This window comes from Neopsephotus bourkii, unplaced genomic scaffold, assembly GCF_033783945.1.
Source record: "Neopsephotus bourkii isolate Nb327-2 ecotype Australia unplaced genomic scaffold, CSIRO-AGI_Nbou_v1 NB_144, whole genome shotgun sequence".
Taxonomy (NCBI): Eukaryota; Metazoa; Chordata; class Aves; order Psittaciformes; family Psittacidae; genus Neopsephotus; species Neopsephotus bourkii.
This window is the reverse complement of record NW_026900661.1, coordinates 704,979-777,067: the sequence shown is the minus strand read 5'-3', so window position 1 is coordinate 777,067 and position 72,089 is coordinate 704,979. Positions and strand designations below refer to the sequence as shown.

The window sequence follows — 72,089 nt, the reverse complement described above, 5'->3', positions numbered from 1 at the left end:
AACTTGTTTTCAAGGCTTCTTGGAAGCTCTTTACCTGTAATGGCCAAAAAACAAACCAGGAAAGGCTGCAGAATGATACAGATTAGTGTCTCCTGAGAGTTCTTATATGCAGAAGTGTCTTTATGGTACCATCTTTGTGAACTTTGGAAACTCTTTTCTTTTCTTGCTCTAACTGAGCAAGAAGGCACGTAAGTTAGAAGGAAAATCACCATTGCAATAGGAAAAAACTATAGGAAACTGCCCATCCCTGTATTATCAATCCTGTTTACAGCACAAATCTAAACCAGCTCCATGCAAGCTACTATGAAGAAAATTAACTACCCCAGACAGAACCAGGAGAGATATTTGTTTACTTCATGTCCTTAAGAGAATACTATAAAACTACATGAGTAGCTAAGTACTAAACTCCAAGCATCTCAGTAAAAATAATAGATGTGCTGATTTGCTTACAGATGCTCACCAGGAAAGCATGTTCAGCAAGATGCTGGCTAAGCACAGCTGAAGTTACCTTGTTAAACTATGTCTCAGGCATGTAATTGCCAGTAGCTCAACTTACTGTGCAAGAGTGCTTGTCATCTTTCTTCCTCCTTTGCCACCAGATACTTCACATCTATTTGCAGGTGACACAGAGCTTGCAAAGCTGATTTGCGTGGTGTCTCAGTCACTGAAACACTCCCTCTGTTTAAATATTGATGCTTACCTTAGAAAATATTCTTGGGATTGATATCTGGAGTTCTTTCAGTTTGTGCTACCACGGTTTGTTTATTTCTTTGATGATACTGCTTCATATTGTGTTGCTGCTAAGGCTTTGGAATGTATCATAAAGAGATTAGGAAGCATTAATGTGATGATGAGAGTAAAAGAAAATGGGTGATGTTGATGGCAGCTACCGTAAGTGAACAGCCAGCCAAGCAATAGCGGTCCTCCTTGGCAACTGGAGAAGGAACTTCCATGGATAGTAATTTAACAAAAGAGTGACTTCTGGACAGAAGTATTCTAAATTTGATAGTAATAAGAAATACTTTAAGCCAGTATAAATGGCACTTGATGGTCATGAAAGTAAGTTCCAGCGCTGACCTGTCACATCACTATCAACTTGGAGACAGGTCCATGGAGCCATACTTCAGTGAATCATGGTTGAAATCTGCCCCTTGGTCATCACTTTGACCACAAGGCAAAGGTACCTCTGCAGCTGGACAGGAAAATGCATTGCTCCCTGCCTTGTTTATTTGCAGCCACATTCTGGTGTTATGGAAAATAGGGAAAACCACCTCTTTTCTCCTCTGGGACCAGAAGAGGACCCTTTATTAAGGCTCTGCAAAGGCCATGAGCTATTTTCTATTAACTTCTTTGAGATACAGGCTCAAGCCTTGATGCAGGTTCAGGTTCCTTTGAACACCTTTGCCATTACTCATCTATCACAGCTCTCCACCTCTGCACTTCAATAGATTATGGGCTTAATTTTGTAAAATCCAGACGTACTTTGTAATTTTGTCAACAGGCAATCAGCTTTGGCTGTAAATACTATACTTACATGTGTGCACATAATAGGAAATGGCTTTTTATGTGTTTCTTCCATAAATGATGATTGTCAATGTTTAATCAGCGATGGAACAGAATTTGGAAGCCTCACAGCATTTTGATGAATAGGGGACTGATGTTTCTGATGAAAGAAACGGGTTATGCCCCAGCTAGTTCTTTGAAGTACTTTCCTCTGTGGATTATTGTTAGACTTTTGGTAGGGTCAGGATAAGTTTGCTGGTCTTTGCACAGGAACTAGTTTCTGCCAAGCACTGTGACATCTTACAGATAGCAGTGTCTACATCTGTGGATAGTAAAACAGGGAATCAGCTTGTTCTTGGCAGAGAAACCTATAGGCTGCATTTTGTCCTCTGAGTGGGTGTTGAAGATAAAGGGAGGTAAGATAGATTCCCAGTAGGTGAGCACAGCCAAAGGTCTGTAAAGAGGGTGAAAAGCAGGATTGCACTTGTATTGCTTGGATCTTTTGGAAAGAAATAATTACTGCCTACACTGCACAGTGCACGTCCACAGGAGTAGTTCTGGCTGCTGGCTGGCTGACACTGAAAATAGACTGCACTTTTTGTTACTGAGTATGTCAACCATTTCAGCATTTTCCCCTAACAAATGGAAGGTGTGCAGGCAAAGATGAGTTCTGTGTGTGCTCAGTGCTTTTCAAGACTTTTTTTAGCATAAGTCAAGCAGCGTTGAACAATTCTCCTTTGACTCATTAACTGTCAAAAGCAAATGTAGATGGAAGGCATAAAACTGTTTCTTTTGGAAGAGTATAGCTGCAATATAGTTTTCCTCCATATGGAAGCATGCTTCACATGCAGCCAGGCTTATACATAAGTGAGCACTGACACATTACATGACATATTTGTAAGACAGGGAAATATTTAAAGAATAATTCAATTTTATAAACATGAAGAAAATATTTGAGATACCATTGTCCCATCTCCTGGTATGTCATTGGGTCTCCGGCTTCTGGCCCAGGGGAATATGGGTACTTTATCATATCTTGTGTGTGTGTGTATTGCCTGTCCTACGGTCAGTCAAATGGCACGAGATACTTATGTTTAGATTAATGAATTAAGACCATGTAGATGAAAACAGTTTGTTCCTAGCTGGTGGAAATGCAGCCTCTACGGACGCATTAAGCCTGAAGGCTTAATGCACAAGGTGCTAGTTTTAGAATCCTAATCTGTAATTTTTTTGTAAGGTGTATGATGGAATAAAGGTTATACTTGTTATATTTTCAGACTATGCCACAAGATGCTGTGAGCATTTTGGAGTGAATGGTGGCAAATGAGTGCCTGAAATGGAGAAGGTAAGGGCTTTTCCTGGGAATTTTGACAACTGTATTAGTAACAAGAATGAATAAGTAAAGGTAGGAACCAACAAAAATGGATGAATGACCTCAGTTAAACATATGCTTTGCCAAGAGATGGTTAGAATCACTGTGTGTGTGTGAATACTTAAAGTCAGAAGCAGGATTAATACATGTTCAGTGATAAAACATATTATATAGTTAGGTTTATAATACACAATCCAGTAGTATGTATATTATGAAAGGGGAAATTAAACCTTAAAATCTTGGATTTTGAGCTTTGGTGTAGAGTCACAAGGTAGCTGTTAAGCAGTATGGCAATGCTGTGCTACCTGTTAGATTAGTTTGATGCAGAACTGAGTTTGTAGCTAGAGAGGACAGTCCCTGGCTGGCAGGAGGCAGTTCCTGGAGCAAGAATGAAAGGGAGAGACACAATTATAATTTGAAAGTATCTTGACTAATTGCATAAGTGATTTGAAATCAGTGAGATGAAATCCAGTAATTTCAAGTGCTAAATACATGGGGAGAGATGTGTGTTTGTAGGCAGGGAGGGGGCATTATTAATACAACATGGGGAGTGATTGTAATACCCTCACCATGACTGGGTGATGGTATTATAATGGGTCACAAATTAAACAGGGATCAATGGTGTCTTCTATAAAAGAGGGATAAATCTAATTCTGGGATTTTTCAATGGGAAGATGATGCATAGGGAGCAGGAAGTGAGACCGCAGGTGATGCAGAAGGTTTGGTTCTATATACCATGACTTAAGAAAGATGGCTGCAGAAGATCCATAACAATTATTAGATGTTTAAAGATCAAAAGGCATGATCTGCAGGTGGTATAAATCACTTCAGACTCAGTTCCCAAAGAACTAAACTGATTCACACCAGCTGAGCAGCTGATTAAAAGAGTTATTTTTTTTATTTTCTTTCTAATCCAACCTTAACAGTGGCAATTTACATTAACTTCTCAGTGCCATCAAGTTTTCCCCAAGGCTTACAGGAAAGAATTATTTGAGTGTCATGATTTAACTCTCTCTCTTTCCATTTTTATTTTAAACTGAGCTATAGATTTTTTCCAGGTTCTATTTATCATTATTTAAAAATGAACACAGTTAAAATGGAAAAAAGGAAGTACTTTTAAATACAAAATGCAATTAACCTCTGAACCCTACTGTTTCTTGATATAATTGCTGCCAGAAGCCTAATAGGATCAAAAAACAGTAATAGATAATGGGAAAATCTCCTGACATATTAGAGAATATTAGAATAAAAAAAGACTTTAGGAAAAAGAAGGGCAAAAAGCTACACACTTCAGGACATAGGAGCCTTTTTACAGCTGAATGGAGGAAACTGCTTTCTCAAAGAGCATGTTGTCTGTCTTTGAAGAATCTCCTGTAAGCCCTTGTCAGATGCATGATACTGCAGCAGATGGACACAGCTCTCAACAAGCCTGGCATACATAGTTTTTCCTAATTTGAATTCTGTGCTATATTCTGTGCTGCTGCAGCCAACCTCTTAGTAATGTGTAAAGGTGACTTGAAAGGGCTATTTAAAAGAAAAGCAATGGCAAGCTTCTTTTTTTGCTGTCTGTGTATTCGTGTCCATCTGCATATTCCTCATCACCATGTTGTTTCAACATTCTTTAGGTTCTTATGTGTTTAATTTTCATCAGAGGCTGGATCAGTGAAGTTAAGAAAGGTTTTTCTAAGGATTAATCTAGGAAAAGGTAGGCAGCAATCAAGAAAAGCTTCAAAGGAAGAATGTGAAAGCATTGCTTGGATACTTAGGGACAAAGTTACAAATGACGAAGTCCAGCTGCAACTAGAACTAGCAGAGAACACAAAAGATGGTAAGAATGGGCTCCAAAAATGTGCTAGCTACCAAAGGGAGTTTATGAAAAGATGGGAGCCTAGTGATAGACAATGAAGAGAAAACAAATACTCATTAACTTTTCTCCTCACTGTTCATAGGCAAGCTTGCTCCCAGGATTCTGCATGTGCTGCTGCAGCTTGGGAAGGAGATGGCAACCAACAGCAACAGGTTAATGACTACTCAGGAAGGCTGGTTTTCTTAAAATCTGTGGAAGTGGTTGGGATTCACCTGGTGAATAGTCACTGGTGCAGTGACTATGAGGCTGCAGTCTATCATTTATCAAACTCATGACAGTCAGGGAAGTGAGACTGAGTACTGTCGCCCTGCATTCGTAATGGATGGCTTTCTCAGCAAGGTTTTGGCACTAGTCTGCTTGTGGCGCTCCTCAACTGAGCTGATTTAATACCATGATTAATTTTTCATGGTTCTTTTCTTCCCCCAAGCCTACGTATTGCTCTTTGGATTTGTCAGTGACTCATTTCTAACAGCCTAATGTTGTTGGTGCTATATTCTAGTGACAAGATGTGTGAGCTTTGGTTGATACCTCCTAATATTGGGTACATCTAGGAAACATCATGTTTTGAAGGGGGAGACTGGAATTTCAGCCTTACTGGCTCTTTACATTAATCCTCCTTAGATCCTTCCTTAGAATTAACAGATTAACAAATGAATTGCCAAAAATTGGATGCTGAGAAGAGATTTTACTCCTGCGCTTTTTAATGTGCAAGCTAAACAGCAGATGTGGGGTGTTTCTGATGTAATGTGTGCCTTAGAGAAGTAAGAAGCAGTTAACTGAGTTGGATTATTTGGTTGAATTAATACGTCCTGTGCACATTTAAAAACTCATAGCTTCTCTTAACACTTACCTGGAAATCTTTTTGCAAGCCACTCTTCAACAACATCACAAAATCTTTTTGCATGAACTTGCAACTATTTGAGGACTATGTTCATGCTTAGAATCATAGAATCATAGAATAGTTAGGGTGACAATTGTGTCTGTCAAAACCCTAATTTTGAGAATTGCCTCTTTTCCTGTGAGATTCAGCCAAAATAGTGTGCCTGCAATGTTTTGTATTAATGGAGGATCTGGCCTAATATGTCTATTTCTGGCATCCATGGTAGAGGCTGTGTGTGGGTCTGATTGTCATCTTTGCTTAGTGCTCTTTGCACATAAATGCCCCAAACCAGATAAAAGAATAGGCTAAACTGAAGAAAGTGAACCTTTTGTTTCAATTTCAAGTGTTACTTTAAAGGTTTAAAAACATTGTAAATGTCACAGTTTTTCTTTTTGTGGCCCTTAGCTCAATGGGAAAAATCTTTAGATTGCAGTGAGCTTCAAGATGGATCCCTATTACCTTTGACTGCTTGTTCATTAAACTACAATTAGTTGATAGAACTAAGGGCTGTAAAAGGTCTGTGACTTTCTTCTAAAGATGTACTGTCTTGGTTTGAAGGTCTTGGTGCTTAATCACTCTTGCAGTTGAAACTTAGTCTTATTTCCAATTTGAGTTTGCTCAACTTGACCTATCTACCACTGCTTCTTGGTTCACCTCTGCTTGATTATAAACCCTGCTCTGACTCATATCCATATAGGGCTCTTCTTGAGCAGGTAAGCAATATAAGCTTGTAATTCTTTCAAGTTTCTGCCTCTTCAGCTTTCGGCCATGATTTTCCAAACGTGCATGCCAAAACCGGAAGCAGCATTTCTGTTTTTATGCTATCAATAAATGTGCTGAAGTCTAATCTTACTTTTCCCAAGTTCATATATTGATGGAAAAGATAAGCGTTCCTTATGCCACCCTCATGAAGTTTAACCATGACAAGTGAAAGGTCCTACAACTGGGTTGGAGCAATCCCAGGCACAGCTACAGGTTGAGCAGAGAAGAGATTCAGAGCAGCCCTGCGGAGAAGGACTTGGGGGTGCTGGTCGATGAGAAAATGAACATGAGCCAGCTTCAGTGTGTGTTCGCAGCCCAGAAAGCCAACCGTATCCTGGGCTGCATCAAAAGGAGTGTGACCAGAAAGTCGAAGGAGGTGATCCTGCCCCTCTACTCTGCTCTCGTGAGACCTCACTTGGAGTATTGTGTGCAGTTATGGTGTCTTCAACATAAAAAGGACATGGAACTGTTGGAAAAAGTCCAGAGGAGGGCCACGAGGATGATCAGGGGACTGGAGCACCTCCCGTATGAAGACAGGCTGAGAAAGTTGGGGCTGTTCAGCCTGGAGAAGAGAAGGCTGCGTGGAGACCTCATAGCAGCCTTCCAGTATCTGAAGGGGGCCTATAGGGATGCTGGGGATGGACTGTTCATTAGGGACTGTAGTGACAGGACAAGGGGTAATGGGTTAAAACTTAAAGAGGGGAAGTTTAGATTGGATATAAGGAGGAAATTCTTTCCTGTTAGAGTGGTGAGGCACTGGAATGGATTGCCCAGGGAAGTTGTGAATACTCCATCCCTGGTTGGTGTTCAAGGCCAGGTTGGACAAAGCCTTGGGTGAGATGGTTTAGTGTGAGGTGCCTCTGCCCATGTCAGGGGGGTTGGAACTAGATGATCTTAAGGTCCTTTCCAACTCTAACTATTTTATGATTCTATGAAATAATTGTTTATCATTTGCCCATTCTAACTCTAGATTAATTTTAAGTCTCTGCCCTTTTTCTGTAGGTATGATTTGCACTTTTCTTTCCAGATGTGATTTTTATTAAAATATTTTGTCAGCTTTATTGTTTCATATGCTGAATTACTCACATCCACCTGTACAACTTCTCTGTCTTTGCACTTTATCATTCTGCCTGGTTTTGTCCACTGTAACTGTTTTAAGATTATATTAGCCTTATTTCAAAATCATTTATGAAAATGTTACATATTTCGAGGTCCAGTGCCATCCCCGAAGAGTCATATTAAAAGTACTTGTGTTCCATGGTGTTTCTCCTTTTGTGACTATTTCTAGAGTTCCATGGGCCATTTTTTAATTCATGTAATGTGAGCTTTATTAATAATGTACAGCATTAATTTTTAGATCAGATTATCATGCACTTATCCATAATTCAGATGCCTTATAGGAGTCTAAATAGTCTCATGGTTATTTTTTCTAAACAAAATTCTGACCTTATCAAATAATTAAATAAGATTTGGTCAATAAAATCTGCTTCCCATAGGATTATCATCACTGGCTGCAGTTATATCCCAGCACTTATTTTTTAATTGATAAACTGATACAGGATTTAATTGAGACTTTGCTCATGTTAGATTAATTGGCTTGTAGTCGTGCTGACTATTCTGCTTGCCTTTCTTGAAGGTATGTGCACCAATTAGTCACCTTCTGAATTTGTCAAAATTATGCAGCAGAGGCAGATCTCTCCTCAGATAGTCATAGCACATAGTTGTTGTATAAGAAAAATTCTGAATATGTCATCAAAATATTTTATAATTGAAAAAAGCTCATCGGGAGAATTATTTTTTTGTCATATGAGAATTTTTTATTTTAAAAGTTTTCAGGGAATGAACCAAATTACTACTGTTAACAATTAAATCTTGCTTAAAACCAGCTTAACCAAGTCATCTCCTCTTCTAAATCAAATACTTTTTTCCTGTGTAAATAAAGAACCTTAAATATAGTTTACAGGAAATCATTGGTAAAATCAAGATGAGAGAACATTTTGTCAGAATGATATAATTTTTTGTTTTGTCCACATTTTTATGCATCTTTGAAGTCGAATCAACCTGCATGTAATTGAAATTCAAAGCATGTGTCCTTGATTCAAGGATAGATTGAACATCTGGTAAGAGCAGCAACCTCAGTCTTTGTATTGGCACAAAAACCTGAATCTACTTTAACCAGAAATGGGCAGTGACAATTGACAGCTTATGACTGACAGCTAAAGAGACAGCAGGGAGAAATTCAAAACTGAGCCCTTCTGAGGCATCGTCAGAAGTGGTTGAGAAGCAGTCTGGAACTAGAGGGGAATGGGCAGCCCCCCGAGGTGACAGGACTCGAGCTGCAGCTGTCACACAGGTGTAGGAGAAATTATCTAAGCCAAGAGATTCAGTGCTTTATCAAGGAATAAAAAGCATCAAAATGAAACCTTTAAAGTAAACAAAATACTAAAAAAAGGCAAAGCAACAGCATGGCAGAAGCATGTGCTGGCAAGATGAACTCAGAGCTCTTGCAGATCTGGGAAGGGAAAATGAAAACTATGGATAGACTATAAAACCACAGGCTGAATTTGCATTTTGGAGAAGAGAAGGCTCAGGGGGGACCTTATCACTGTCTACAGCTACCTGAAAGGGGGTTGTAGTGAGGCAGGGGTCCGTCTCTTCTCCCAGGTAACAAGCGATAAGACAAGAGGAAATGGCCTTGAGCTGCACCACAGGAGGTTTAGATTGGATATTAGGAAAACTGTTTTCGTAGGTGGTCAGGCATTGGAACAGGTTGCCCAGGGAAGTGGTAGAGTCATCATCCCTGGAAGCGTTCAAAACTCATGTAGATGGGCCCTCAGTGACATGGTTTAGTGGTGGTCTTGGCAGTGCTGGGGTAATGGTTGGACTTCATGACCTTAAATGCCTTTTCCAACCTGGTTGATACTATGGTTTTATGATTTGACATTCGCACAAAATTAATCTGGCTGAAACTCTTGATGCAGGCTTCCCAGCAAAAAGAGGACCAACCAGAAGCAAGTCACCTGTGTCCATCAACACAGAAGAAAGTTCTGGTGGTGGTGGGCTGTGTACTCTGAATGGCAGGGTATGGGCACAGGTATGAAACTGTCATGCTGGCATCAGGAAATGGTGTTGTCTATGACTAGCAACCTATAGCAGCCCAACCCTAAGAAGGACCCACAGCAGAGTAGGAAAAGCCAAAGTCAGTGCTATGCAGTACCACCTGTCTTCTGTGTTGCTATGTTATCTCAAGAAGCAAGCAGATATATTTCTGTATGCCAAATTACAATGTTTGTTTTCTCATTAATAATGCAGGACCAAAGTTTTTGAAGTATGTTGACACTTAATTCTCTTGTAAATTGAGGGGCTTAGGGACAAATTTGGCTGTCTGGATACCTTTAAGCATCTGTTCTTTCAGCTAAAATGTATTGAAGTCAACTGTATCCTAGGCTGCGCAAAAGAAGCATGACCAGCAGGACGAAGGTGATCCTGCCCATCTACTCTGCACTTGTGAGACCTCACTTGGAGTATTGTGTGCAGTTCTGGTGTAATCAGCATAAAAAGGACATGGAACTGTTGGAACAAGTCCAGAGAAGGGCCACGAGGAGCATCAGGGCCCCTCCTGTATGAAGACAGATGAAGACAGGCTGAGAAAGATGGGGCTGTGAAGCCTGGAGAAGAGAAGGCTGCATGGAGACCTCATAGCAGCCTTCCAGCATCTGGAGGGGGCATATAGGGATGCTGGGGATGGACTCTTCATTAGGGACTGTAGTGATAGGATGAGGAGTAATGGGTTAAAACTTAACCAGGGGAAGTTTAGATTGGATATAAAGAAGTTCTTTACTGTAAGGGTGGTGAGGCACTGGAATGGGTTGCCCAGGAAAGCTGTGAATGCTCTATCCCTGGCGGTGTTCAAGACCAGGTTGAACAGAGCCTTGGCTGACACAGTTTAGTGTGAGGTGTCCCTGCTCATGGCAGTGGGGGTTGGAACTAGATGATCTTAAGGTCCTTTCCAACCCTAACTCTTCTATGATTCTATGAAGTGGACAAGCCCATTTCTGTTTACTTCAACAGACTTTGAATTAGGAGTTTGTCTGCTTGACTGTTTTAGTGATTTTAGCATTTCAGTCAAATCACAAAACCAGTCTTTTATTCTGTTCAGTGCTTAAGGTAATTTGATGACAGATAACACCACCATTTCAGAACTGACACATACCTACTCCTTCAAAGAGAAGAGTCTATGTTAACTCCTCAAAGTTGCTAGGACAACACGAGGGAAGTTACGAATTCTCCTCGAGAAGCAGTACTTTTCTTGCTGCTGCATTAATTATATTACTCTATCTCGGTTCAGGAGAAAAGTGACAATTAAGCTATGACACTTTTCTGGAGAATTGCCATTTTATCTGGAAACATTGTGAAGTTAGGGGCACATAATTCAAATGGAGACACTTGCCACACAGCGCTAACCATTATACTTTAGATAGAAGTTTTTCCATCAGTGCCCAGTTTAGGAATTAATGTTTCATTTGCTTTAGAAGTGATAGAAGATTTGACAACCAAATTTGGTTTTAAGCACAGCATGAGAATCAGAAGTAAAGAGTTACCTCAACTGTACGCTTGTGGGGGGAGATGTAGGATAAGATCCTACTACTAGGGACACTTGAAAATGTTCTTTGAACTTCTTATTCTTCCATCACAAAGTGTTAGTTCACCAAAACTGTGGGAAATTCGTCAAAAAAAGTATTTTCGAACTTGAGAAACATAGATACCTTTTTATGATTTATCAAAATACCCCGTTTCACTTGATTTCTGAAATCAGCTCCTTTGATTTATCTTACTCTTTGTAGAAGAATTATTCATTTCTCCTCAGGCATCTTAATGATAATGTTTTGGGTAGAACAAAAATAGTCTGAATGTCTCAAAAGGGGTTTCAGGTGGTTGGTTGGAAGAAATGCATAGATTCTCAACTTTTTGCACAATGTGGAAAAGAGCAAAAAGTCCTAAGGATGGGTAAACTCCCTTCTTGAACAGCCTTGCCTCTCTAATGCTATAGGGAGTCCCATTTGAGCTGGAGAGTCGTGCTGTCTGACTGTTGAACATCATCCCTGAGGTACACTAAGGCGGTGCTCTATAATACACGTAATTGAAGGTTATATATACACCTGCTTACTCTCTTTCTGGAGTAGCATGGCAAGAAAACAATCTGCAAAACTGTTGCGACGGTAGGGGGGGTATCTCAATTTATTGCTGCCAGATAACTCCCTCTTCAGAGGGAGCAAGGAGAAAGCAGGGAAGGATGTACATTTAGATGTTTCCAGAGCTAATTTCCTAAAACCTGAAGCATTAAAGCAATTAAACTCACTTCTATCCTGTTTGAGCATGATTGAAATAGCTGTGAAAATAATTAAGAGTAACATTTTTTTTTAACCTGAAGCATTGATAATCCGGTACTTAGAAAGGACATCAAGCAGAGGACATGAGCAACAGTATCAGTGTCAGAACAAGATATTTTTTCTCAGAATATTTCTCTGTTTTCTCTATACTGCTTGTTAGGTAGCACTAATATGTTGTAAGGGCTATCGTGGTATTTGTATGCACTATTAGTTTTTAAATGTTTGATCTTACTTAATTGCCATCATATGTTATTGTATCTAGAATTTCTTCAAGGCTAATTGTGTAGAGGGGGATGATAGGATATTACAAACATCTGAAAGGTCAAATACACCCACAATCCACAAAGATCAGTGCAGCTTTGTGAACAGACTCCAGTTTACATTTTTGGACTCTTTAATTGCAAAATGAGCCCAGTAACTATATTATGTTTACCCAGTTGACAACAGGAGATGAAAATCAGCACTATGCAAATATACTTTTGCAAGTAGGGTAATCCTGTGAACATAAAAGTAAAATCAAATTTGTCTCTAATTTGAGCCAAAATTGAACTTGTTTCCTTGTGTCCTCCAACTTGCCTTATGACGTCAGATTACCCCACAAACTATACATGAATGATAAACTTCATAAATCAGAAATCTATAGTAATGTTTTGGGAGCATAGGTGAGGTTTTTCATGCAGACATTTGAAACTAGGGTTTGGTTTTATTTTTTTATTGTGCTCTTAGTTTTGCCTTACCAATTTGTGACCCCAGACAGAGGCTCTTAAGTCCACTTTAAAATAAATAAGATTTTTGCTGCTTATTTTGGCATCTGAGAGTTATTGGCTTTGAAAGAAGAACAATCTATAATAAATGGCATTGGATTAACTAAATAAACGTGCTTTCAATATTTACAAAGTTTCTGGCCTTAAATTCTTTGAACATATGTGCTGATAAATTTTATGTATTACTTTGGATATTCTTATGTCATGAAACCATTTCAACAGGTGGCTCATGCATGATCCCAGAATTTCAGTGGATGTCAGCAAAGATGTGCTAGACTAGATTTAGCCTTGTCTTAAATCCACTGGATCAGATCTTGCCAGGTAAGAAATGGGCCTGTGGAATCCACCCAACTGTGGTGCTCCTATCAGAAATTTATGTAGGTCCAGTATTCCTATTCAGTATCACAAAGAATTTTGGTCAGTGATATATTGCAAATAGATTCTTTTTTTTCACTGAAAACTATTATATTCTATGTTCCTCTTCACACGTACTCCTATCCTACATTTTTTCCAAATAAAAAAAATAAATCTGCAGCATTAATATTTACAGCTGACATAAAATTTGAAAGAGTTTTGAAAGAGATGGAGAAATAAGTCAAACAGGAAAATGAGAGCAATTCAGACTACCTGCAGAAGGTAGCCAAGAATTGATTCCACGTGGTCGAATACAGGAGGACAAATAAGTAGTTCAAACAACACAAAACTCGGTGGTAGGGAGAAATTTTACACTAAATACCAAATGGCAGAGTAATAAGTTTAGTTATTTCATGATTAGATTTCTGTAATGATTTTCCTATTATTACTCACACAACTCCAAACATATAGAGAACTTATAATACATTGTATTATAACACCATGGCACTATTTTATAGATCTTACAGCTGAGATGCTGGCATTCTTGTAGATGAATTCTTCAGAAAGCAGAGCATTCTCAAGAGAAGCAATTTTCTGGCTTAAACCAGGCAAGTTAATACAAGAGGCATTCATCAAGTGAAGCCATGGTGGTATTTCCAGACTGAAGTATAGAAAGGTCCTCTCTTGGCACACCAGGAAAAGAAGTTGTGTTACTTTAGTCCTGATACGAATTTTACCCATAAAACTGGTTAGCCTCTCTAAGAAAAATATAAAATAACTGGAATAGAGAGTGATTTATGGGAAGAAAGATCTTTTTGTATGTCTCCAGTAGTAAGACACGAGGATACTGCACCTTGAATTGAGAAGATATGCCTTGTTTTTCTGTGACTTTTTGGTTTCAATTCTGGACATCACAATACTAACACCAGGCAGACTTTTTTTCAGTACCTAATGGAAAAAGGTCTCAAGAATTAACAGGAGAGGTGGAAAATAATTCTGCTAAGAAGATTTTGTGATACTTAGCACCTAAACTAAAAGTAGAGTTTTAAAAATTGCTGAACACCCAACATCTCCCATTCATAAGCCTAATGTAATGGTAGTTTATGTGTCTAATAACACTGTTGCACTGTTATTTAGTTTCAGTAAAAGGATTGCCACGGACTTCAAGGTAGCCATAATTTCAGCTGCAGAGTTAGCAGGAAAAAGCATTTATCCAACAGGAGGCACTGGCTTTCTGGCTAGAGCACTTTTGGGTACATGGGTGATGTGACCTGGTATGCCCAGTTTGAAGCAGAAACTTGAACTACAATCTGCTTTTTTCAGGAAGTATGGTGTCTGAATCATCTTTCTACAGGAATTATTTTTCTCAGTCATTCTTTTAGGTGTTTTTCTACTTTGTCTTAAAAATGTGCAGTTACTCTTCAATGTGTTTTATTTCTCAGGAATTAGAAATCACCTGCTATTCTTTTTTCACCCACAAAAACTAAATTTGATTTGTTCTATTTTAGGTCTACTTGTAAGAAGGCTCACAAAAGACTGATTACATCTTAAAACACTAAAAGCCTCATTGCCGATTAATTTTCATTCCCACTTTCATCTTCTTGCTGGGACCCTTTTGTCACTGTAATGGACAGGATCTACTACTGTGCCTGACATACTCCCCTTGCTCCCTCCCTTGCTCCCTCTCCTTTCTCTGTAGTGTTTATATTAGAGATGAACAACGGCATTGAGGTGAACTTGATGTCATACTTTAGGACTAGTCTATTACAAGGAATGCCTCAAAGTGGTATGTGGAAAAACTTGTGAAACAGGGGCATCTTTTTGCCCTCTGGCGCTGCTCAGGAACTGAATTACAGTAGAAATAGCCCAGAGCTACCCCATAGTATATCTCTCTTGCCCAGAAGCTGGTCCCTCCCCTTCACAAACCTCCATCAGCAGGGAGAATCCTGGGCAATGCTTTGGCAAACACTGCATTTTGTAAGGAGGGTGCTTATTGCCTGTTTGCCTTTCAGTCAGCATTTCAAAATCTTTTGGTTTTTTAAAGAAAGGCAAAAGAACTGGGTAAAGATTTTCCCCAGATGGCAACCTCACAGATGAGAAGGTGCCTTGTCTCCCTTTATGACTTGTTGAAATCTTCCTACTCTTTTCCTGCTTTAATTTCATCTTGTTGGCATGTTCCCAGAGAACTTGTTTTTTCCATATGCGAATATTCTTTTTTTCTACAGCAAGGTAACACCACTGGCAAACATCCCACTTATGGATGTCAGGGGATCATTATTTTTCTGTCATGATCAATAGTACTTGTTTCATCTATCAAACATATTTTTATGTGCGGGGCCTCAAAAGGCCAACATAAAAGCATCATGTTATTTGACCAGTTTGATCTTGTGTGCAAATAATCACTCATCAAGGAACTTTCCTTGGATCTAGGGGAAATAATGGAACGTAGTTCTCTTGTCTTTCCAAGGCTTCAATTTAATAGATGTATACCCAGATTCCTGGGACTAATTTTTCACCCGTTTTTGTGCATAACTGGACTATTGCCACATGACGGATATGCATCACAGTGTAGTCTGCTTATTTGTATGAATAAAGTGAAAAATAATTGAAGTTTGGCCCACTGTACATAGAATGAAGAAAGACACAGAGAAAGTAAAGACTGTTTTGACACCAATATTTACCTTTTACTGGACTGAACTTCTAGATCACTTGTTGCCTGGTAAAGAGGAGATATGCAAAATAGCCAAGGAGAGACAGGCTGGCTATGCTTATTCTAGTAAGCAAGTGTGCCAGAGCCTGCATTGTGGCTTTGATAGGAAACAACATGACACCGTTTGCATCCGGCTTTTTCTCCTGCCCGGAGCAGCCTCATCTGTTTCCCAACCTGGACACTGCCTGGGAGAACTTAACATAAGACAAATTGGTACTAGTGAAGCCAGCCATTTAACAATATGGGCAGTCATGGCAACCTTGATCTGTCTTTAAATTATATTTTATTATTACAGGTGTAGCCTCAGATCTGAGTTGACTTAGGCCAGATGGAGTGCTGTTTAAAAACATTTAAAATGTCTGGGCAGAGACCAATAGGTTCATTAATTTTTTAGCTTGGCCAAAGTTCCACTTAAGTTCTCCTGATTAAGTCTTCGTTTTCCTTCCATGGGGAGAAAAGGAAAGGCCTCTTAGAATGGCTGTTAACCTTCCACTTGGAGAACTTTCCAGAAGTGTAGTAAACCTGGGTCCCGCTTCTTCCTGAACTGACTGATTTCAAAGAAAGATTTGAACCTACATCTGCTTTCACTTTGGAGGAAGGAGAAGAGTTCTTTGTCTGAAGGTCATGTCTTGGAGCTATTCTACTTTGTATTAAACAATTATCCACTGGGGCAGAGAAGGTGAGAGAATAAAAGAACAGTTGGATACATTCGTGTGTGTTCAGAAACAGAGTGGTGAGCCTGCTTAGCTGGATCTGCAGCTAAGACACAATGGCAGGTATTCTGTGTATTTGTAATTGTCATGTATATCAAATCAATACTAAAGCTGATTTATGCTCCTTCTGCTGAAATATGTACATAAAAGATGTGAATTTGACAGCTCAAAGCTAGGTGATTGTGTAGCTGATTGTCAACGTGAATGTTTGTCTCCAACAGAAATAGATGCAGGAAATGGAACTGTTACTGAAGCTGTGTCCTCGTTGATACTGATGACTTGTGATTTGGAGTTTGGCTCACTGTGCATGACTGTCTAAATTTTCATCCAGAGAAACATATATGTATGTTATTATATAATAACAATCATAGAATTATATTTTATGACTTCAGGCCTTTATACATTAACCAGCACTTCTAAGATTATTTTGGTTTTTATTTCATTAAAACAATTTTTGTCGATGTTTCACATACAGATAAAGAGGTTGGGAGTTGTATTTTCTTTTTCTCTCATTAATTCTGTCAGACACTTAATAGAGTAATTAACATATGAGGTTAATTTATATTTACTTTAAATTAATAATTTATTAAGTGAAAGCTTGGGGAAATGAAAGCTTGGAGAAATAAAAGCTTGATAATAGTGCTAGAAAAATGTTCTGATTTTCCGTGGATATAAATTTCATGGCCAAGGAATGGGAGTGAGAAGGAAGGTTATACATCAAACACTAACATTCTCTTTCATCTAACAGGTTTCATCTTCCTAGCTTTCAACATCAAGAGCTAAAGGCAGACTGTAATGACTGCAATTAAGATATGCAATCTTACATCAGGGCTGAAAGTTGTGCCTCTTTATTTGAAGGGGAATAATAAAAACTACGTAACTGTATTTTTCTTAGCTAGAGCTCTCCTTACATTAACCAGCATATTGCAGAAAAGTTATGCGGTAATGAAATTTTACATGAGGGTTTTTAAACATAAAACAAGTGTAAATTACTGAAAATTTATGGGTCATTTATTCAACTACTTTACTGTATTTTGGCCAGATCAAACATTTGGCTGGTGGATTAGGACTTAAATTTCTCATTTTATTTGAGGAAGAAAGAAATCAATAAGAAATAATGTTGTTCTCAGGACTGCAGTCAGCATGACCTCTATCTGTTGTAGATTCTTCTGTTCAGCTATAAAAGAATTATGGGGCTAGGATCTGACCCTACAGAAAATCTATTTGCTCCAGTGGAAGAAAAAAGAAACAGTAATTATTTTTACCAATGTATTCAAGTACCTCTTGTTAATTAAAATGTGACTTAAATGGACCCATATCTGTAAAATTAGGCCATAAAGTCTAGTCTCTAAATAATTAAATATTTTAAACATCTTATTCACAGCTGCAGTTAAGATGGGATTCACTTGGGGAAAAAATGCTTAACATTGCTTTTTGGTGATTCAAAGGATCTAAGGGTATCTTTGCAAGATGTAAGCCTGAGAACACAACGGTGTTAATTAGTAGATCTTTTGATCAGAATTTAAGAGGGACAAAGTGAGTATCAGACTAAAGAACTGTCTAGCTCAGACTGTGTTCTAGTGGATGCTTGGGGAAGGACAGCAATAAACAAGGCAGGTATTTCCCTGTTCTATCTTGTGTCTTGCACACATCCTAATCTGTCCCAAAGCCATGGCTTTCTAACAGTTAGTAGATTTACCCACTAACTATAGTGGGTACAGAATTCATGGAGATTACAGACTCCTTTATCAGGATTTAAAGCAAAATGCATCACACAATCTCATTTCCATTTCTCTTCCTTCAAGGAAAGATACAGGATTTTCTTTTCTTGCTTCACTCTCTCAACACCTGCCAACCTTCCTCATTAGAAATGTAAGTGAAGTGATGGGAATGAATTTGGCCTAGATTTTCCTGCTTCCTTCTGCCAGGAAGTAGTTCACTCTTCATTGAATCGCGTCCCAGATCAGGTTAAATTTGAATATCATGAGTAAGACAGATGCAAAAAGCGTTATCACAATACGTACTCCTGTCTGTAGTGGTGATGAAGTGGTGAGACTATGACACTGAGGCTTCTGGGACTATATTTTCCGGGTGCAGAGAGCATCCATATATCCAAAGTGCTGAGGTGTGATGGAAAGAAAACTCGAGAGGGAATTTGTATTGCAGGTTGCGTAAATTGGCAATTTGGAGGCCACAAAAAATAAAATTATCTATGGTACAGCACTTGGAGTCTTAAACTCTAGGGTACAGCTTGTGCCTATCCACTCTGAAACCTGTCATGTACCTCAGAGAGTCAACAAAGTGAAGATGCTCAAGTTTATGCGCCAACATAAATCTCTGCCCTCACAGACAAAACTGTGGCCCTGCAGTCCAAGATGAAGCCATATATCTACAATAAGGAAAGGTGCTCTTCCTGTTCTAGTTCTTTGCCTGATACACTTCAGTGAAGTTAAATATAGCTCCATAGCCAAATAAAATAAATTTTTGGCCAGCATGAATAAGGATGTATGGAGAGAGAAATATTTTGATTTGTCTACTCAAGTCACGTATAAACTCTTCTGAAAACTGAATTTGCTTAAATATGAAAGCCAATTCACATGGGATCAGGAGCTCTACAATTTGAAGGAAGTTCATGTCAGGACAAGCCTACTTTCCAAATGTTACAAACCAAATACAGAGGTTCGAGTTGATTCTCCTTCTGCTGGAGTCATGCTGGCTTGAGTGGATGGGACCTCAGTCTTTCCCAGCAGGGAGCACTTTGAAAATGTCACAGATAGTCATAATATTCAAAATTGCTGGCACTGTTCAAAATGTAGCATTTATTAGGGAACATTAAAAAGCAGCAATGAATGGCTTCTGTGCAGTTTGAGACCTGGTTGTACCAGATACAAAATCTTTAGCACATAAAGAGCCTTGAATGACCGTATGTATGCTAGAAGTAAACATGCCTTTATGCAAATAATTTGTGGGTTGGGTATGAACCAGGGCTAACCTTAGGTCTGTTTGCTGTTGGAGATCAGTGCCTTTCAGTGCTGCTTTGCCTTTCCTCCCCCTTCACAGTAATCCAAACAGTTTTCACGAAGTCTGCCAGAATAGCCCTCGTCTGTGTGCTCGTAAAAGGCCTTTTGTGCATTGTTTCTGCTGGATTCATCCCCAGACACGAATGCAATGAAAATATTGTCAATGCCATGTTGTGTAACAGTGGCTCTCAAAGCACATCCTGTGGAGTGCATGATGGGGCTCGGTGCTGAGCTGCCTGCCCAGATGGTGCTGGCTCCTTCTTGGCCCTGTTCACTACTGAGATGCTGAAAAGCAGCTTAGAGTATGTTGCTAAGTGTAATTTTCTACTGCTGCACAAGAACCTAATGAAAATGTATAACCAGGTTTGTGAAACTGGACAGGGTGGCAGGGATTCACCATTGTTTGGAATGATTAACATATGAGGTAGCTCCTCTAAATTCCTTTTGTAATAAAGGGGGAGCCACAAATGTTTTCAAGTGGGGTTTCTGCAATCTGGTTTAGCTGTCTGCTATGGGATGAAAGGAAACGTATGACAAAAATGCCTGATTTTCTCCATTAATTGTAAATTAGGCGAGTTGTGCCTGGCTCAGGTCCCCCCATACCACAGGGGACACTAGACCCTATTTCCATAACTTCTTTGGAGAAACAGAAACCATATATGTATCCACTGTAGGTAGATTTTAGGAACGGGAAAAAGAAGCTAAAAATGCCTTAGGACAAAAGTGAGTGAAGCTCATGCAATGAAAATGCTTGCAAAACCTTGCTGTAAGATGTCCTCTAGAAGCTCCTTAATAGCTGGAATAAATCTACTCATGTTAATTTGTGTAAACAAAAAGAGAGATTCTAACAAAAAAGTTAGTCATAATGCTGTCCTCTTTCTTGATGTGAATGCTATAAAGCTTGCAGTAACTTTAGGACGCAGATCCTGTTTTCATTAAAATATGATTTCAAACCCACTGTGTATCATTTATTCCTACACAGAGTAAGAATTTCATTGTGAGATACTGTAGGAAAAGGGTTGCTAGTTTTTTTGCAAGTTAAAGCCAACTACCCAGTAGCTTGACTAGACCAGAATTTGTTCTGGATTAGGAGATAATACTGGGATGCATTTTCAGGAGATACTTGCATTTTTCCATGCAGCAGGAAACATGGCTTTTTGAATGTTTGTTTTCCTTAAAACAACCCTCAGTACATTAAGGAACTATCAAGCTTGTGAGAAGTGCTTCATGTTTTCTTTTCACTAGCATAAATATTTGCAGAAAGTTCTGTTCCCTATTTATTATAAATACTGATCAAGAAATCAGTGTTCCTAAGTCTGAAAATCCTACAAAGAAAAGTCTCAAAGGAGGCATTATACACTTACTGATTATTATCTCTGTGTGATTTTTTTCCTATTGAAACCTGAAAATGGGTTAGTTTGTTACACAGACTGTTTCTAATGCATAGTTTTCTTGACATTTTATATGTATGTGTGTGAATATATGTATGTGTAGGTAGATATAGGTAGTTTACTCAGAAATGAATTTTAAATGAGTTATTAGTTTCCCTGTAGCTACCTGCCTGATTTTCAAGCAATCACAAAACAATCCACAGTAAAAATTCCTGATTTATATTTTGATTATAGGAACATCTTTGCCATTTAAACACATTTGCTGTATGCATTATGTATACAGATGTATGCACATTATGTATACAGAGATATACGTTAAACAGATGTGCTCCATTTAAATGCATTTGTTTATTTTCTCTGCTTGTGATATTTCTGCATACTGGTCCAGGTTTCTGTAAGCAGCTTTTCAAGGGTGAAGTGATCTGAGCTTTTTATTTGTGCTAAGCAGAGGCCAAGGTATTTGCTGTGTTGCCTGGTCAGATATCTTTTTAAGGAGACTAACGATTGACTGGTGTTAGACTATAATTGCTACCAAGATAAAAAGTCAAGTTATTAACAGAAGCCCATTAGCTGCTGCACCAGAACTAAAGCTCTTTAGGAAGCTATTGCATTTCAGCAGTGAGGCCATTCTGCCGCAGCGTGGGTGAGGTTTGTGAGTAGGCTGCTCACACAGACCAGGGACCCTTTGTTCACTCAGGGATTGCTAAGCCACAGAGAAACCAATATGGGTTTTGAAATTAAAGAGAAAGAGTAGCCCTCTCTTCTTTTTGACCCACCCTGGAAAGACAACAACATGAAACGTAAACACTTTGAACATATCATGTTCATAATCAGTTTACATGAGCACAAAGTTGATGCAAAATTCTTTCTTCTGCAGCAGACGGGTTTGGCACGTGTTTGCTCTGTTTCACTGGTGCATGATGTTGGGCCATGAACCATCAGGGTCAAAAATGTACTTGGGCAGTATTAAACACCTCCTGCCTCACGTCGTAGAGAGCACTGCACACAGAAAGAAACTAGGAACACTGTGTCCATGCTGTTAAAGCAATGTGAATGGTAGAAAATCAGTTGAAAATGCAATCTTCTATCAGCCGCAGGCTGTTGTCATGAGTGACAAAAGCAAATATGCCTGGATGCCTTGTCTGGCTTGTAATGAACAATGCTGCTGCATCACAGAAACATGAAGAATTGCTGTTTCAGTCAGCATAGGAAGGATGTGGCTGCCATTGATGTGCACTGGTAGCCCTATTGTGAACTGAAGAGCCAGAGTAGTTCCTGCAAGTTACGTGCAGTGCTGTCAGGACCTCAGAGCAGGGATGTATTACAGCTATAGAGAAAATGGAAGTTTTGCACATATAGGGTGAGAACCTGTTCAGTTGCCTTTAAAAATGCACTGAAGAGGTGAGACTGAGCCAGTTATCTATTGATGCTGATGGAGAGAGCCCTGGCTTGCCATTTAATTTTCATCTTTTCAGTCTTATAGCACTGAGAAATGTAATCTGACAGCACAATACAGAGTTCTTGGAGGCTTAATGTGTTAGTGTCAAATGAAACAAAACCTGAGATTAGCTTTTTAAAGGATTTTGTCTGCTACAGATAAGAACTGAAAGGCTTTTATAGATCAGCTCTGTTGAATTTAACTTTGGGGAAGGAAAGGGGGAGACAAGCATCGGGAGGAATAGCGATGGAGCAATCAAATGGATTAATGGATGGCAACCATAAAATGGTGTATTTGCCTACATAATTAATACCTGCCTGGGTTACAGAAACTCAAGGTAATTGACTGAGGCTGCAGATCATGCTGTAAGCTGAGAAGGATAAAAAATAGGTTTCTAAGGCCTAGAAAAACCTTAAATAATTATAATAATTACTAAAATTTACATTTTCTGGTCCTTTGTTTCCACTTTTTGAGCTTCTTCACTTAATATTCCATAACTCAGTATTCATTCAGCCAGAAAATGTATATTGTCATAGAGAAAAAAAGTGTCAGTTGGAGTGAAGAAGGACCAAGGGTGGACTGACTGTTCCTGTAAAGTAAAACAGTTCCTGTAGGAAAGCTTAGGGAGAAGCTTGCACAGGGCGGCTGTTGTTGGAGATCTTGTTTGTTGCCAGCTAACCTTCAGCCACATGTTGCTGGTGCCTAAGGTCTCTTGACCGAGGTATTTGTGAAGTTGCTGCCTCTTAACCTTAATAGAAAAGAAAAATGTTATCCGAATAGCATTTAGTTCTGAGTGACCCCACCACACAACTGGCTCAGCTGGCAGAGGTGAGCAGGCTGCTTCCTCGAGCAACAGCGCAGCACCGAGTACTCCAGGGCATGAAACTCCACCAGCGATGCAGGAGCTAGGAGAAAACTCATTGCTACCACTGTCCGTGAGGACTGTGCTGTGAATCAAGACAGAGGCTCAGAAGAGCAAGGAAGAAGTTTGTCTGTTCAGACCTGAGATGGGTGTTCCTGTCACAGGACTGATCATGAGCTGTACTAGAGCAAAGGAAGTGTCCCTTGGTAATGCCATTCCTGTTTAAATGGTGTTTCTGTTTCAGTAGACAGCTTGGCTTTTGACAAGTGGACTTCTTCCAAGCCATAACTGTTTTGTTAGAAAATCCCCAGGCAGCGATAGTAATGACAGCACATGCCAGCTTTCTTACTATGGGTATCTTCTGTACCATGCCACAGCAATCTTCTGAGGAGCAGCTGGTGGTTTCACCGAGGTGAGTGTGCCCTGGCTCGGGCTTAACAAGCCACCCTGTGGGGAAATTCTGATTTCAAAAAGGCTTCTGCTTCTTGGTGCCTGATTATACATAGTGCAAGTCTGTGCTGAGCAGACGGCTTTCCAGACATCCTTGCATTGAAGAAGAGTCTGACTTTCTGAGGGTGAGCTCTTCAGTAGTATTTATATGGTTCAAGAAGCCATCAGGAAAGCATTTTCAATTATACTTTTGCTTCTAAAATACCTGTATTCTTCAAAGAATGCTAGCTGCACTGGAGACCCGCACCTAAGCCCATTTCTCTGGCTGCGTGCAGATAAGGAAGAGATTCTTTTACTTAAGTGCAGGAGAACAATTTCATTTTGTTTTGGTATTGCTTCATTTTTCATAGTTCTTCTGGTAAAATTGGGCTATTTTGTAGAGGTTGCTATCTGGCTTAAGTAGTTAACAGATGATGCCATTTACAAAACTCAGAAAAGCTTAACCTGGGAAAATACCACAATGAATAAAAATGACCTTTATTGCATTTAATTTTAATTTGATATTTACTTTTCTTTCTTTAACCTTTATTTATCTTGAAATCCAGAGCTTCATACTAGTTTACACTTAATTAAATACTTAAGCAGAAGTCAGTACGAGGGTGTCTCACAAATCTAGTTTTTACCTAACTCTGTTAACTGTCAGACGAGGTCAAATGTTTTAATAGGACATCATAATTTAGCAGGAAACACGAGGTAACTCATGAGCACCTGAATTCTGAGGGCTGGTCTGCAGCAGGTCCCCAGCCTCAACACTGGTACCTAATGCTGATTGCATTAGAAAGCGTTTAGTCCTTCTGTGAGTACTGAAATTCAGAACTAAAGTGGGTTTTGGTCAGCTCACTGTGAATGTTAATTGTGCTAAATTGAAATAACATTGTAATCCCAATTAAAATACAGAGTTTCTGCCACAGGACTGTAATGCACGATATCTATCCTGCCACAGATGTGCACCATGTCCAGCATGTGGATGCATGCACTAATTACTGCTCGGTGAGTGAGACTGAGTTTGCAAAGCAGCTCTAACCAGAGGCAACTGTCTGTGTGTACAGCCTAAGGATGACACAGCGGATGAGAGGGATAAATTATCTTCCATTTTCTGGGTGACAGGAGGATGCACGGACAAAGCTGCAGTAATGGTTACAGTTAGGCTGTAAATTCACAGCCTCTCCCCCTTGTACCTCGCCTGTGTGTTGATAGCCTCCACTAATTTAGACTGACTTACTTTGCTGCTCCCAAATAGATGAGCTTTCAATCTCATCACTCTCATTGTCTGTTCATTGCTTTGCTTTCTTTGTAGGAAAAAGTTATTACAAATACCTCACATTGGCTATTTCCCCTAACACGCAACTGTCAGTCAGATACTAGTTGAAAGGGACAGGCTGTCCCAGGAACACACCGCTCCCCATGAATTTCTGCATTCCGACTTCTCTCTGCGCTGTCACTGAGGAAGCCTGGAATTGCCTGGGAGCTGAATTTGGAGAGAAGCGGTCCCAAAACAGAGCAGGGGACCTGGCACCCAGTTCTACTGACAACATTTAAAACTACTGGCTCCTTTTTCAGCATAACTGAAGCCCCATCTGTTTTCAGAGTTAAAGTATACACATATAAGATGCTGCTCCAGCAAATTTGATGTAAAAGTAGCATGGCCATGAAAATTCAGTTTGCAAATATTAATTTCTGCAACAAAACTTACAGAAAATGTAGTTTGAAATATACAAGCATTGGAGTTTAATGATGCTGTGCGCTGTGGTCACTTTTTATTTGATTCTCCATCTGTCTCATGGGAGCTGTGAAATAAGGAGGCATCCAGTTCTTTCAAGGCTTTTCAGTTTGAAAGGAAAACATTTCAAAGCAATTTAGCAAATAGATTTTTGAAAGGGCACTTGTGTAAGTTATGTCTTTTATTACCAAACATCAAAGTATTTTAACCCATGATGGCATGCAAGGGGTAACTGCAACTGGCTTGAGATGTCACCACAAAATGAGATCAATGGCAAAGACTTCTGCTAAAACTAGATACCATTTCATCTCTTCCATGGTTGCTCCTCTTCCATGGATAAATCAGGGTTCAGTTACAGGTAATGGAGTTCCAGTCACAGAAAACAATTTTAAGGTGGTGGTGCTAGAGGGAAATTCAGACCAAAAAGTAAATTTTGTGCTTCATTGAGAGATGTAATGGAGAAGGAAGATAATCCATTCAGTTGTCCTGTCCATCCGCAACCGAGGACTATTTGTATGAACCAACTATTTTTGATGTTTCCTTTAACAGTCTTTTGATATTTCAAGCTTCCCATCCTTTACTTCAGAACAAAAGGACTGTGTACAGTTTGGGCTTCCTGGGTACCTCTGGGGAAACATACTCAAGTACTTTTCAGAAAACTCTTGTTATAAATTTCTTGACTTGCACAGAACATAGCTATTCAATGGCAAATGGTCAAAATACACAGAATATTGGGAGGCTGACAGGAAAAAATGGCAACAGCAACAATAAGCCATTAAAGGAACAAGACGAACATAAAGGCACAGAAGTGGGGCCAAAACATACCAGAATCAGAGCTGGAGAGACAGATAGGACATTAGCAAAGTTGTAAATGGCTTGAAAATTGAGATGAATTCTAGGAGAGTTTGTAAATAAGATTTAGTGGTCTGTTCTTGTTTTTCCTGTCATTTTTTAGCAACATCCCAATAGATGCACTGAGTAATGCTTTGTCCTTACCAGTTAGTATATTTATCCAGGATGATACATGGGCATCCATGCAGAACTTGAGTCCAAAGTTTTGCGGCTGCTCAGGTCCTGCCACTGCCCGTTAGAGGGACTGCATGTGCCATGAATGACCCACTAAGTACTAGAGCTTCCCCTCTATTTATTGTCTTCAGGAGGCCTGCTTGCAGTGTACTTGTACTCAAACATCTCCACTTAACCTGCATTGTTTTGAGGAGTCCAGGATGTCTTGGAGATTACGAGACTCCAGCCAGGGAGAGGAGCAAGCTCTGAAATTGCTCTTCGTCATGAAAGAAGATAAAGGTGAGCAAGCAACACTGGGGTAATCTGGTTTTCCTGTTCAAATATGGAGGCCTCTGTGCTTTGGGTCAGCTCTAGTAATTGGTCCCAGGAAGGGAATAATTTTTCTATTTCATGTACTGAATTTCAGGCTTAATCTCCAGTAATAAATGTTTCCTTTTCTGCCTCTCCCCCTCTCCTTTCTTCTTCTCTTGGCAATCTCATGAGAGGTCTCCATCTTCTGTGTCTAAGTCTCACAATACAAGAAACACCAAGGACTTTGCGGGGTGTTGAAGCATAATGAAAGGGATTATTATGGGCTGCTGCTGTTGTTTCTCTGTTAATAAAGAATTACCTATTTGATGCAAAGGACATTGGGGTTTCACTATGCAACAAAGTTATCAAGGAGAAATAATGTAGCAGACAATGATTATTTCATAACTCATACAGAAGGCTATGATTAAATCTCATGATATGATTTATTGAATTCTGAGAAGGAAAAAGCTAAGGCAAGGTACTAGAATAAGAAATACTGAATGGGTGATGATTTACAGACAATAAGAAACTGCATCTGTGCTTCTGCCTTGGGTGTCAGACTTGGTCATCTTGCAGATAGGCACTCTTCAGTATCATCAAGGAGAAAATTAAAAGTAATTTCCATTTTTTTTTCAGTTAGTGACATTGCATTTAAAGAAGCTTATGACTCACACTGTGTTTACTTCATCAGGGAGCCTGACATTTAGAAGGATGTATTTAGTAAGAGCAGTTGTATAGAGGAAGAAAATTCATTTCTCTTAACTACACTTATATGTTAAGCACCAGCAATATGTTTAGATCAACGCTACGGATGAGGCCTAGTTTTCTCCTCAGTCACACCTGTGTTAATTAGAATTCATTCTAGTGCAGCAGCAAAGTGACTTGGTAAAACATCAGGGAGTCCGAGCTTCCCGTTCATGTGTTGCTGCTGCTATTGGCAACAGCCAAATTTTGATGAATTTATTTACATTAAACAGAACCTTACTCCATAGACATGCTAACAAAATATTTTACTTGGCATTGGATGAGTACAGAACTATAGCTTTTATCCTAATTTCTCATTTTTTATAAAACTAAATGTCTGTGGAGACACTAGATACAAAACACAATTTCAGTCATTTTTGTGGCTTGGCAAAAAGCACTGTTAGTCTTGACTTTTTCAGTCACACATCAGGCTGACATTTGACTATAACAAAGGGGACATTTCCTTGCATTTTTACAGAATTAGCTGGTTTCTCTGGAATTGCCTTTTTTTTTTTCCTTATTCTTTTATTACACCAGCAGCGAGGGCTGTAGCACCAATTTGTTTTACAAGCTTAAAAATTCCCCGTTTACATATCAGAGATGCATCTTTCCAGCAGCAGAGAAGCAAAGTGACCAGTGGCAAAGCAGGGATGGACAAAGCCTCCTTTTCTGAGAGTATTGTGTTTTCATCTTTGTCACTGCTTGCAAGAGGATGCAAGCATTTTCCCCTTGGCTTAGCAGTGTGATTTATTATGCTTTCAGCTCTTGTCGCACTTTTCTAGCTGCTCTTTTTAGTGATTCTGAGTTGGTCTTTACTGATTCAGGAGAAGGAAATCTCTGGAATGCCTGGAAGCAAAACCAACCAGTCAAAAAGAAGGGCTGCATTTGTGGGATCTCTAAATGCAAGTGCAGGTTTTGATGCTACATCAAGACTTCAGGTCTGAGCAGTCTTTGTAACAGAGCCACATGTAAAGTTTGATGTAAATGTTTGTTAGTTTGTTTTTCCTTTATCTGTTTCTCTACTGAAATTTTCAACTCCCTAAAGGAAATGTGATTTATCTTTTCTCAGGATGTTTTTTTGGTGTGTGTGTGTGTTCTGCCTGCTCAGTGCTGGCAGCACAGCTTATTTTTTGCTCTGCCATATCATGGTTTCAGCAGAAGAAAAAAGCATTACAGAAGTTAGCAATAACAAATAGCTCAGGAATGGTATGGCAAGTATGAGAGCAATTCTCTCTTGGCTGTCATGCCCAGAAATGTGGATCACACAGCTAAGTGTTTCCTATTTATTAAAGCTGTTTTACAGTGTAGCACAGAGAATCGTATTTGCCTGTTAAAATTGATGCTCTAATTAGAAAAGCATACCCCATTGGTAAGTTGGATTAAATTGCAAGGAAACCTAAAGATTTCAGTCTGATTCCTCTTTTCTGGGGCAAGCAGCTAAATAAGTATAGCCCAGACTGACAATATTGAGGGGTTGCTGTTAGAAGTGGAGATGCTAAAAGTGGGTCTGTAACATACAGAGAATGTAACCCAGACTGAACAGGATGTTGGGCAGTAGTGTGAGGACAGCTGCTGGACACTGCCTTTGGTTGTGTTGGGTTTTGTAATGCAAGTGCAATATCAGATCAGACTGCAAACATGCAAAATACAAACCTAAAAACACATCTCACTAAATAAAATGTAACCAGGGAAAAGTACAAAGTTATAACTCTTCTTAAATAGGTTTCATGTCTAAAGATTTAGAGCTATCTTATTTTGTCATTGAACTCCAGGGAGAAAATTACTTCCTTTGCCTGAATCCCTTTTCTCTGGGATTGCTTAATAACTATAGTTCTTTCCTTCTTTACCCTTTCAACATACCAGTTATCATATAGACAGAAATAGCTGTTGCACTGTTGACCTGGCTGTCTTATAAATAGTCACCGCATCTTCAGTGTTAATGCGTGAAGAGATAAAAAAGCCTTATATGGAAAGAATTTATTGCTAGTGTACTTGAAATCTGAACAGTCTAACTGAACAGTTATTAATTACTAGCCCAGATCTGATTGATACAGGTTGAGTGAGAAATAGACAGATGAATAGTATTAAAGTCTAATTAATAATACAGGTGAAATTGTTATAGTGACTGTTTACAACCTCTACCCCATCTCTGCTGTTACACTTGCTCCAGTCCACTCTCTGAGTGCAAGGTTGATGAATTCAGCCCCAGAAGATGGTGTCTGTGTGCTGAGTTATCACATCCCAGGTCCTTTCTGGGGACAGTGGGACACTGGTGGGAGAGGTTTCTTCCTCTGCTTTGCCAACAGTAACATGATGTTGACGATATGTTCTGCCTCACTCCAGAGCCTACATGGGACTATCATTAAGAACATCTTTATAGATCTTCTACCATGATTCACCCTTTTTTCTGTCTTCACTGGCTGTAATTTTGTGTTACATGTCAATATCCTTGTATTGCATGCAGTGTTGGATACCTCCCTTTTGCTTGCTTTGTTATAGATGGAACCTGTTTTTTACAGCTCCGAATCCTTCCTTTCTTCAACAGCCCACTGTGGGTAGTTCATAGCCTACAATGTCCATCCAGTGCTGGCCTGTGCCTGCTCCATTGTCATCTCCTACCTGTACTGCACTGCACCCCATGCTGGGTCCCACCCTGATCACACCATGCCACATTCCTCTACACAGCATCATCCTGTTGGGGTCACGAATATTTCAGTCTGCACCAGATACCTGCTTGTTACTCTTAGCCGTATAAAAAGTACAGTTATACTCAATGAATATACAAGTAGATTATTCAAACAAGTTAGCAATTAGCCACCTAGTCATTAGGGAAAAATGCTGTTACAGTTAAACAAACTAAAACTAAGCTCAAGGCAGATCAAGCCAAGCTTGGGCAAAGCCTGGCAAGCCTCACTCCTGTGACCTTGAAAAGCTAGTGTGTTGTCTGTGGCCTGTTACTAGCAGTGGCAATAGGGTATTTCGTGGGCAACGATGTTATATCAGGTCCTTCATCATGATTATTAGCTGTTATGGTTTTCTCTTTCTTTTCTCAGCAAAATGTCATATTGACAGGTTCATCCAAGAGCCCTTCAATAATTTAAGAAGGAAGGTGACTGTTCTGTTAAAAATATACATATGCAAATTCATCTTAAAAGCAGCTGCTTGCTCTGAAGTCTGAGTTCTGTGATCATTAAAATGCAGTTACTATTGTGTTGAATGAACAAGAGAGAAAGAAAATGTTGCTTCTATGGAAGCAACAATAAAACCTTTCAAATTGCTTCTTGAGGGGGCTGTGTTCAGGTAATTCAGGGTATCAAAAAGCCTGTTACCCTAATGCTGACCCACAGCAAGGCTGCCTTACAGCAATCTGAGATAGAAGGTGTACTGCAACTCTACTGAAGCAGTGGCAGGTCCAGGTGAAGTAGCTCCAGATGCCACCCACCCTTGCCTATGAGGATGCTGGTTCCAACCCTTGGCCAGAAGTCATCCTCCTCCCCTCATTTCCATTTGGGACAGTTTCTTTCTTTAGCTGTACTGCATGCCCCAAACTCTGAACTGACTGGTATTTAAAACCAAACCAAACAGCAGATAAAGTGCAGTCATGAGGAGGTGCTGGTCTCTAGTTGGAAGGTAGGGTGAGAGCAGTGAGAGGGGCTGGGTTTGACAGCTGCCTGGCCTGGATGAGCACTTTGCTTAAGTAAATATTAACATGTTTTAACTGAACTTGATGGATTTAACTGAATCGGGTGAGGGAGCCATTGGCTGAAGAGTTTGCAGCAGTCAATTTGAAAGGGTGGCAGTTTTTCACAGGGAGGTGGTGGTGAGCAGCAACTGCTGAAGGGGGGTGTGACCTTTTCACCCAGGTGAGCTCCAGGGCAGGCATCCAGATCCTTCAGCTGAAATAAGAAGCAGAGATTAAAAGCTGGGAAGAAGAGAGAGAGAGAAAAAACAGATTCAGTACAAAATGCTCAAACCTCTGCATGGCAAAATTTGAAAACTAGTGGGAATTTGGTAGGACAGTTTGGTACCAGTGTGTCTCTGTGAATGGTTGGAAGAACAGCTCTTTTTGTTCAGCATCTTGAAGCAAGCACTGGGAGGGTTTGAACCAGAATCCTTTTCTCTCTGCATTTTACTTTGTTTAGCTCATAGATGCTCCTGCCATACCCAGGGTTGCTCATCAGCCACCAGCACTGGAGGTTTCCATGGCAGGATGTGTTTTCCCCTTGATGGTTGTTTTGCTCCTTCATTGTGAAGGGGCTGTAGAATGTCAAGGGCTAAACTGCAGTCTCTGTAGTCCACTCAGGTGAACTGCACCATAAAAGTTTAAGTCAGAAAGCAATCTGAAGAGCAAGAAGTGTGCTCAAATAGTCTCTTCTTTTAAAACAGTCTTCCATTTTTTTCTAGGGCTGATTTATTGCTTTTGAACCTACTGAACCATGCTGAAATCTAAATTCAGCAAGAATTTATGAGGATGGGAATATACTTGCTTCAGTTTCAGGTCTCTAAATGTCAGTACCTCAGTATTTTCCAATATAAATGTACTAGATGATAAAGTATTATATCTTTTTATAATGCTACTGTGTAACAGTTTAAACTTATTCTACTTTTTAATTCAATGCTTAAAAATTATTTTCTAATTGAGTATAAGACAATTAATTCCATAAATGTGTAAACTAAGGTGATTGCTTCCCTTTATTGTGATTAGCCTTGAAGGGATGAAATTTTATTTCCCCTTTCATCATAATTCCATTAAAGTGTCAACATGAAATACTGTGAATTAATAATTTTAGATAATTTTTTGAAATAATAATTTATTCCTTTTTTTTTTTTTGGAGAAAATTATCCCAACAAGAGGTGATATGTTACCTCAACATGCAACAGAAAGTGAGAAGTAACTTTAATGTTACCTGGAAAATCCACAAGACAAAAATAATACTAAAAGGAAGATACCGTCCCATTAATGTTTGCAAAATGTTTCATGGTACTCTTAAACAACTTTGATAGTTGTATTGAAAATGTTAGAAACACATGTAAATTCGTTTCCATTAAAGCTTAGTAGAGCCATCGTTCTAATCATCTGTAATTTACTGCTCCTAATTAAAACCAGACAACTTTGCTTCTTGAACAAACTTTGCTGTAGTGGATTGTCATGCTGTCTTTGTGACAGAGGTAACAGACTACAACTGTGTCTGTAATGTACAACTAGACCATGTGTTTTGGGTCTTGGTGAAGGGCACGTTTGACAGGTATATGAGAAATCAGGAAAACCAGCTGTCTGGCACTGCAAGCAGCACACATTAGCTTTACCAACCCAGCTAATTAATTGCATTTAGGGCATACTTGCCCTACTTCTGCCATCTGAGCCACTGTCATAGAATCATAGAATAGTTAGGGTTGGAAAGGACCTCAAGATCATCCAGTTCCAACCCCTGCCATGGGCAGGGACACCTCACAGTAAACCATGTCACCCAAGGCTCTGTCCAACCTGGCCTTGAACACCACCAGGGATGGAGCATTCACAGTTTCCCTGGGCAACCCATTCCAGTGCCTTGCCACCCTAACAGGAAAGAACTTCTTCCTTATATCCAATCTAAACATCCCCTGTTTAAGTTTTAACCCATCACTACAGTCCCTAATGAAGAGTTCCTCCACAGCATCATCTGCAGGGACAGGCTTGGCTTGTGCTGTGTGGATCCATTCGCTTGCATGGAGAGCACCAAATGGGTTGGCAAAAGAGCTGAGCTGGGGCTGAGTCAGTGTTTCTGCTCTGACTAACTGTTAAAAGCATTTCATATTCACATATATATTCACATGTATACTTTAGAGAACTATACTGACAGTTTGATTTTAACAGTTGATGAATTGAACAGAGTCAATTCTCACAGCATCTGGGATGCACTGCTAGCATGCTTTTCTTCTCCAGTATTACACTCTGGTTGGATTTGTGGCAGCTGTTTTTTAATTATAAGGTATTGTAGGACCACAAAATAATAGCAGCTGCAGCCCCAGCACACTGCGCTTCTGATACATTACCTTGTCTTTTTTCCCCCTGAGCCCAATTCTGCAGTGTTATCTCAGCAGTCCAATATGTGAGTCAGGCTCCTTTTTCCTTTTTTTTAAGTGGAGCTTTTCTGATATTGTGACAAGCAATCTCTGAAACATGTGGAACTGATAAAAGAAAAAAATTGTTTACAGATAAGCCTGCTTTATCCTTTGCTGTTTTACAGAACAAACAAAATTGCTTTGTGAGCTTGAGAAAGAATGCATGGTTTTCAGTTCCTGAAAAGTAGATTTAGAACAAAGTAGGAATCCCTGTATTAAAAACATGTTACTGCAAGAGAAACGGGACCTGCTCTGGGTATTGTAAAACTCAACTCTTTGTTAGCAGTATCTATTAATCACTCAGAGCCAAGGAGTCTGATTAAGACCTCTGGATTTTCGGTGTTGCTAATCAGAACAGCATAATGTGTCTGCATTGCATGGCATGACTCCAAATTGCCTGTCCTGGACTCTTTCCTGTGTAGCTTACCAAATCTTCCTTTTCCAGCCAAATTTAGGGAAAAAAATCATTAACAAGCAGCATGCCCATAATGTAAACTTTCAGATGTCCCCAGTCCATATGTGAATTCAGGTCCCTACAGAACCGGTGTGAGCAGCTTAAGGAAAACTGTCATTAGCTACTACATTCTGAAGGTAACTATCTCAAGGCAAAGCCACATGGTAGGTCATGTATTTTTAACTCACCTACTTCTGTACAAAGACAGCCCAGCTAAAACAGCCCTGAAATAGTTACACATCTCAACTGCATGTGCACTGCAGGGGATGAAGAGCAATTAAATGATCCATTAATATATTTAGGTTTTAATTAAAACTTACTTGACTATGACTATGTGGCTGTGTCTTAAAAACTAACTAGCACAGTCTAGCTTAAGTAGCCAAGCCCTAAGATGGATGTGGCTTTTTGAATCTGGTAGGGACATCGGTGTTGCTGCTGCAATTGGCAAAGGTGTTATTTCTTGTTGCTGGGTCCCATACCTCATCCACTGCTGCCTGCTGGATTCCTGCCTTTCTAAGGACATCTTGGACAAAAATCGTAACTCATTTCACCGTCTTCTTGGCGTGGTGGAAGGTACAATCTATTTCTTAGGAGCTATGTCTATAGAGCATGTCATGCTTATACAGAGCTGGAATACACATGTATCATTAGAGGTAGGATTTTTTCTAGCTCCACATCATAACCCGTGACTTCCCACCACAAACACACATCATCCTGTCTTTATGAGGCAGTGGCAGCAGCAGCTTCCAGGATTTCAAAGCCTGTTGCCTTCTTCGTTTCTTTTTATCTGCTGCTTTCTGAAGCTCTCCAGGGACTGATGTCAGTTGTTCACAGCAAAAAGCTGCTTTGTTTTCAACTTTGTGTTGCATGAAATGTCAGTATGGGAGAACCTGAGCTTCACTGGTGCTGTTGTGCAGTTTAGGAGCGGTCTGCAGAGAGGAGCGGATGGCTCAAAGCAGGGCCTGGCAAAGGAGCATCCCCAACCACGGCTTCTTTTAGGCTGACACATATTGCTTCACCCAAGACACGGCAGAATAAATACCTCTATGGCCTTTTTTGTTTCTTTCAGTTGATTTATTCTAGAAGTTTGGTCCATTAAAAAGAAGTAGACGAAAAGAATTCCTTTGAAGCTAACCAACGGTATTCTAATTTTAACAGAAATGAGTGCTTGGTGGACTGTTGACAGCAAATAATTTATTCATTGAATTTAGCTCTTTTATGTTTCCTGGTTGCAAGTAAACAGATGATGACAATAAAATCCAGAAATGTATACGCCTCTCATATGCAAATCAGTAAAAGGGTTATTTTATGTGGATAAACAACTCGGAGATTGATGTGACCATGAACTGTACAGTGCAGAACTGTTTGCATGTTTAATATTCTCAATTACTGTGATTTTTCTAGAGACTCAGGTACCTTGCATTCTTTTCATAAAGGGATATGTGTTAGTTTTAGTAGAGCCTGATGCAGGTAGATGCAGTTGGGGGATCAAACTTAGTTGCCAGAAAGATACTCTGAAATACCAGCAATTGTTAAGTGAGCATTTATGAGTCAAGATTGCTTTGAAATAAGTCTAAAATAATGCACCTAAGTTTAAAGTGATTTTAAAAGTATTATGTGCTTGGCATCTATCAACATGACAACAGCACTTGCTAGAAATGCAACGTTTAACACTGCTGTTAATAATAAGTGTGTTGTTATTGGTGTTATAGTAGATGGGACTCCTATTACTGAGATTTTTGAGAGCTGGTAAGGTAAAGCGTGTGGGGAATAGTTTAGATATGGATGGTCTCACCATAGCACAGAGGGATGGACTTGGGAGGTCTCTATTTTCTGGGAGTGTCTCTGCAGAGAAATGTGTATATAACAACTCAAATAACGGATGCAGTGGTCCAAGCAAACCATGTTGAAATTATTAGTAGTAAAATCAGCCTGCAGGGCCTAGTTTGGTTTAGGATGTGTAGGTTGACGGCAAACTATTCAGCCAGAGAAAAGCTGGGCTCTGCTCCATTGTATTCAGTCTTATTCTCTAGTCCTTTGCAAAGCTCTTGGTGAACTTTTCATCCCTTTGTAAAAATAAGAAACCATCAACTTGGCCAGTGAAATAGAATGTGTTTTGCATGTAAAGTAATAGCTAATACTGCCATTTGAAAGAAAGATTGTTATCAAATAAATGACTACTGCCATTTTCATACTGTATTTCTCATTCTGCTGTTATGTACATTTCATACTGATCCATCATGATATGAAATATGCATATGACACTAAATATGTTGACCAGGATTTTTCAAAAGAACAATTTTCTACAGAATGATTCAAAAATGCCGTTTGAAATCATTTTGCTGCTCCTGGCCTGGAAGAAGGGACAGACTTTTATTTCATAGAAGATTAGTGTGTAGTCAGAAGGAAGAGAGTGCTTATATTTGGATCATTCTTTACAAGCAAAAGGCTGACTTTGTTTCACAGTGATTGCTTTTGTTTGATAAATAGTTTGTGGTTGAAATTGAATACGTAAATATTTTAGGGACATAAATAACTCAGTCATGGTAATGACTTGTAGACAGTGATATATCAATGCCATTATGGAAATTTCTGTTCAGCATCATAAACAAAAGCTAAACCATATAAAATGGGAGGATATTTCTGTATAAAGATTCCAGGAAGAAAAATTTTGTAAGTGTATGCTGCAGATTAGCCCAAATTTCCGAAAGTGAGGTATTGTGAAAGAAATTGGTTCTACAAATATGTGTGCTTAACCTGCCCAGACCTGCCCTGAGATTGCTCTGAGTATGGCTGCAGGACAGAATACAGAGCAGCCTTTAATACATAAGTAATATCAGACTGGCAAGGAACTGCCCCAGGAAAAGCTGCTAATAGGCTGTATCAGCTTAGTGGGAAAGAAGTCCTGGGTGCATCTGATGCTTAAAGCTAAACTGGGCTGGTATTGTGTAGGTGAAGCAAAAATCTGGGCAAAAGAAGCACAGAGGTGGACTCAGGTATCAGCCAAAGAGTGGAGTGCCTTGTCAGGCTGGGGAGATGGGAAGAGGCTTTCAATCCTTCATGGAGGACATGATGTCATGGGGCTGGCAACAAGACCCTTTCAGTAATCATCCACTGGGAACAAAGTGAAGATACAGATGCCAAGGCCAAGTTCAAGGCCAGGTTGGACAGAGTCTTGGGCAACATGGCTTAGTGCGAGGTGTCCCTGCCCATGGCAGGAATTTGGAACTAGATGATCTTAATGTCCTTTCCAACCCTAACTATTCTATGATTCTATGTATTTTTGGCTGAAGTTGATTGAGAGCTACTGTTGCACTGCTGCTGTGAAAAGGCTAGGGTCGACCCAACAAAAAAATACATCCATTATGGACAGCAGTGAGAGGTACTGCAGGTCCTTATGAAGCCTGCAAACAAATTTAAACACTCATGCATAAGAAATTCAGAGAAGTGGGGCAAAGAGTGTTTAAAGCTCTAATTTCAGTTTTCCATATTCTGTGGATTGGTGTCAAAGTGACCCTGCCTTCTCACGTTTCTTCTCATCCTTGATTTTGTAAATGCTGGAACATTTTTAGCACAGGTTTTGTTTATTTGCTTATGTTTTGGGTGGAAATGTATGCAATGTCTTTAAATGCGCGTTACCATCTGGAAACAGGGATGAAAGCCAAAAAACCACAGCCGGCTCTCTTAAACACTCCAGCCAGGGCTTTTCAATTCACATCAAGACTTACTGATTTATAGGATACACAATTGTTGAATATTGTGAAGCACATGGAGCCTAAGGAATGATGAACTTTAGATGAGATTTTAGAGGTTCTCTAGGGATACTGAAATTAAAGTGACCCTCTTCAGTAAACTGTGTGAACTGAATGCAGACAAGTATTACTGACTGAGTGTGACTCCCAAAGATTACTAGGCACACTTGGGATGTACTTTCTAATTTCCAAGAGCCATTGAAGGCTCTTTTTCTTATCAACAGACCTCTCTCTCCACTTCTCAATGAAAATTAACAGGGAACACTACCGATACATGCTTCATGAAAAAAGCAGATTTTTCTTCCCCTTCTTGCTCTGAGAATGCTACAATCAAAATATACAAAGTGCCTTAAAAAAATCACAATTATTTTATTGACTAGAATAACTAAAATTCTATAGGAAGAAAATGACATTTATTTCAGCTTAACTTAAAATTACATCTGTATTTTTTTGCCAGAAAGTGTATACATTGTGTGGAAAATCCATTAACAGAAGAAAATGTGGAGAGTATATCTTACAATACTGCATTGCTAGAATAACACTACCACTGTCATAACTTTCGATTTACCAGGACTCAAGCAGTTTAGATAGAAGACTAGTTCTCTTCAGGTTTGTAAGTTTATCTTCATGTGGAGCAAAGGAATATATCTTCCTTTTTCTGTAAAAGTTAACTTTCAGCTTCAGCTGGTTGCTAATTTATATGTGTTTTATGTTGCCTTTCTTCTCCAGTGAAAGCAATGTGTGCTCACCTTCCCAATACAACCACCTGATGTAGGAGACTGTGGAGGATATGCTTATACAGCGTTCTTCAGCAATTTCTGGTTTGTTTGGTTTTTTTTCATGTGCCTCTATTATTCTTCTTCTCCAAAGGAAATAAGCACCTTTGAGTTCAAATAGCCACTTTCATCAGTGGCTCTCCCCACCTACACAGTTTGCACAAAGCTTCTTCTCTTTTTTGACCCCACACTTGTGGTAAGCTTAATAGGGACTCCCTGCATGAGCATAGAGAACTGTGACAAAGCTGCTCCGAACAAAGATTAAGTAAAAGCCCTACTAGAAATGTCTGACTAATGCTTATTTGTTGCCAGCTTCCTCTACGTAAAGGAGCAGAATGATGGTGCTGGCCAGAAAAAAACACATGATGGGGATGGGGACTGAGATGTGAGATGTCTTGATGGAAAACTTTTATCTAACAATTTACCATCCTTTTCGTCCCTGCCAAATCCTTCAGGATTCATACAAAAGCATAACCTGAGTTGTACTGTATATGAATGTGAGCATAAACAGTCATGTCAGTGACAGGAGGATGAAGTTGCAGCACTCCTACCACGGCTGGAGTCCCTCAGGTTTTAGAGACAACTGATTCTCAGCCAACTACAAAATCAAAAGTAAAACTCTGAATTTTCAATACCTGCAGCTCAGTGAGGCTTGACAGCATTTAAATGCAATTTTGCCACTATAATAAATATTACATTTATCAATCATATTTATATTACCATAGTAATTGAGTATATAAAACTGTTCAATGTGGCAATCCTTACAAGACCTCCAAAACATAAGAGGACAATTTATTTCTGTTATACAGATGGACAGTCAAAGCCTTCTTGTCCTAGGTAGCAGAGGATGCCCACGTGGTCTTTCACAGTCATTGAGGGGCAAGCTTGCTGAGCCACCCGGATGCAGACAGCTCAGATCAGAAACTATGTAGTTAACCAGGATGATTTCACCTCCCAGCAAGGGGGAACCTCTCCAGCACAGCATCAAGCTGCTGTATCCGAGTTAGAACATGAGCTGGTTTTGCATGCAGAACCTCTCTGTTGCTGTGGGTAAACTCTGTGCCCAGACTCTGAAAATCTGTGCAATCCCAGGCTCCTTCAGACTTCAGTTACGGAATAAACCTGAATCTTATGGAATAGTTGTGGCTGCATCTTCATAACCCCCCATCTGCATCTCCTGTCTTCTAAAATGTAGGTAGCGCACAGCCACTCTGTGTGTGGTGATCACAAGGGATCCCAATCTCACTGGGAGACTCTCAAGAGCTGCTGTCTGGTATAAACAAGGCACTGATGCTGGACCTCTTGGCATAAAATAAATATCTGAGACTGCAAAAAACCCTACGGTTTGGAGGTTTTTTTTCATTTTAGGAGTAAGAGAGATAACCCATGCTGGGCAAGGAAAGACATTGTTTTCTAGGCAAACCCTCTTTTGGTTTCAGAGAAGAGTTAGGCTTAACGCAACGCTATACCTACCTTTAGGAGGGAAAGGAAGAGCAGAAGCTGTGAGGAGAAAACCAAGTGAAGCTAGTGAAACCTCAGATAAAATGTTTAAGTATAAGCTCCAACATGCCACCAAAAGATGAGATGCAGCAAATTACTGTGCAGAAGAACCCTATCAAAGTAAGCAATTCAAGGATAGGTTGGACAGAGCCTTGAGCGATGTGGTGTAGTGTGAGGCATCCCTGCCCATGGCAGGGGCTTGGAACTAGATGATCTTAAGGTCCTTTCCAACCCAAACCATTCTGTGATTCTATGATATAGTATAGCAGTTGGAAAAAGACATGTGGGGTGTGAGCTAAGCAGAATTGAGAGAGGTTTCTTCTGTATTTGCTGCCCAAGATGAAGATTATTGCTGCATGTAACCATACGTGAATAACCAAAGGCCACATTTTCTCTGGTGGTAACTCAAGACTGCAAGGGACACAATGAAGAGCAATTTTTAAAACTGTCTTTCTCATTCAGCAGGGTCTCTGCAAAGGGACACTCTCTTCCAGGATGAAGAACAGACCTTCAATTCATTGTCCAGAGCAGTGGCAAAGAGCCCAGCAAGGAGCTAAAATTTTGCTTTGGGAGCAGTTCCATCCATCAGCACTAAGCCTGTTCTGTGTCAAAAATCACCATGCCCATGCACTGGAAGGTCTAAATATTATACATGGCTGTTCCCTTGCTTTTACTCTTTGTGCTCCTAAGTATAGGAGGGGGTTTTGTGGAGTTATATTGCTACCACAATTGATAGTGAGATTTCAACACATGCAAATGCTGAAGCTAGTGCTAATTTAGATGGTGAGGGTATTGACAGCAGTGTAACCACAGCAGCATGGTTGTCAGCATGGGCTTTTCTAAACCCAGTGGAGGAGGAGCTTTCAAAGAAGCCTACAATATTGAGTTTTCCTTTTAGTTGGCATCTGTCTACTGGTAGATCTAGAGATGTCATGTTGTTACGTACTCCTTCTGTTATATTTCCCTTTGCCGCTTTGCATTTCCAGTCCTGAAACACCCCATCATTGTCTAATGGGTCTTAGTTTAAAATTAAGCTGAGCACCAGAAGCAGAGACAGGAGTTGTGTAGGGAAGGGAGGAGAAAGAGCTGTACTGAAAAGAAGCTGAAATTTTCTCCTGTAGGATAATCCCAGGTCTTAGAGATTCCTTGTTCCACAGAATGGCAACCTCTGTATAAAATTGTGTTTGCGTTCATGTTCTTTTCCTAAAATATAAATAAAATTGAGTTACATCCCATTTGGTCTAATCATTTATATTGTGAAAATAACCATTGTTTCTCACCTAGCAAGACAAGGTGCTTAATGTTGCTCTCTTTAGCCAACAGGGACATGTTTTCCCATCGCCTTTGCTGCAGAGAGATGACCATATTTCTGACAGATTTAAACTGGCAGGTGTGTGTTTTGGTTGTTGGGTTCACACTCTGGTATTTATAGCTTCTGTTAGACTAATAATGAATCTTTGAAGAAGCCCATCTGTTGAGCTGCACAGCCACAACTTTGAAGACTTTAATTTCTCTTGAATCGCAGTATTCTCAGCTTCACAATGAAAGACATCTTTTGATCAGTCTGCATCATTATAACTTCTCTGCCAGTCTTATTGTACTTACAAATGTTCTGATTTGTATGCTTGTATTGCTTAGGATCTGCATTACAGAGTAACCAGGGTGGAAGCATTGTAGGTTTGCATGAGACCAGCTGAGTTAAAAGTAGGTGAAAGGGGATGGGTGAAAGTCCCTTCTGATGGTGAGGCTGTTCTTCCCTCAGCCAGCTGACAGGAGTTGCATGTGGTAAATTTTTGCTAAGATTGAGGAAAATATGACATGAAATGTTTAACAAAGACATGAAAAGACATCAAGAACAAAAATATACAGAATGGCTGGGGCTGGAATGGTGAGGATGCAGTGCTGGCTCCTGCCCAACTTGGTGCCCAGCAGCCCAGCCACTCAGGTCCTTTTCTGCAAAGCTTTCCAGCTGGCTGGCCTCCAGCCTGTAGTGGTGTATAGGGTTATTTCTCCCCAGGAAGAGGATTTTACATTTATATTTATTAAATTTTAGAAGATCCTTGTTGCCTGTTTCTACAGCCCGATGAGGTCCGTTTGAATGGCAGCACACACAAATCTTTTGGACCTATTTGCTTGTCCATCCTTGTAAACCATGGCACTCTTTCAAGGACCTTAAACAGGCTAAAACGAGGGCTAGCTGCTAAGCTTTATTTTAGATGTACAAAGTTTGTGATGCGTAAAAGGTTCAGATTCAGCTCTAGTTAGAAGTCCCAAAATGGTAAATAGCAGCTCCAGGGAATATCGGCCACAGTTCTCCTGGCAGAGAGGAAGGAATTCTGTTCCTGGTGTCCTTGGGTCTGCTTCTAAAGCCTTGGTTTTTACTGTCTTATTTTCAGGCAATTGGCAAACAAATCACTGTTTGAAGAACTTCTGACTCATGAGGTGGGGTCTGACACCGGGCCAGAGTGAGAAACTGGCAAAAGTGTTAAGTGGGAGTCTGTGGGTTGTTTCCTCTCCTGGAGGAAAATTTGCACTATGCTGTAAAAGTGAAATCACAAACTAGAAAAATGGGCTTAGTTAAAACTAACATTGCTTTGACTAGGAAGAGGTATGTCGCAGGAAAATATTAAACTGAACACTTTGAGTACATCCATACATTTCCAAATGACATTTGTTTTTACATTTCCATAAAGAAAATTCCAAGCAGAATACGCCTCAAGTAACTGATATGAAAAAATTAAACATTAAACATGGTTTAGTTTCCATTAGCTGTTTTAGGTGACTGGCAAAGAATGTATAGTTGGTTTGCATTTCTTCATTGGCTCTAGTGCTGTAGTCCTTATGCTTCACATGCCAGTTTTTAGCAAACTGGTTTGCCAGAAGACTCGCAAGTGAAGCAAAAGAACTAGAGCATCAGAGCTGGAAAGGAGATTGTTTTTCTGCTGTACTCCTTGCCAATGGAGAAGTGCTCTATTTCACTTTCAGACCATTTATTGTATTGCAGTGTCTAATTTTTTCCTGAATATTCTTTTGCTTCCTTTGGGAGACTGGCAGACTGACTAATGCCCATGTCCCCATGACTTTTTTCTTAAAAGTCATCTCTGTTTCCTTTCTTCTGTTACTTATCGTTGTATCATCAATGATTCATCCCCTTTGCTTAAATAGTGTAAGTCTGCCCAGCTATATTTGCAGAGTCATTTATTTAGGGAGCTCTGCTTTATCAAATGGAGCTAAGCGTGGCTTGGTAGGTGATCCTTTTTAATGGCGTGAATTAGAGAAATCCCTCAAATTGCGCCTCTGCCAAGTTAAATTCTAACATTTTTCCTTTCTTCATATTTTGAAATTCCTGTTCAAACAGCTCATTTGAAAACTAATTCAAAATGATTTCTTTGCATGCATATGAAGAATATAATCTGTCCAGACAAAACCCACATGAAAAGTTACCCAAGGCTCTTTCCCTGCATTGTATTTCATTTAAGAGTTTATCCAAGGTACTCCAGAAACACAAGTAACTTCATATCTCTTGCTATATTTTTTATTCCTTCAAGCACTTTCCAAATGATCTTTCTGCAATTCTTTCCTCACTAAACATGTTATCCAACAAAGGTGCGTTCTGCAATTTTCAACTCTACATCGATGTATGTATTTTATCTTTCTAACCCTTTTGGGCACTGCCTCTTCTTTCCTTTATGTTCTCAATCACCTTTTGACACATAAACTGGCTTCCACAGACATTTGATGCACATACACTGCTGACAACCTACCTATCCATCTCTTTTACTTATTGCTGATAATAAAAATCTTAACATTATGCTTTGATTTTCTTCTTTTTTTTTACCCTTCCTGGGTAAAGTATGATGCATGGTTTATCTTCCACTAGCTTTTGTTACCTGATGGGACAGTGGGAAATAGATAGTTGAGCATTGGGATTCCCTGAGTTTTACTCTAAGAAAATGAAAAGACAGAGGAAGTAATACTGAATCACTAAACAGAGCCCTAAACAAGATCTTGAAACAGATGTATTCAAACTCTTTTTTTAAGCAAATTTTATGTCTTAACTGAATGTGTCATTGTCGTGGTTTAAACTCAGTCAACCACTCAGTCTCGCCCACTCACTCCCCCACCTTCTTCCCTCCGCCCGCTCCCGGACAGATGGGAAAGAGAATCGAAAGAATGTAACTCCCACGGGTTGAGATAAGAACAGTCCAGTAACCAAGGTATAACACAAACCACTGCTGCTACCACCAATGATAATAATGATAAGGGAAATAACAAGGGAAGAGAATACAACTGCTCACCACCCACCGACTGATACCTAGCCTGACGCAGCAGAGAACTCCCCTTCCAGGTAACTCCCAATTTATATACTGGACAAGTTGTGCTGTGGTATGGAATACCTCTTCAGTCAGTTTGAGTCAGGTGTCCTGTCTGTTTCCTCCCGACTTCCCCTCCTCCCTGAATGAGCATGAGGCTCAGAAAGGCCATGCTCAGAGTAAACATTACTTAGCAACACGTAAAAACATCGGTGTTATCAGCATTTTTCCCAGGCTGAAAGTCAAAAACACAGCACTGCACCAGCTACTAAGAAGGAAAAAAAAATGACTGCTACTGATGAACCCAGGACAGTCGTGCACTTAACCCACAAGTGACTTGATTACCAGGGTGGAAAATTAAGGCTTTGGGAGTCTCAGTACCCCACATTGCAGAGCACTTGGCCCTGTAGTAACGTACAACTACATAAAGAGTAATGGAAAGCGTAGGGCTCCCTGAGTGCTGCCCTTAACACTTTTGGGATGCATGAGGTCTAAGGGTTCAAGGTCCAAATCCTGCAGGATGATGATCAGCAGAGACATATACACATTCTGCAGTCTCTGGTCTGGAAAAGTCCTGCAAGATAAGCAAGGAATCTTTGTTTTGTTGTTTATTGTTCTCAGAGATGCAATGGCTCTTCTAGACTTCTTGTAACTATTTTTAGGCTATAATTTTTATGACTCCATTGCTCAGTTTTGACAACAAATGAAGAACATTAGAAAATCTTTGTTGAAAACAAAGGCAATGTGCACTTGTAGCTCAGAAAGTCAACCACATGCTGGGCTGGATCAAAACAAGAATGAACAGCAGGTCAAGAGAGGTGATTCTGCCCTTCTGTTCTGCTCTTGTGAGACCCCACCATCCAAGCTCCAAATCTACTACATAGAGATTTTATGAAATATGATACAGTGTCAGATGCAAAACTTAGCAGCATCTCCTCTCTGCTGCCATCTTTAGAGTTTGGGTTTGTTTTTTTTGGAGGGCTATCCTTCTATGATACTGAATATTCTTGTGTTTCATGTTGCTATCAGCTATTCAGCCTTTTCTTTTTCTCAAAAGATAACATCTCAGAAGGTCTTTAAGGAATGAAACGAATTAATGATGTCTTTAAAAAGGGCAGTGTTCAAAGCTCTTCAGCATTCTGCAGCTAACCCACTAACGTAATGATGTTTACAATTGATTCAGCCACAACCGTGTCTTTGGTAAGGCACAGGGCACAAAAGCCAAGTGGTTTATGGACCTGAAAGTTTTATAATTGGATCTAGCCAGACACAGAGTGCATCTATGGAGTATTAAGGAAAGTAACAAACCAAAACAAACAAAGAGCAACAGCCAGTTCTTCTACTGGCATAACTCAGTGCAATTTCATAAAGCCATCAATTGCACGCTTTCCCTGAGAACCTGACTCATCTTTATTCCCGTTCAGTGTCAAGGAGTGAATCTGATACCAAGGCAAAAAGATCTTTCTGGCTTGAAAACTTCTTTCTAATTGACTGAAATCTTCATACCGTCGGGCAAAATTTTTGTAAGGTATTAGTCCACATTTCAGCAAATATAAAACTTATTAAAGCTCCACCAGCTTCAGCAGGACACAGCAATGCTCCAATTGATAGTGATGAAGGATTAAGTCTAGGCAACCAGTATGAAATTGCAATTTGGAAAGTGGGAGATCCTGTGGAATGCACTGTGCTGCTTTTTTTCTTGGACATATATAATCAATAAAGTGAAATCATTAGTTGTGATTTTTTCATAGGGTTGCTTTAATTCTCTTTCAGTTGCATTTGAGGAATTGCTCTTTCCCAAATGTTTTCCTCTACTTCATGCATTTTTTTTAAAACTTAACTTGTGCTGGGGCATAGCTGTTTGCAGTCTGTGACTTAATGTCATTGCCTTGCGTAAACTGGCTCTAGTATGGACATTGGCTAACACACCAAATTGCTGTGTTCAGAAGGGTTAGTTGAAAGCCTTAAATTTACATAACAACATACAGATGGCCTTCAATAAAGAGCAATAAAAGGGTTTGCAGTTCAAAAATAATTCATGTCTGAAACTGTTGTCCTTGGCAACACACCTACAGCTTTGTCTGGGGAATTTGTTACTGTTTTGCCTGCTGGAATAAAAAAAAAAAAAGAATATTTAATGAAAATAAAATACAAAATATATCATTATAAAGGGAAGAGGAAAGAATTTAATTAGCCGTGTTTCACTGTTTTTATTAATCCCGATCAAGAGTTATCATAGAAGTATCTGGTATGTTTTAACTCTGTACAGGAGATGCTCTATCTTGAGACAAGAGGGTTAAAGAAAATTGGGTCTCTAAGTAACAATCCCATGGGAACATGTCTTGAGTTGGTTCTTGATACCCTTTACCTCTTTTAAGATGGAAACTCAAGGCTGCTTTCCCCAGTTTGTAACTGTATGGCAGGCAATTTTCCTTTACAAACCACAGGACAAATGTTGAAAGTCATAAAAATTTATAAGAGGGAAAAAACCCATCATGACTACAATGGCTACTAGGAAAAGTTATTCCTGGAGCTGCTTGATAAGAATATGCTTATTGCATTGTTTTTACCTGGAAATGCCACTCTTTCTAGATTGGCATCAAAAAATATCTTTACTCCTGACAACCATGAGATAACTCTGCCTTGAAGCTTGATCCCATCGCCTGCACTCTGCCCACCAACTACACTGCTTCTAGTATTGTAAAATCCTTCAAAATCTTTCCGGCAGCCCCCAAATTAGAAAATTTAGAAACAGACAACTAGCAATTCAGAATTAAGTAAATATAAAATACAAACCTCTCTGTTAACAGAGGAAAATTAATTAAAATTTTATTTAAAACTTTGAAAATGCTTTAGAAGTTTCTGCGACTTTCCACTGAAAATTAAAATAAAAACCAAACTACAGAGGATTTCAATCTCCAAATTTCATGTTACGTTTTTTTTCTTCCTGTCCCCTCTCTAATTAACCTTTTAAATTTCCCTACTACAATGAAGATAGTTGAAAGAGAAAGAGAAGAGTAGAAAAAGAAAAACCTTTCCCCCTTGAAGCTTCCAAATTTGGAACTGAAAGCTTATTGCTGAAAATGACAAAAAAAATCTTTTTTTTCATTTATTGGTTCATTAACTTCATTTAAACTTGTGATTTTTATAGAGCTATTAGTCTAAGAAGTTATAGCAAGAAGTGTAAACAATTCAGTTAGTTAACTTATATTTTGTTCAGCATGTTTGAACAAAACATATAATGTATTATACAGTTCTTTGATCAAAACATCTGTATAACAGGTAAACTTCACAAGTGACACATTAATGACCATCTCTAAATTAATTTTAGCTCCTTTAAAAAAAATGATAATAATAATTGAAACTTCCAGAAGCTCAGTCTTTCTTTCCCTCATGGGAATCAGAACATTAAGATATTCTGCTGTCTTCAGGGAACTCAAAAAAAAGCAGTTTGATCGGAAAGAAATTTCAACCAGAAAAACTTAGCAGTGAATGATTAATCTTGGTGGATTCCTCCTTGTTCCACTAAACAGCATTTCTATGGAAGAATTTTTCCTAGGAAAACATTCACGAAATACGCTCCACCGTATTTCTTCCAAATAAAAAAGAGGTGGAAATAAGGAAGATATAGTCTGGCCCTCCCAGCAGTGGTCCCTAAACCAGCCTTGGCCATGACAGCACTGTCACCTCTCTGTCTGAAGAAAGCCTGAAGCTGTCTGTGCTTTAAGCCTGGGATGGCTGAAATAAGGCTATTCAACGAAACCCCTTTTGCTTCATTATCCTTACCACTGATTTGACAGTGGTAGCTGTAGCAGTACAGTAACATTTCCAGAAAACAGGGAATATTTTCAGAGCATAATTTTGGTGCTTAGGCATTTTAAATTCATCTCTAAATAAAAAACCCAGTTGTCTGAACATTTCCTTAACTGCAGCTGGAATCTTCCTAACACTTTATCCCTCAAAACCCCCTGAGCCTGTGAGGTCCTTCAAGACAACTGGAAGTAGCCTTGATTATTTTGTACTGAGAAAACTAAACATTTTTGTAGGAGGAAGGTGTTGATTCAAGTGGTAGCAAGGTCCCATGTGACAATGCCATTTTTCCCCTCTTTGAGTGATGGCAGTATTTTTTTACTGTTACAGAAATTATGACCTTTGGTATAGCTTTCTTTCAATAGCATGATTGTTTTATCTTCTATTATATTTGTAATATTTTAAAATTACTGTAACTTCTTTGAGATTTTTTTTTCTTGGCTGCCCTCTTAGAATAAGTCACTTGTACTTGCAAATGAAGACAATCAATAAGCCAAGAGATCTCTGAAGTACCATACCTACATCAGTCAGTGGGAGGTGCAAAATGTCAAAAGCTTTCAAAAGCTTTAAAAGCTCTTGAAAATAGAGTTCAAAGACAAATACCAAGAGCCTGAAACACTTTGAAGCTCACAGGGATTATCACCAGCCTCAAAACAGTGATGCAGTGGTACGAACTGACTTGAATCACCATTTGGATCCAGGATCCAGTCTAACTACTTAGAAATGAGATGTTCACATGTGATTCGTCTCTTTGTTGGACCAAAAGAGACACCAAAATCCTCACCAGAAGAAAGTTTTGTGTGCGAACATCCTTTTAGGACTTTTGAAATGTTAAAACTTTCCATTTGTTAGAGTGAGTTTCCTGTTCTGACTTCTTGTATAACAGCAATCAAACGTGTCTGTAGCTGTAAAACAACACAACTTCTGATCATCAATGAAAATGCAATTGTTTGGTAAATGAATCTCTATTATTTATTTGAAGTGGTTTTGATAGGGATGGCTAATGATCTTCCATTTTATTTCATTTATTAAGTCAAGTCTCAATATAAGTCCTTTCAGAATACCTTAAATGCTCTTATTTTCCTGGATGGTAATTTCTACTACTTCGAGGACATGCATACATAAAGAAACACAAGCTGTATTGTTTTCAGTTTAAGTAAGATGCTTAGCAAATGTCACTCATGTCTTTGTATTACTGTTAGCCATCACAATTCAGCTAACATTAGATATGCACTGATGTAAAATCCTCCCCTCCTATTTCTTGCAAGTCATAGGATTTTTTTTTTATTATCTGCATAAATGCATTTATTAGCACCACTAACCTTTAAATAAAAATCCCATTACTGCCATCAGTCACCTAATTGGGCTTTCCTAACCCGCTTAAGCTCATTACCTGTTCTTCCATCCTTCATATCAGCCTCCTTCTGTGGTGGAGAGCACTGCACCCAGGGCTCAGACAGCAGAGGTTGCCTGGGCAACGAAGATAGAGGAATTGGACGTGTGGATAGTGGCAGGAGGAAAAGAAAACCTCTGAAAGGGAAAAAGAATATCCAAAACACTCTTTACAAGCACTTTGCCACTTGTAAAGCTGTTTGTAGATATTGCAGGGATAGCCCTGAACCAGTGTTTGAGGAGTGAGTCCCATCTACTCATCAGTGAGTAGCTACAAGAGCTCAGCAGTCCAGCAAAGGGAAGGTTAATATGATCACAGCCTAGAATTATCCAGAGAGAAACAAAGAGTTCTGATACACTAAGGCTTTCTGGTTTAGAAGAAAGAAAAAGTATAACAGTATCTGACAACCAGATCTAGCTGACATTAAATACAGTCAGACTAGAAATAATGTGTGCATTTTTAATCAGGGTAGTGGTTAAGCTTTGAAGAAAATCACCTGAGGATTTGTCTCTCCCTGTAGCTTCATAAGTGTCTCTTTCTAAAAGATATCCTCCAGCTTCTAGACAAACTATGGATTCACAAAGATATCATTCAATATAAGTCATCAGACTGCAGTCTTCTCCAGTTCAAGTAGTTCCTAATGGATTAAAGACTACAGGGAGAAAGCAGAGTAAAAGTCATATCACCTGTTCCTTACAATGAGTACATGCTAGCATGTTCGATCAGACCAGTACTCCTGCTAGCCTAATGGGTTTCATTTTCTATGCCCTGACAGAGTTTTTTCAGACAGCGATTTTTCGCAGTAGCCAGTTCTGGTAATTCCTTCTCTCCACAGTCTGTTTCTTTTCACTGCCAACAGGAGAAAGGGTGGCCTTGGATATGAATACGGTTTATTATTTGCAGTCTTTTTCAGATCTGTATATACTTCCATAGTAAATATATGCTCAAAGGATATTTGTCATCCCTGTATTTTTGATCCTTAGAGACAAACTGTTGTTTTATACATGATTCTTGTTGCTAATTAACTTCTGTTGCTAATAGATATTTTTTCTTACTTAAATACCTTACTAGAATTTAGCCCAAATATTAATGACTGAGTTAACATGTGGATATTTGCAGCAGAAAGAGACCAAACCCAACACTATTTCTCTTCGAACTCAAGTTTTACCCTATGAGGTTTTACCCTATCTGTGCAGTATTTTGTGGTTTCCAGTGCTGAAATCTTGCTCATGTTTTCATTCCAGAAAGAGACAATAATCCCAAGAGAAGAGTTGGGGTAATTTCAATGGTAAATATAAAACTTATTCCTGATCACATCTTATGCCATGAAAACTGGTTACTAAGTTGCTTCCAAAAAATCAGTTATACCTTATAATTTTCTTGGTCACTCTCTTTAAATGTCTACTTTTAGAAATGCTGTTTGTACATCAGCCATCTCAGAATCACAAAGTGGTTGAGGTTCAAAAGGAACTCAGGAGCTCATCTTGTCCAACCCTCCTGCTCAGGCAGGACCACCTCTAATCGGTTGCCCAGGACCATTTCCAGATGGCGTTTGAGTATCCCTAAGGATGGAGACACCACAACCTCTTTGGGCAGCCTGTGCCAGTGCTCAGTCATCCTTACAGTGAAAATGTTTCCTGATATTCAGAGGGAACTTTTGCTTGTGTCTGTTGCCTCTGGTCTTTAAGGAATGAAGTAGCTGCAGTGAGCCAAGTAGGTGGAAGTTAACTGATGCAATTCATCCTAGTGTCCAAATGAAACGTGTGGTGCAGAACAGACTCACAAAATCTTGCACTCATTTCAGGAAAAGAAAGGTACGAGTCTTGCAGTTCATCCTGACACATCCTCAGCACTGTCAGCCACTTGTGGAGGCAGGGTTTGGCACTGGACATGTCTTTAACTTCAAAGGTGTGAAACATAACCATCAGTCAACACAATAAGTTTTTTTCTTCCCAAATTTAGCCTTCAAACCCACAAACTTCAACTGCACGTATCTCACAAATACGTAAAATTGGGCAGTGGCTAGGATTTGCTGCTTTTAACTCTCCTCTAACCTTTCCCAAGATGCTTTTCTTTACATTGCTGCTACAGCTACTGTATTTCCCTCTCCACCATTACCTTTCTTTAATTATTATTTATTAAATTGTTTGGGGGGTTTTTCTGAAATAGTGGAAGATAATAGCCATGTCACAGTGATGCAGCACTAACTCTGGTAACCAGCTCTCATGATGTGTCCCACCACTGTGTGTCCCAGTGCTCCTGGTGGCCACAGAGGAGTGCAGAGCAGTGGTGGTAGCCATTGGCTAGGTGTCACATGAGCTCCCGGCAACAACCCTGGTGATGCAGTGGTCACAATGGCACGGTGTTCAGAGCTCCAGTGGTGGCCCAAGACACAGTGGGGTTGGTGACATGGTTGTCACGGAGGATGGGTGTCTCCTGGCTGGCAGGGAGATGATGGATGAACAGCTTGGTGTGATGCTGGGGGAGCTCCATGCAGGAAGGCAGGGGCTGCTCATGATGACAGGAAAGGCTGCTCTTTTTGTTGATTCTCTATTACAGCTGGACACCAACCAGGATGTTACCAAACCATGGCACATGCCTGTCCTCTTCATGCTTGACCACCAAGATGGACAGCTGTCAGTGCACTACAGGATAGACAAGATAGCCCTAGCCTATAAGATAGCTGTTTTCCCTGAGTACCTGAGGCCTGGATGCCACATACGCTCCTGGCAAAAACCCTGGCAAATGTTTCAGATTTCTGAACCCATTGGCTGGTTTGTCCTGTCTTTTTTAGAAAACCTTTTACATCAGGATTGCATAAAACTCCATTTCTTAGGAACTGGGGAAAAAAAAAAAATCACTGCATATTAAGCATCATACCTAAGGTTAAATGGAGCCTACAAGAATGCTGGGGAGGGACTCTTCATTAGGGACTGTAATGATAGGAGAAGGGTAATGGGTTCAAACTTAAACAGGGGAAATTTAGATTGGATATAAGGAAGAAGTTCTTTACTGTAAGGGTGGTGAGGCACTGGAATGGGCTGCCCAGGGAAGTTCTGAATGCTCCATCCCTGATGGTGTTCAAGGCCAGGCTGGACAGAGCCTTGGGTGACATGGTTTAGTGTGTGACATAGTTTAGTGTATGATCTTAATGTCCTTTCCAACCCTAACTATTCTATGATTTTATGATTCTATGATATGTAAACTACTTTCTGACTTATTTGAACAATGTAGCAAATGCATATAATAAAGGAAATGGCAAGTCCTTCAGCAGTATAACTGAACCCAACAGGCTGGTTGTGAGCATCCTTTCCACATGTAGACTTCAAGGCTCTGGTGGTCTCAAGTACGCAGGAATGGAAAAATCTCAGAAGACAGACTAAGCACAGCACAAAAGCTGAAAGACTTGTTTTGATTTGTAGACATCAACCATCACACATGATAATTAATTACACTGGTAGAGCTGAGATCAATGTCTCCTTATCAAAAAACTAGCAGGAAAAACCTCAAGTGAAACAGCAGAAAACACTCTCTGAGTGTGCAGTACCCAGACTGGAAACTTGCTCCCATGCTGGTAGGCCTGCTGATGTCATAAGCTGCTGAACCACTTATTAATCTAGCAAAATGAGCTTTTATAAAAGATGGGCAAATGCAATGTACTGTGAAGTTGCGTGTGAGGACCTATGCTTTAAAGGACAAGGAACACACTGCATGGGAGCCTCTGACTTACATTTACAGCTGAAGACATAAAACTGACCCAGAGGAGCTGTGTCTAACCTACAAACACAGACGCAGTGCTAGTCAAATGGACCATGTATTTTGACTGATAAATTGAGCAGGAGCAGCAGCATGTGGTTTTCCTGCTGCCCTGCGTAAGAAGCAAGCCAGATCAATATAGCACAATAAGCCACTGCTGGCAGGGAAACACAAGTCAACGCAACTCCTACCTCCTCGATATTCCTTGCTGTGGGGAGGAAAGCATGGTGCTGGTATGCAGAGGCAAACCCAGGCCTGGAGGTGCTCACAGCCTAGGTGCCAGCAGGACATCGTGGGCTGAGGTTGGACAAACAGGGTGAACCCAGGGACTACAGTGCAGGCAGCAGGGCTTCAGCAGTGCCATGGCCACTGTGATCTCACTGTCATCTGATGATCCTGTGGCACAAATTCACCCAGCCACAAATCCAGCTTGCCTCATGAGCATGGTTCACCTTCAAGAGAAGCAAAGAGATAAACAGTGCACTGTAGGGTTGCTAGACTGCAAAGACAGGAGACAGAGGCAAACCCTTCCTCAGGCACATTGGTGATAATTGCATCAGCCCAAGGAGAAAATCACGCACACTTTGGAGGGGATTTTTATCCCCCACCAAAGTAGCTATGTTGAGATCAGCACAGTGCTGTTTCACACTGTGTGAGGAACTCCCTGTTGGAATAAATCAGGTTAGAAAAACAGGCTCCCAGTTTATTTGTCCCCCAAATGCATTGACTGTTTTGAATAAAGACTTCCCTGTCCCTGTGTGGAACGGCATGGTTGTATGACAGGTAAACAACAGATGAGCTATTACTGCTACACTGGAAAAGGAAAGGTGTAAAACAAAAAAGTTATAGCAAAACAAAGATGCTTAGCCTAAACCCACCTATTAAAGATAAATCATAAGCATTTATTAAGCCACCTTGCCTATCCTTAAATTACATCACATCAATGTTTCATACCTGGCAAGCATGAGTGACAGTTCTATACTTTGGAGTTTTATAAGACAAATACAGAGCAAGGAAAATAGCTCTGGTGCACTCAGTAAATGTATGCAAGTAGCCACAGCAGCAAACTATTATTAATAAAGCCCAGTTAGGAAGACATCTCCCAGATTCCTCAGTGGTACTTCTCTTTACATTCATTATTTTTTTAGTGGTTTTTCAGTAAACTGACCATCATTTTTCAAAACTTCCCACATACAAGAGTTTTCCTGGGACCAGCTGGTGTGTTTCCATGGCATTCAGGGAAAGCCTGAAGCACAGCCATTGCACCAATGGAAATATCCGACACAGATGCAATAACCTCCTCAAAGCCGCTGCAGCTTAACTGCAGTGTCAAGTGGGGACTAGCTTGCTTCTGGGACCTGGCTTATCTCAGGGCTTGTGCTGGTGTAAGTTGCTGCAGTGTATAATCCCTCTGTAGTCTAGCCTGAAAATGATAAGCACATAATATTAGATAGAGTATTTGATCAAAAATATTTCCTTAGAATTCAGCTGAAAGGAGAACTTTGGTATGTTGGAAGCATTTTACGTGTTAGCACTAGCATATTGGCTGAAAGATGACAAAACTCCTTGTTTTCAGAGTTTTATGTGCCTCATTAAAAATCCATGAACTAGCAACTTTTATACAGTCTCTTTAATGGCTTCTTCCTTTATTTTAGTTACAAGTGTGGAGAATAATTTTTTCAACTTTGTGCTCTCTACTAATGCTCTATGTGAGAGTTTATTCTAGCCTAGACTCCCACATATTGCTGCATTTTAGTGATTTCTGCATCAAAAGAGAGATGTCCATCTGGACATATTTAGCTGGCCACATTTCATCACACTTATGGACTGATGCACAGTAGGGAAAGTCATCCTCTGCCTTGAGTTTTAAGGTGTCATGTTGTACCTGTTATTTTCAAAAAGTGAGGGGGTACAAATCAGAGCTTATATGGAGCAATGAGTTAGCCTGTGCAGTCTGGCCATTTGCCTTTGTCAGGGCAGAAGCCTAGACTACTCTAGGGGGCTGACGGTGTTGCAGCAGGTTATGAGTGACTGTAGGTTACTGTCTTACTGATGAAGCTTACCCAAAGCAAAACCAAAAGACTTTCCCTCCTCTCCTCCTCTCTTGCTTCCTTCCTGCATCACTTAGCCTTCAGATGGATCACAAGAAAACGGTGAGGGAGGAAGCCTTGTGTTTTTCTCTTGTGTTCATACATACATGCATGTTTTGTAAACAAGATTACAGCAAAGATATAAACCATGTGTAATCAGTATCATCTTGTGATAGAAACACCCCAGGAAGGGGCCAGATGCTGGCTGCCCACTCAGATAAGAGGGGGTACAACAGCCACGCCAGAAGGAAGGACACGATCTCCCCTGGAGAGATCCCATCACCCATCCATTGTGACAGTGGGTGTAGAAAGCAGGGAGAGCGAGTTGTCACCTCAGTACAATTGATTTTGCATAGGAATGGAATATACAAAAAGCTTCATTTAAAATGGATCTCATGAAATCAAAAAGTCTACCTGTGGTAACATTAACTAAAAACAAGAAATTACTCTTTTCCTTTAAGTAATGATATGCAGCTGTGGGAGATTTTTGTATTGTCTAAGTTGAAGAACTCATACCATACCATCTAATTAAGTGCCATCACAATGATACCTTGCATCCCACATACATATACACACAGTAGTACTATTGTTTGTTGATGTAGTCTGATGAAAGCTGAAGCTCATTGGAATATATTTTTCAGGTATAGATACACTGTAAATATATATAGGTACACTCTGAACTCAAAACCACCCAACTAATTCTCCTTTGTGCCAGAAATAAAGTGAAATAAGGCGAAAAGACTTGGTTTTCAGATGTATTATTTGCTAGACAGCTACGTTGCTGGTGTGTTAGAGAGCCAGCCCTTACCTTCCCCATTTGGACAGTGAGAAGACAACTTCATTATTAAAATAATAAAAAATTAAATTAGTATTAGCACAACATCCTCAGAAACCTTCCTTTCCTTCCCGCCTCCCCTTCTTTTTTGTTATCTCAAGTATTTTCAGTCCAACGAGGCACTAATCATGCTCTTCCCTGCCACCTTCAGTACCTGAGCGCCTTTACCGTTTGGTTTCAGGAGGCCCAGTTTTGCCCTATGAAAGTTTCAAGCAATTGCAAAAAAGAAAAAGCACAAACACCTAGGGTTTTTTTTTTTTCTTCCCTTCTGATAACAATTCTAGAGGGCTAAAGAAGTTGGTCTCAGTTAAGACTGATGAATTAACATGCAGGTGCCTGTAACATGCTTCCAGTTTCCCCTTTCTAAGTCTGTGGATTCGCAACAGCTCTTTCTACAGACAAACTGCTTTTGATGCAAGACTCATCATGCTACATTTCCATTCCAGAGTACCCGGGGCTGGGACAAACATCATCTGTAAAGTTACTCACTACGTAAAGAGAAAATCTTTTTCCTTCTGCAAATGTTCAGCCAAGAGCAAACTGGCCAAAGGATGTTAAACTTGTACTAAAATCTAGTTCATTTTTCATGGACAAATCTGGACAGGTCTGGATAGATCCAGCAAAGAATGCAAACTTAGGGAATTCCAATAGGATTAAAAAACTTTGCTGATTTACTACAACCAAAAAACTAGGCCAGAAATTATAAACCAATCCAGTGTTTTAAAAAATAATTGAATAACCTGTATTTCATGAGACTGAATTGGATATTTTAGCAGAAATTGAGCCTGAGAAGCTGGAAAAGAGAGGGGCAAAAAAACAAAACAAGCAAACAAAAAGGAAAGCTGAAAAGTATTGTGAAGGAAAGGGAACAGGGAGGCAAGAAAGAGAGAGGAAAATGAAAAAGCTGAATCACCTGCAGATATGATTTTCCAGCCAGAAATTACAACTGCTGAGGAGAGCAGAGGAAAATAGATGGAGGAAGGAATGTAAAATTAAACCAAGTAGAGATAAGGATAAGTAATACAAAAATTGCATTTCATTCTTAGCCCCTAAATTGAAGGGATTAGGAATAGCCTCATTGTATAAATGGTCTGTTCCATGCCATAATCATTTAATGATGTTGACCTGCTGCACAGCAATTGATGAGACACAGCCCCCCTCAGTGTCTGCCCTCTCTCCTTCTTAAGGTACTTTTAATATTGATGAACAACATATTCTGTGTAGATTAATGAAGCCTATATATGAAGCATATATTAATTTGATAGGCTACTCAGACTCATCAGAAGTTAGTGGGAAGTTTTTGCACGGCAAGAAGTAATATTTAGCTCTCAGTGCTGTAGCCTTATAATTCTTACTCTTTTAAAATGAGCAGATCCCTGCCTATGGCAGGGGGATGGAACTGGATGATCTTAAGGTCCCTTCCAACCCAAAATATTCTATTCTATGATTCTAGGTCTGTTGAATTCAAACTCCATTTGCAAATTAAAAAAAAATCTTCATGTTCTTAGAAACAGCAAGATATTTCAGAAGTGTTTCACAGTTACTTTTCTAAAAGTATTTTAAAGATGGTAACTGTTGCATATACAAAAATATATAAGAATACATATTATATATCTAGATATATTCTTATGAAATATAGATTATAAATTATAAAAACATACTTATATAAGTTATATATATATATGCATACACGAAGTGAAGTCTAAATAGCTTTCACTTGTTCATAAAACTTTTCTTCAAACAAGCCATCTTGTTAACTTTAACATGCATGTGGGAAGGGCTCACCAGCCTCAGCTGGAGTTACATTAATCCTGCTGTAAGCACCTAAGTATCTAGAAGAGCATATTAACATTAGATACATCATACACTCAAAGAAATGGCCAAAGGAACATTATGCAGATAGTGAAGTTAAACATGGAGAGGCAGAAAACGCTGAGAACAAAATTACCTGTTCAATCTCTGTTCAGGTCTTGGTGAATAGGTTTTCTTTTATGTGCTTTAGCTACGTATGTTACATAAAGATCCTTTTCCCCCAGGTTCCTGCTTGAATCAGAGCAGAAGACAGGCAGTGCTCAGTCAGTAAGCTTCAATTTTCCCTCATTCTTAATAACTAAATCTAGACTAGGAAGTAAAAGAAGCATTTGGAAAAACATTATTCACTTGTGCATCTGCAATAATATCATCTCCTTATTTCCTATTTTACAGAGAGGGAGCTTAGGTATACAATGTAAAGGCAAACTTAAGGCAAATAGACATGACTGACTTGCTCAGCATATATATGCAAACTACTGCAGTGGACAAGTTTACTTTCCTGGCTTTCCCTTAGTTGCATTGTGGTCTAGAGAATAACTTTCTTATTGTATTTTTTTCCATATACCTTCTATTATGAAAATACAGAAGAGTCAGCAGAAAAGGCCCATCTGTGTGTTTGATGGAGCATGATGTGGGTAAAAAGATGTTTTGTGTCAAAAGATGTTTTGTGTCATTGTATTAATTATCCATGTATCATAAAGCAGGAACTCATGGTATGAAGATAACCAGAATAAGAGGTGCGGCAACTTCAGTTTTGGAATTTCATAACCATTGAATACTTTGCATTGCTCTGTTTTGATAAAGGGTATTGTCAGGTCTAAAAAAATAATTAAAATGTGAAAATTTAGGAATATGAAGTGATGTTGACCACCTCGTTTATCATAAAGTGCAGTCTATGCGTTTTTTACTCTGCTCTCTGTCACCTGAGAGCGGTGATTTGGTAGTTTGGCTGGGGAGCATCTCTGGACAAATATGACACATTACCAGACCACCCAACAGAAAGAAGAGATAAGAAACATCCATACTTTGGGGTGAGCACGGTTTCACAGCCCAGACTCACTCCTGTCGGAGCTTCTGCTGAGTACTGCAGCTTTACCTCTGCATTTCGGCCTTAGTGCTACTTCCTCCCTCGGGGGACTTTGCATATCAAGCTCCATTCACTTTTTTAGCTGTACTATTGGGTTTTTCAAATCTCTTTTTTGATTTGCAGTACAGCATCTTTGTTTCATGGGTTTTGGCATCTCTGCTGTCTATGTTCCAGTCCTACTTTCTCATTTGGAATCTCCGCACAGTATGACTTTTTCTCTAGGTTTACTACACAGGCACACTAAATTCTTCATAAAGCCCTGAGCTCTACAGCCAATCTGCCTCCTCATCCATTGGCTTCTCACTGCTAATACCCTGAGAGCATGAATGTGCATTAAGAGCCCTAGTGATCCTCACCTGGGACCTCTCCTCATCACTGACCATGGACCCAGGAACCTCATTTAAGCTCAGATCTTCCCCTGACCTGAGTTCTACTGTAGTTGTATCTGTCTTTAGTCCTGGGTTTTTTTTGCCATATCTCCCAGATGCCCCTTAGGCTGATGCTGTAGACTTGCTGCAGCTCCTGAATATCCTACAGAGATTCGAACACTCTAGACAAAAATTCCTGCTGGTTGTGCTGCTGCCTCAGGATTGACCCAGAAACTATGGGAAGTGAAATAACTTAGTACATGTAATGGGGTCCAACCAAAAGGCAGAGTTTGCAGTTGCCAAAAATGAAACCCCCATATAAATAAGGTATTGAATTCCATTTCAATTGCTTATAGTGAAACCCATGATAAAATCCACTGACTATTTTGTTATTGCTGGAACAAAATACCTTTTAAAATGTAGTGGGCTCAGACTAACAGGGATTTATTTGATACTTATCTAGCAATATCAAAGTGCTTAGACTTGTAGTGTTTTATTATAAGATAGTTCTGAAAGAACAGCTAAAAAACCCCATAACTATTGAGTTCTGAAATGTTTTCTTGACTTTTAAAACACTTTACAAGTTATTCATATTTAGCCCTAGTAACAACGCATATATATAATCTACACAAAACTGTATGAGTTGGTCAGTATGACTGTTGTTTTCAGATCAGGTTGATTTGTCAGCTTCAAGATTTCTCTGCCTTGGGTCAGTAATTGGGCCATGTGGGTTTTAGGTTATATTTATAGTTTTTAACTAGACTGAGCCAAAAGACTGGCAACACGGTGGAAAGCTAAAAATATATAAAACCATTTTGAGAAACTTGTTTTAAGTTAGCGTATAGGAATTGAAATGTTAACTGGCACATTAAACTGGACAGCTCTAAAATGCTGGTGGGTTATAATTATTGTCTGATGAGCAAGTAAGTACCTTCTTCAAGTGATGATGTCCTGACAGCTACTGTTTTAGAAGAAAACTTAGGAATCAGGAAAGTGGCTTCAAGTAGAAGGCTGATCTTACACATAAGTTCTTTCTTAGCTATAGGATTCAATTCTTTCTTTCAGTTTTAACTACCTAATTGCTACGCTTTTGTTCCTTGATCTGTTTTGCTGAACTTTAGCTAACATAATTTCCACCGCTTCTTTACCTCAGTACGTCTTGTATGTTCTGTTCCCCTCATGGAAACTTTAAACTTCATGTAATGTCTTCAACTGGTTTCCAAACCTCTGCATATAGATAGGAAAACTGACAAATGATGCAAAAATCACTTCTGAAATCAATGATAAAGCCTGAGACAGACATGCAGGTGTTTTGTTTTTCCCACTTACAGCTGAATATCAACTTCCATCTCTTATTCAGCAACGTATTTATTGGCATAATAATGGGTTTTGTTGGCACGGGCTTTAATCTGCAGATCACTATATTGGTACTACAGTTTCTGGGGTTTTGGCTGATGTGATGTGTGTGGTTTGGCAGTGTGATGATTTCAGTTGGGAGTGTTCACATCTTGAGTTGTATTCCCTCTCCCTCCTTTATCAATTGATGTCTTGTAGAGGTGCTTGATGTTATTTATTGTCTAGAAAATATTGAATTAGTTACACTATTGCTCTTACCTGTCTTTCTAGATATTAGTTACACTATTACTCTTACCTTCTTTCTAGAAGGCTACCATGGGTAACAATATGAAAGAAAAATAAGCCTCCTAATTAGCTGTTCTCTTGTAGCCTCTTTAAAAGTTTATTTTAAAACAGATCTTGAGTTTATCGCAAGGCATTGAGCAACATTTTGTACACCCTTGTACAAAGACTTCAGTCCAGAAGGCATCAAAAAATGTATGCTTTCATTGCTGTCAAAAGTTGGAGGGATGGGCTTGTCAGGGATGTGCTAGTTTGGTTTCTCTAACATTAAATTCACTACACCCCCAAACACATCAGGGTTTTCTTGAAGCTAGAATTACTTCATTAGACTGTGAGTCATACTTGAACCCCATTGCCTTTCAAGACAACATAGTGTGAGTGCTAGTTGAAGGGTGCGTGGGAACAGGCCTGGATGTACTTGGGGTGGGCATGTGAACAGCTGAATGCAAATGAATCACCTCTTTAGAAGAGCATAATATGCACCTGAGGAGGAAGAGGTCATTAAAGCCACAGGAGCGGTAAGCACAACATGCTCCTTAAATTCTCTGTGCTGAGCTTTAGAAGCCATTTGCTGTCTGTCTACATGCCTGCTGACATGAAGGTGTGTGACACAGCAAAGCTCCCTGGCAAATGGGTCAGAAGGCTGAGTGGGTGTCCCTAGCTTGGACTACACTGAGATGTGTCTCTTTTCTGCACTAATGGTTAAGGTTTACATAAAATTATACTGTAAATCTGCCTTTTTGAGGAGTTAGTGAAGTGTTTAGATTGCACGAACTTATTAGCTAAATTAGAGGAGATGCAGATTTGTATATAAATATAAAATGGATAAATTAACTAAGCAGAGACAAGAATGCATTGGTCTGAAAAAAAAAAAATCACAGAGATGTATGACAGGACAAGAGAGCCCAGCAAAGCTCTTTGTGATGTAGCTTAAACCCCAGCTGTGCTAGCTGGAGACCAGCCTCTTTGAAAATAGATGGTATGGTTTTTGTGTTTATGACAATGTGATTTTTAAAATGCCTTCCCTTACAAGACACCCTACAGATTTTTCCCACAGGGTAAAAGGTAGAGATGAAATTTAAGCTGCCTGACAATGGATTATTTGTCCTGCCTGAGTGCCTGGCTGTGCCAGCGAGTTATGTGTTTCTACCACTTGGCATGGGAACAGCAAGGAAATTAAGTATCAGGAAAGGATGTTTCATATAGATAGATTAGCATGATGGTTTTGGTCACGGCATGCCATTTTGAAGCAAATTTTCTAATGGTAGGCTATTAAATACTTCTTACAGCACTATTTGGGGGAAAATTTGCTTTTGCTTTACTGGATTTCTGTGGTATCCAGCACTTCTCTCTGCAATGGAGCAGTGGACAACTTCCATGATCATGTTCCTCTGCTCTTGGCTTCTGCTGACTCCTGGGAAAAGGACGTGTCCAGTACAGTCCCCTGCAGGACTGAACGCTCTTCCATTAAGAAAGTGCAGTTATTAAATAATGCTTTGAGAGGAAAAAACCTAGAAGGTAAAATCCACTACCAGTTGGCAAGTGGTTTGCATACAAATCTTCTTCCCTCAGGAACAATTAAATGAAATCAGTTATATTTCATATGAAATAGCTTATCTCATCCCTCATCTGAAAATAGGTATTATGAGGCTCTCTTTCCTCAGAAGAATTCACATGAGGGTTATTTCATGGGAAAGCTTAAATCTGTTCTTTTAAAACCAAACAGAAAATCAGGTTTTGTATATTTTTTTTAATAATATTCACAAATGGGAACTTTAATAGCTTGGTAATCTGTAGAAAAGCTGTATTTAATACTTTAATGAATTTATAAAGGTTTGTGTAGTTACTTGCACTCATTAATTAAAGAATTAGTTTTAGGTATATTAAAGAACTCTTATTAAGTGGTCTTGACAAGTGATAAAGAAATCATCCTGTAGAAGCAAGACCAGATTTTCACCCCTGAGATTTTGTCAGGACTTCAATACAGATTTTTCTGAGTGGGTGTTTCCAGTTAAATTTCAAATTTAGGTCTTGGGATTGAGTTATGAGTCACAAAATATCAATAAGGAAATCTCCTGAATTTATTTGGGTAGGTTAAAACTCAACCTGCAGGTTATTTCATGCTTCTTTTTGTGTTTCCATAGCACCCATAAAAGCACCTCTCTTCCTACATGCATTACATTTTGACTTGGGCTTTTTCATGGTGACTCCAGAGCTCCTGTGTTGTTTCTGCCCAATTAACTAATGAAATTACATGTTAATAATTAATTGTTATGTTAATTATGTTAATAATTAACACATAATTTAGTCCAGTGGCCTTTTTTTTTTATTGGTTAGTGAGTCTGTGACTAGTGAGTCTTTGGCCAAATGAATATTTACTAGATCAGGAACTATCAGGACTAAAAATGCGACCTGTCACTGAAGGTTAAATGGTAGCTTGAAATCTGTGTGATTCGTTACCCAGGTGGCAATGAAGCTGCTTTAAAACACATTCATTATAGTTTGCTCAAGACGCAGGGGACTGTTGGGTAACTCTACAGGGCAGGTGAGGGGTGCCAGGGAAGGCTCAGAACCAGGGCTTTACCAGCCTGGTCCTGCCTCTTTCCTGGCACTATGAACTGCACCTGGTATTTGAGCAGTTCCCTGCATACAAACTGGGGTCCTGGCACTTCTCAATAACCCCCTTAGAGTGCACCTCAGGGGCATCAAAGTTGGAATACAATCTATGCAAGTGCTGTACTTTCTCAGAGTGCTGCTCTGAAACAGAGTCCTTTTATGCCTTCACTACTAAAACCAAAGTCTTAACACTTTTCCCAAAGTACACTCTTCAGCATCACTATTGGCTTAAAAAGTTATAGTCCATATGTCAGCTGTGAAAGAACTTCTGAAAGCAGCCAACTGTTTTTTCTTTCCATGAGTGAAGTTATGGTACAGTTCTGCTTTCAGGCTTGGTGTTTTTTACTTCTTCATTGTAAAAACAGAGAGAACTTGGAATTAGAAGTGAAGCTGGAGATATATTTTGTCCACGTCTTTACTTGCATTAGCTCTGACTTGTTATGAAAATGATGGCTGCCTTTCCTCAAGAAATACTTCATTACATGATTAATTCACTGCCAGCATGGATTTTTGTTTCCTCTTTGTCATATGTGAATGGCCTGCTGAAACATATGTTTTTCAAATCTAAGCATCTTGACACTGGAACAGGTTGCCCAGAGAAGTGGTAAATGCTCCATGCCTGGCAGTGTCCAAGACCAGGTTGGACAGAGCCTTGGGTGACATGGTTTAGTATGAGGTGTTCCTGCCCATGGCAGGGGGATTGGAACTGGATGATCTTAAGGTCCTTTCCAATCCAAACCATTCTATGGTTCTATAAGTAAGAGTCCAGCATTTGAAGCTCAGCTTGTGCAATGCTCAGCATCAGTAAGACCTGTAAGCCTTTTACTAGAAATTACTATTGCAGAGGGAGATGAAGGTTGAGAAACAGAGCAGCAGTGCTAGCAGATTGATGCTTCAGCTTTTGCTCAGAAATGCTATACAGACATCCTGGTTCTTCTAGCTTCCATAAGGCATTTTATTAAGGTTGTGCATAATGTGATGTTTTATTTCTCCCATTGACTTTTATAAAGAAAGAAGAGTTACCCATGTGTTGCCTCAGAAATGTCTCTCTCAGTAATAATATTTCTAACTCATTGATTGGCTCCAATCAAATCTGATAGAAAGGTGGGATTGTCAAAGGTTTCTGGATTCCAGGTCCTCCTGATAACCCCTCCCCTTGCAGACATGGGGCTGTTGGCTTCATGCTCACAAATGATGTTGGCAGCAGGCAGCTGGCTGGCTAACCCAGCTCCAGCTCCAGCAGCACAAGGCATATGTCTTCGCCTTCCCCGCAGAGGCAGCTGAGGACGTGGAGGGGAGCTGAGGTTACTGCAGGGAAGGAGGGAGGGGTGGGTGTGGAGTTCGGGAATTGTAGTGTAGCTGCAAGAAATCAGTCTTCATTAGTCGTGCTGCAAAGACTTGGAGTGATTCTTCTCTGTCTCTTAGGAGAACGTCTTAATCATCTAGGACAGGAGAGTTCAGTGTCTTTCTCCTGATTGTCCCTCCAGAGTCTGCTACTTTTGCAGGGATAATCCACTGCTTAGCCTAGTAACACCAGGAACTTGATAGAGAATGTCAGGAGGATAAGCATCAGCCATAGCTCCTTGGCCCACTGAAATGTTCTATACCCACTTTCGAAAGGAAAAAAGCATTTCTTAGTTGATAAATGTTCAGCACTAGAGGGGGGGAGGAATAACTCATCCTTCTTTAAGCCATTGCTGTGTCTATTTACATGTTAGCAATCACATGCATTTAAATACAAGAATTCCTGAATGTTTTAGGATAGGAGGAGATTCAGAAATGTAACCTGGTAAAAAAACCCAACCCAAATCTAAATTCTTTTTTTCTTTCTACCCAGACGCATAGCCTGAAACAATGTCAATGAAATGTTTTGGATCAGTTTTGCAAGACACCTATCTTAGACCCCTTGCTTTAGCAAACATTTGTATACACTGGTACACCCCAGGCATTGCTAATTCCTCCAGAACTGCAGGGCTTCAAAGGATGGTTCAGTAGGGAGTCCCTGCTAGAAGCTACTCAACTTTGTTGATTTTTCTGGTTTGTTTTTGTCAAAACTGGGCTTTCTTACAGGCATAATTTAATCCTTCAGAAATGAAGTGATCCCACTGAAACAGTTTGTTGTCAGCATATTATCAGTCACCTTCAGATTTCATCAGGTTTTTGCAAAACGCTCTTGTCAAGCCTGACAGACTTTTCGTTCTCATTTGAAACTAATTAGAGCCTCTGCTTTAATTTGATTTTATAAAAGGCTGAGATGGGGGGAAATTCAGTTACTCTTAGAGCTCCAGCCCTATGGAAACATCTCTATATAGTACAGTAGACATCTACATGTAAAATATGTATTTTGCATAATGTTTACATACAATATAATGAGACATTTGCCAGTTTTAAGATACAGCCGAGCACTTGCAGCTCTTCTTAGCATGCAGATAAACTCATATTGATTCCAAGACAGTAAAACAGAATTAATATTATGGTAATTATCTATTTCCAATTAAAATATCATTGTGCAATGCTGAACAATAAAAAAGAGCCAAGACTTTCAAATATTTGAGGTTGAGTGCCTTGAATTAATATTTATGAACCAAAAATAAATGTCCTGACTTTGTAAGAGTGCTGTGCACTCAGCAGCATCTTCTGCAATCAACAAAAACATGGATGCAGCATAGAGTAACCTGGCTGTCTTCTGCATTTTGATTAAGGATAGGGCTTACAGCCTTGTTAAGCACATAACCCTTCAGCAGTTGGGTAAGGTGTAAGTGCGTTGGAGTTTCCTTGGTTAATGACAGTCTGCACTAATAACTAGTTTTAAGAAGCAGATGTACTTAACACTTTGAAAAGCACTCAGCAGCTTCTCCTCAATTCCTGGCTTCTGAAATACAGACCACTTATTTAGTCCTTGTTTTCTTTTTTGCTGCCAGTCCATGAGGGTGACTTGTTTGTTTTGTACTCTGTAGTGGTTTTTAAATGTCTGAATATTGTGGGAATACAAAAGAACCAATTAATACCATCCATTCCAGTAAGAATAAGTTTGCTTAAGCTCTCCCAAGGGCTATGGTGTACCTTTTTGCACCTGAAAGCAGTTGCTCTGTGAGAAGATACAAGTTCTTTCGTCTGCCTTTGCTGTCCAGCTTCCTGGGAGCTTGCTTAACCACTGTACCCTTGGATGTACAACAGGAGAAGACGGCAGTGTTAGGTGCTGCATCCAGATTTGTAGCACTCATAAACAGTGTCTAGGGGGTGTGGGATCCAGCAGAGCAAATTGCAAGGAAGTTGACCCTGTCCCATGCAGCTCCTAGCTTTTCACAGAACACAGTGCTCTGATTCCTGGGAAGATGCTTGCACCACTTGAAGATACTAAGGGCTGACACATTAGCTTGTTCAGTGATGAGGTCTGTAGCCCTTTTCTAATTGGACTTCTGAAGATATGTTCTCAGCTTTATAAGAGCCTTTAAAAGACTGCCCAGCCTTAGTTATTTTTGTGATGCATCTGGAGGTGTTCTTATAAACAGAGGTTGAAATTTTCCGTATCGAATATATTAGTGACTGATTGAAGTGGGTTTCAAAACTAGCTAATCAAAAAGCATTGCCCTACTTTACACCCTTCAGAGTAAGGAGCTAGAGAAAGTGCCAGACAAGGTTTAGGACTCCACTGACTCCCTGTACAGTGTATCTATCAGCTCTACTTCCTCTCTGGGACTTTACAGCTCTGTCCAATGTAATCCCACAGGGGTGAGTTAAAGAAGCATTTCAATATCCTGAGGTGTGTGACATACATTTTTTACTTCCACTCTTAACTGCAGATGTCTACTAAGTAATAAAATGCATCTTTATATGAAAAGATGGGTAACACCTGAAGTTAAATTTTGTGGGGGTTTTGTTAGTATAAATGGTCAATAAGTATCAACATTCCCTGTGTTTTCATCATTATTCCCTGACATTTATTCCATCTTAGCTTTGTTAAATAACATTCTGCATTGCACAGGAATTGCACAGCAGATTGAACCCAAGAGACATCTGATCTAGCAGTCAGATGGAGGCTGGTATCAGCTATTTCAGTGGAAGGTGCAAAAATCAGCTATCAGTAGACATCAGGTAAAAATGTTTCAGTTCCTTGTGTCTAAGGGAGTCTAGATTTTAGGCTTGCATATGACATTTAAGTCACTTCATTCACTCAAGATAATACTGTGAAGCATTTTCATCAATATACATGTTCAGTTCTGTATATATGTCTGTACATGTATAGATATATATTTCTATACACATGTCCAGACAAAAATATACTTCTGCCTTCCTATTGTTTGACACTTGGCTTCAAAGAGTGTTTTGTTCCAGATAGATGACTAGTTACCTTTCTTTAGGACAATTCTCTGATTCCTCTTGGTTCAAAACTCTTTACTTCCTCCCTCTTCACATTAATTTCTCAGGTATGTCTGAAATATTAATTTGAGAAAGATGTGGAGTAATCTCTTCCACCCACCCAGTTGTCAGGAGTCAGCATAAATCAGTCCCTGGCACCCACAATGTACCAGAGAGTGTTTTGGGAAAGGTATGGAGCTTCAATACTCAAACACTGGTGAAAATTACCCTGTGTTTCAACATATCTGTGTTGCTTAGTTGGTGCCAGTTTGCAGGAATATAGATTTTTCCGTTGATTGCAAGAACAGGCTTTTGGTTGACTGAAGGGAAATATTCTTTAAAAGACTCACAAAAAATTGTCAGGTTTAAAGTCTGTTGAAAAACTTGATCTACTCCATTAATTGCTTTCCAGAACTTTTTTTCTAGAGATGCTCTCCTTCCTCAGCTTTCTACCCCTATCTTTGCCCATCTTTTAAAACATGGCTCTGCCTCATTAAAGCCATATAAAATTCTTCCATAGCATAGCAGATTGCTGTCTGCTTAGAAAATCTCTCCTATTTTTATTCTGGATTAACAGCTGTGGGTCGTGTCACACAGTATTACTTGCCTGTACCTGCAGGCAGCTGGAGATAAGGGCAGAATTTGCCCTTCACTTGGGCAAATTGTGACTGAAAAATTTGGTGGCCTTCTGTGACGGGGTCACAACATAGGTGAATGATGGAAGAGTGACTGACATCATCTACCTGGCCTTGTGCAAAACATTTGACACTGTCCCACACAACATTCTTCTCTCTAAATTGGAGGGACACAGATGTGACGGATGGTCCACTTGCAGTCAGTGACCTAGTGTCCAAGTGGAGACCAGTGATGAGTGGTGTTCCTCAGGGACTGGTATTGGGAAGTGGAATTGAACAGCTGTGATGGAAAACTGAAGAAACATATTGATAGCAGAACTCTCCTGTCATGGATGCAGGTATATCATCCTTTTTCCAGGGTTCCACTTTAAGCTGAAAAAAATGCTAATTTTTTTCTCCCCATCCTCTGTTTCCCCCATGTTCTGCAGTTCTTTGGGGAAGTGAGTAGCTGTGTATGCTAAGGTGGGACAGTGGCTGCAAATATAATGGTTCTTGATGCCAGTAATTAAAATGGGATAATACAGGTAACTAAAATGAGAGGGGGAAGTTCCTCTCTCAAAGAAAATCTTTACTCAACAGGTAATAAAAACCAATTTTGTTATGCCTGACAAGGACTGCAAATCGGTCACAGGTTTCCTAAATCCAACACTTCAGCATTTTTTCGGGAAAGGGAATTTCCTAGTTGTATAAATGACATGGCCTGTTGGGATATGGATCTATTGATGAACAAAAACCAGAGACAGCCCTGGACTATGGGCATATTTCTCTGCTTTTGACATGTCATGTCTACGAAAGGTATTTGATTACTGATGGGTTTTAAAACTTTTATGGCTTCTGCTCCATGTTCTAAGGTATGCTTTTTTCTCTTTCCAACTTGTCAGGTTGAGATAAAACTAAAAAGATCAAAGGCAAACATTTAATTGATTTCCTTATTTTGTATTCCATTTTGAATATAAAGTCTTCATTACTGTCTTCCATTTAACAGGTCTTCTCTGCACCAAAATCATAAAATCATAAAATTATCTGGGTTGCAAAACACCTTTAAGTTTATGGAGTCCAACCATTAACCCAGCACTGTCAAGCCCACTACTAAGCCATGTAAGTAAGTGCCACATCTACACGTCTTTTAAATACCTTCAGGGATAGTGACTCAACCACTTCCCTGGGCAGCCTGTTCCACTGTTTGACAATCCTTTTGGTAAAGCATTTTTTCTTAATATGCAATATAAACCTCCCCTGGTGCAACTTGAGCCTGTTTCTTGTGATCCTGTTGCTTGCTATTTGAGAGAAGACACCAACACCTACCTCACTACAGCCTCCTTTCAGGTAGTTGCAGAGATTGATAAGGTGCCCCCTCAGCCTCCTCTTCTCCAGACTTTTCTTCATCCTTTGTCACTGTGTTTAATCCTAACAGTAAAGAACTTCTTCCTTACATCCAAGCCTCATTCTCCTATTATAGTGACATCTTATAAAGCCTTTCACAAAAAAGCAGAAGAGGAGAGGGATCCTCACAAAAAGTCGTATTGATGCATCAATGCTGTGAACCACAGAAGGCAATAACCAGTGCTCTTGTGTAAGTCTGGTTTAACATAATTTAGTACTACAATTGAACCTGGGACATGAACCAAAAACATGGAGGAAAACTTCCAGAAACAGCAAGAACTGAAAGCAGGTATCCCTTTACTTTTGAGACAAATCTGCAAATTTCACTGCTCAAGATTCACCACTTGCTTGCTTATGCCACATGTAGAAGTACCACAGATTGTGACATTGAAATGTGACAGGCTTACCTATTCCAGCTTAATAGAATTATGTGAATTTTTTTTTCTATGACAGCACAATATTAGTAAATTAGAAGTTCAGTTGGATTTCATTACCAGCATTCTCATAGAAGTACTATAATCGAACCTTCATTTATAGCTTAATCTCAAAGTCAAAAAAACGACACAGATTTTGACAGAAATCTAAAAGATGTCATTTGTGTCAAGCTTCCACTGATTAATTTATTGATCTGTTTCTATTCAGCTAAGGAGAGTGCTCAGATGGACTAAGAAGAGGATAACACAGAAACATTAACAAAGTGAATCAAAATGAAGAGAAAGCACAAAAGGGCTTGTTTGAAAATCAACTTTGGAAAACCAGGCAGGCATCATCAGTTAATTCAAGGGGGTCAGTCAGGTGGTAGGATGTGTTGTGGCAGGAGGGAAGGGTCTTTTGCAGGAAACACAAGAGTGTCCATGTCTGAGGCAGCAGAGACTGATGCAAGGTCGGAAAGGTGTCACATAGTCACAGAACATGTCAGGAAGACTGTCTGTTTCATCTTCCCAGGTAGATCTGGACTAGCAGGAACAGATGTTTTACGGCCAAAGGAAATTATATATGTGTGTGTATATATATATATATATATAAACTAGTGAGAGACTCCTCTTTGGGGCTCCTACATATGCAAACCCAAAATGTATCATACACATACATAGTCAGACGGAGAGGATTGACTTTGGATGAATCAAATTTTGCAGATCTGAGAGATGGGGAAAATGGGGTGGTGTGGATATTTTTGGCATTTGGTTGGGTGTTTTGGTTTGTTTTGTTAAATTATTTAAAAATGCCCAATGAGGCATCATCCAGCTGAGGGAAAATGAGAAGGAAGATTATTTGTCAGGGAGAGATTAACCTGGCCCAGGTGGAGTGTCCATAAAGCTCTTATAAAAAGAAAGAAAAGAAGCCATGTCAAGACTGTAGCATATTAATTTCCTGTTTCACTCCTCCTACATGGAGCAGCTGAAGCTACAAAATCACACTGCTCTCTGGAGCTGAAGGTTGCTATTTTTAACCCTTGCTACGTGAGGCTGAATGTCAGACTTGCCTCAGGTTAGAATGGATGGTAATCAGACTGTTGGTAGTAAAGGGCTTCAGGCAGCTTAGGGCTCTCATGCTTCATGAGTCATTACTAAAAGCTATAAATAGGAAGTAATATAAATTATATAAGCCTTACAAACCATATAGTGTGGGGGTAGTGTGACTCAGCCCAGTTACCCCATCCACAATTTTATAATCTCTTATCATTTTATTATACTTGAGTTCCGAAATACTGAGTACAAGCCAGGGCCTGATGCATTGGTGAAATGTTCTTGTTTCTCAGGACACATTATTTATAATATATGGCCACAAGTGGGAAAAGGCTGGGTTGAAATGGCATGTGAAAGGTGTGAAGGTGGGTAAGATTTGGCCTCTGCCAGCAAGAAAGGTCACAGCTCAGGAGGGAAGGCAGCAAAACCTGAATTCATGCAGAGATCAGTGGTGGAAGTCTGATTAAAATTTCACTAACTGTCAAATTCTGAACTTTCCTAGGAAAGGTCAAGTTGGTTTAGAAGGAAGAAAAGGCTGCTTCCAAATCCCGGCGACTTTCTTTTCCCCAGCTGGAAATAACTCTGAACTGTCTGGATAAGTTTAAGCAGTGCCAATAAAATAAGCAGAGTTACACTAGGACAAGTTTATCGTTGGCATGATAACTCACTGAGCCACTTTTGCACTAG

At 39.6% G+C, this 72,089-nt stretch overlaps 1 long non-coding RNA gene across 1 annotated transcript; it reads right to left on the bottom strand.

The window, feature by feature from the left end:
* Positions 1 to 30,013: 30,013 nt before the first annotated feature.
* On the bottom strand, positions 30,014 to 34,462 carry LOC133220901 (uncharacterized). The gene is made up of 3 exons (XR_009727809.1): positions 34,293 to 34,462; positions 33,291 to 33,425; positions 30,014 to 31,153 (listed from the first exon to the last, which is right to left on the bottom strand). It is a non-coding gene; the product is annotated as an uncharacterized LOC133220901 (long non-coding RNA).
* Between the last annotated feature and the right edge of the window lie 37,627 nt (positions 34,463 to 72,089).